General features: G+C 42.1%; 1 long non-coding RNA gene across 1 annotated transcript; it reads left to right on the top strand.

The window, feature by feature from the left end:
* Positions 1–36,132: 36,132 nt before the first annotated feature.
* LOC149142154 (uncharacterized) lies at positions 36,133–38,279 on the top strand. Its single transcript, XR_016264292.1, has 4 exons — positions 36,133–37,220; positions 37,456–37,579; positions 38,052–38,118; positions 38,204–38,279. It is a non-coding gene; the product is annotated as an uncharacterized LOC149142154 (long non-coding RNA).
* The last annotated feature ends 33,810 nt before the right edge of the window (positions 38,280–72,089 follow it).

Raw genomic sequence — 72,089 nt, 5'->3', positions numbered from 1 at the left:
ACACATTATCTTGGAATAAGACCGATATATGACGAAGTCTATATTAACTCTAATATATGATTACATGAAACAATCAGATATGAAACACTTTGAAGTTTCTGCAACATAGTCGTTATACAACAAATGAAGTTACAAGAACGTACAAACTAACTTATCAAAAGTTGGAACATGTCCATTAAGCTTGAAAAATACTAGGACACTTCGAATGCTTCTAAATCCTAGATAGGGTATCCACCATGAACAACAAACAATAACTAGCAAACATGGTATAGGAAGGCATCTCACTAAGCCACTTGTAGCCACTTCAAAGGGTGCCCAACAAACTAGCATGAATACCACCAAGCTGACCATTAATTTCTCACTTATCTCTTTGCCACATATCCTAGTTCCTTGTCAGCCAAATATATCAAACCCTAGTAGATCATGTCTTCTCTAGATTTTGGTTGTCACAAACCCTAGCTCCTTCAACCCTCACATCAATACAATTATAATGACTCTAATATAGTCTCATTAACGAAACACAATTATTTGTTGACTCCTATATTCAATTTACAATGATGGGCACAAGATGCTAAATTAGCATATATGAGCAACACCATAATCTACTCTAATCTCTATGTGAATATATGGTAAAAATTAGATCCTCAACTACAGAAATTGTGGATAGCAATGTACTTCATTTCTACAAACAATAAAGTTAGAAGTACAGGCCAATTAGCCTATGACAAGTTGGTACATGTCGTTCATGCTTGTCATAGGATAGGACACTTCAAATGTTTCCAAACACTAGCTAGGGCATCCACCATCAACAAGAAACCATAACTAGTGAAGATGACCTAGAAAGGCATCACACTAAGATACTTGTAGCCACTTCAAAGAGTTCTTGTAGCCACTCTTCGAGCCGCAGGAGTTTGAGAAGTGGCTACAAGAACTCTTTGGTAAGTGATGACCGACCCTGCTCTGCTGATCCCGTAATCAAATCTGATCTAATAAGTTATGGCAGAATAACTAGGCCCGACTCATTAAGCAATTCATTAAGTGGTTGTTATTTAAGTCCGCCCGTTGTTAAACAAGGCTCTCTGATTGACCAACATCTAAATCTAGCCAGCCATCCGGCAGTTCCACGATCTCTGCTAAAGTGAAACCCTCCCTCTGGGCTACTTGACCATCCAGCAGCCAGTCCGTGCCATCCATAATCGGGCAAGGGTAACTACGAAACTAAGCTACTTGACCATCCAGCCAGCTGTGTCTAGTCAGTGCTTGCTTTCTAGAATAAGAAATCTTATAGTTCCGCCCGCCATGTCATCCAGCAATCGATCATGGATAGCTCAGAAAAATCAAATAGTAAACAGGTAGTAAACAGGCGGAACAACCAGCATATTTAAGGCGCGAAGCGGGCAAATCAAAAGATGAAAGATTTCGTAAAAAAAACTTAGCTGCATGGCGTTTCAAGTTCCAAAAGTCTATATGGCCTCCTCTGGGTCGCTAAATTGCTTGTTTCATTAGGCAAGTCAATGAATGAGAGCATTTCAGGTAGGATCTTCCTTTCAAGATCGTCCTTTCCTTTTTGAACTGATGAGGGCTTAAGCTTGAGTGTGGGTAGTAGTCAGTCCCCATGAAGCGATTCATGAAGTTGGTGATATAAGACCACAGGTCTAGGTCTTTCGGTGGTAAGGTGGGTAACTATGCCTACTTTGAAACTGTCAGTTGGACGGCGGCTACCCTAAAGCTAAAGCCCTCATTTAGAAATACAGCCAGACGATCTTGGAAGGAAGCGCTTGCTTGCTTGGGTGGTGGGTGGCACAGGAAGTGGGATCGTGGGAAGGAACTAACTGCCCTCTTGGATTTACTCCTTACTTAGAATATCTTACACGCTTGGGTCGGCACTTAGAACATTCGTATGAACTTTAGAAGCCTGCACAATGAATAGATGTTTTACAGCTACCAACCAACCAACCAACTGTTGTGGGTGGGATCGTTTTAGGAACTGCCTTACTCTGCCTGAAAATAAGGAGGGGGTAGGCATCTTAGACCTTGAGTATTACCTCTGCCTACTGGATGGATGGATGACTGCCAATTGGACCTACAGCACCAGTTTTGTTGGAATCGTCTGCTTGGATTTAGGAACTCCTTGCCCCCCGGAGGGACAAGCGGCTTCGCACCTTACTACTTACATTATAAATACTTGGGTGGGCACTTTGAACCTTGACTATTAACCCTTGACTCTGCTGCCTACTACTGAACTGTTATAAACCACCCACCTGCTTCACCAACTAGAAGACCTAGACCTCTTAGCCCTAAACACTTGCTTCATGAATCCTTTGTTGCTAGGCACTTAGACCCTTGACTATTGACTTGACTTGATCAGCCTACATGATGAATTGAAGTGGGTGGTAGCACAGGAACAACCTTGCCCCCGGAGGGACAAGTGGCTTCGCACCTTGATTTGACTTATGATGCTTTGGAAACCAACGACCCCCACAGTATCCTGCGGAGCCCGGGCCCGGTTTATAATGTATGCCCCCTCCTACCTCAGCATGCCAAAACACACATGTGTGCATTCTCCGATAAGCGTGTGCATTCGCCGAGAAAAGCCCCCTAGCTCCTTTTCTATCTTTCCAGAATGTGCCTATGACTTTCATTCCTGGTTCCGCCACCCCTGCCCAGACAACTGAGGCTATCCAGGCCGGGTCCCATAATTCGTATACCTACCAGTCGGTCACAGTGTACACCCAAGTTGCTTCCGGCGAGAAACGATACCCAACCGGAAGAGATCCGCATGTTCTATCTCCAGGTTTTCAGACCTTTTGATTCGCGTTCGAGGCATGCTTATTATTCACGTGATTATTGCTCATCGATTTGTTCATGTTTGAAGTCGTCTCAATTTGGGGATCGATCTCTTTCATTCCTATGGTCAATGGGGAGCCATTTCCTTTATAGTGACTGAGGTCTTGTTCCTGGTTCATTCAATAGACGCTGGCTGTGCTGGAGTTGTATCATTCGATAGACGCCAATCGCTGGAGCTGGAGTTGTGTCATGACGCCATTCACTCATCCAGAATGAGGGTGAGGAAGGATAATTAGGGTTAGGTACTAAGGCGGGTTGTGTCTCAAGCAGTCAAGGTTGGGTTCTTCCTCTCAGACCTAATCGGGTTGGTTCGTTCTATCTATCAGACCTCACCTAATCGGGTTCTCTCTCTTTTCTGCCCCGCTAACTCAGGCTTTGGCTCGCATACAATGTGACTCTAACTCAAGCGTAATTACATATATAAAGAATGACCAGCAGCCACTCTTACCTTACTTCGTACCTCTCCCTCACCCATATGAATGAGTGAGTCGATGGCGGCCTTATAGTCGAGAGTTCGTTACCTCTCCCATAGGTCGAGAGTTCAACAGGCTCACCCTCACCCTACCGGGCCTCTCCTTTCACAGTCGAGCCCTGCCGGACCTTATGGTCGAGCGAGAAATCCCTCCTACGTCAGTCGAGTGGCTTGTGACCTCGCCCCTTCCTTTTTTGGGGCCCCGTGATTGGGTGGGAATAGAGGAGAACGTATTACCCTAGAATACTGACCTGGGACTGGTGTATGAGTTCAGCTTTGTTTATAAGTCCTATCCAAATGGGTGGGTGGGCACTTTTACCATTCGTATTCACTTTTGAAGCCGATCAATCGAAGGTCCCGGAGGGGCTTGCGCTTCCTAGTGCAAGGAAGTTTGAAAGCTACCCACAATATTGCATTGCCCTCATTGAGGAAAGGAACTACAGCTAGACCCCTTATCTTGGAAGGGCGGCTTGCTTGGGTGGGCTGAACAGTGAGCGAGTGCTATTGAATTTATGAAGCCTACCTTGCCTTTACTTATGTGCATGCTATCAACCTGGCGTCTTCACAGCATCCACCCCTGCCAGAGAATAAGAAGAGAGAACCACAACCACAAGAGAAGAGCCCTAGGAAGGACAACAATCAAGAAATCCCTAAGTCCTTGAAGTGGGGGGCGATGGGAAATGGCTTCAATTCAAAGGATGCGACAGCAGGCTCGACCAAAAGCCCCCCCACCCAATAAGTAAATTGAGCATTTCAAATTTGTTCTATGGGTCACTTAATCCCCCTCAACACCCTCGGGGAAAGAGGTCCACACCATGAATGCAATATAGAGAATGAAATTCTGAATTAAGATTATTATCCACCACACAATGAATGCTCATATAATGAACCACCAACCATTGATGAATGCCACCAGGTCCTTCATATCAAAATACCGCACTGTAGGAAGGGCGACTTGAGGTTTGAAGCAGTTATAAAAGGCCTATAGTAACGTAGATAGTACGAAGTGGGAGGTGTTTATCAAGGATGGATAGTTCCATGAATTTGAGGTAGTAATAGGGGGAAGTTGGCTCAGCGAAGCTACATCGTAATAACATCATTGAATTCATTGTTTTCCAGTCATTCATTATATATGTAATAACACTATAATAGTGAATAGTGTCCAAAGAGGAGCAGCACTCGAAACAGTAGGAGCCCTCCATCTGGTATAAGTACTCTGCGCATCCCTTATTCAGGACCAAGGTATACCGAGCCTGTTCATTATGCAGGAGCGTGTTGGATCATATTTCTCATCTGACCTCAGGAAATAGAAGCTTATTATATCAATCCCACTTCGGTCAGCTGGCGCAGCATTAAAGAAGGGCCCAGCCGAGGGCCATATAGAGAGAGGGAGGGCATGTAGCGTCCGTCTGTGGGAGGGCAGAGCATGTAGGCAGTAAGTATCTGGAGTAAGGCAGGGCAGATAAGATACTTGGCTTGAGGGCCACTGTTAGTTCTAAAAAGACAAGTAAGGCTTAAGACGGCAGATTGAGTTCCATGCCCAGATATCACTGTGAAGCTCTAGGTAGTAGTGATAACGGATGCCTATCCAGGTGCCAGGACCAGTGGACTAAGTTTAAGAAATGCCACCAGGAGCAGAGACGATAGAAGCATAAAAAATGAGAGTTTCACCACCATGGCAGATCCAAATCCATATTTGAAGCATCCGTCGTAGACCCGGTTGTCTCACCACCATAAGTTTGATCCGGACCCCGTTCCAGGTCCAATTGATCAGGAACCACTTAGTTTGCAATGTAAGTGATCCTTACCCCTTACCTTACCTCCAGCACTCACACTCATAGTTCTCGACCCAGGTGGAGATCCATATCGAAATTGAAAGACCCCACAAGCATTGGATAGTCCGTTACAAAGCAAGTTGACCGGGCGGGGTGGATTCAGTTCTTTCCGAACTCGATATGCTCAGGTAAGGTATAACCCAGAAAAAAGACACTTTTCCCTGCCTTCCGTAACGTTACAGGGCTTTGCTACAGTTAAAGCCCGAACTCACACTTTCTTCTTGCGAATGCTAGCGGGATTTCACTTGCCAACTGATCCTTATGCATTTAGATACCTGGCTAGTGACCGAAATGAAATCTTTTTTTACGTTATACAAAGAAGCAACACTTCGCCTAGTGATCTATGGAGTTATGGCTTGCTTATTTACTTGGCTGACTTTATAGAGGTAGGAATTCCCAACAGTTTCACCTTCAGGGTGGGGCCTATCAAGTTATCCCACATGAACCTGGCCTTACGAAGATGGTAAATGAAGTAATAGAAGGTGGAAGCGACGATAGGAGCTTGCTCTATTGGGGGAGGGGCCCCAATAACAGAGAGGGGGAGAAGGATGATAGAGAGATAGCTTCTCAGTACGGTGCCCGGCCTCCGGAGGACACCTCAAGGTCCGGCCCCTCGGAGAACACCTCTCAATCTTTCCAGAACCTGAAGTTCAAACCAACAGGCAGGGGTAGAGCCAGACGGCCCCCGCAAGGGGGGAGGCTAACCCATCGGAATGCGGTATGAGAACGGAACTTGAAGCGTTTGTTTGGGCAGCTCAACCTCAGGGGTCCTTGCCTTGAGCATGAGGCTCCTATCCTTCCAGATGAAGATTGTCTCTATTCGGACCCTTCCTGAGATAGTCTGATGAGCTATAGAGAGTCCAAAGAGCTCTTTCTTCGAGCTACCTAAAGGAGTGAGGCTTCGCCGACTGAGAAGATCAAACTGATCCTACTTCAAATGGTATGAGAAATGATGAGGTTCCCTAATCAAAAAATTCATATTGGAAATAATCTATAATGGATCTCGACAAACTAGCGATAAACGCACTTTTTCTTGAAAAAGGTGATATTGCGCTAATGGCCAGACAACATCAAATTATTCATCAAACGAGGGTTGTATGACTAGTTTGGGTATATCGACGTTGGGTATATCGACGATAGATTCCTCGTTGTGGATTTCAAGTAGCAATCAAGCGTGTTTTGTCTTAGAGGTTGGATTTTTAGGCCTTGAACTCAAACTCCTAGAGCTCTAACCGTTCCTTAGTTCAAGCTCAGAGTTTGATGGATCGATCAACCTAGTGTTTGTGTTCCTTCTTCAGACCAGAGATTAGGATTGTTCCATTGATAAGATAGAGAGCTCCTTTCCTTCACTTCATGCCTAAGAGAGTGAGCTTCAGAGGGATAGCTGGCTTGGAGAATCTCATGCTCAGAGAGAGATGGTCTTTCCTCAGACTAAGAGAGTTAGTCCCATAGACTGATCTTCCTCAGACTAAGCTAAACGGCACTCTGGCATTGAGGCTTTGCCGCTTGAGAAGATGAAAGAGTTATTTAGCATAATAGAACAAGGCTAGCTTCCTTAAGAACAAATGCCAGTTCCTCTCGGTAAGAGCTGCTAGGAGGGCTTGACTTCAACTCTCGTAGTACCTCACAATTCTCATTTCTCTGAAGGTAGCAGGTTTCCTCTCCTTATCAGTCGAGCCCCTCTCCTCTCCTCTCCTTAACAGTCGAGCCCCCTAAAGGGTCCTTATCAGTCGAGCCCCCTAAAGGGTCCTTATTAGTCGAGCGTGCTACGCACCCTGTCGGTCCTCTCCCTTATGGTCGAGCCTGCTTACGCATCCTCGGTGAGCTTCTTCCTAGCTGGAGCTCTTCTAGTCAGGTCAAGTAGCATACAAAGAGAAAGGCCAGTGTCTAAGGAGAAAAGCTCATGAAAGCCTCAAGCAGTAGGTTTTTAGCGGTCCCTTCAACTCCGGTGCATGTTCCCCTAAGGCAATAGCTCAAGTTGTATGGACAAATGTTCCATTGAGCCATTTACCTCCGCTCAAATGCCAGATTGAAAGTGTCTAATTTCACGGACTTGAGTGTGTGTGTGCGGTGTAAGTACAGGGGGTCAGGGGGGTGCAGTGTGTGTCCCCCTCGGATTGGCCTTCCTGTTCTTTAGGCAAGCAAGCTCTAAGGCTAGGTTGAATATGAGCATGCTTCTTTCAAGGCCAGCATAAAGACATATATAATGATGAAGCACGTCAAAACGAAGGCATGCTGATCCGTCTAGGCCCTAACGAAGGCTAAAATGCTGAGCCGTATAGGCCATAACGAAGGCTGTGTAAAGCTGAGCCGTATAGGGGTGTTTCATCAAGCTAGGCAGGGTGAGTACCAAACCAGCTCAAGGTCAAGGGTCAGGTCCAAAAAAGCTAGGCGAGGTGAAGGGGACAACCCATTGTGAAATAGGATTGTACATATACCATTGTCAAATAGGATTGTACGTGTACCTATATAATCTAGAGAATAGTCAATCCTATAGGGGATTGCCAATAAAGAGGCACCAACAAAAGGGAGGAAGGAGAGGCCTTTTTGATATGAGAAAAGACCCGAGAAGGTCCTGAAAAATACAACTATAATGTCATTTCCCTGGGAAAATGAAAGATAGAAAGTAGTATATCTAATACATTTCCTATGGCTCAGCAGGGAGCCGCAGTAGGAAAGGGCGGCTCTTTCTCAGTGACCCCAGTGTGGAAGCCCCGGACTCAATCATACATTTATAAACAGACTGTAAGGGTTCCTGTTAGCGAGGCAAGTCTAGGGTTCGAGGCACCACCCCGCTATCCAAGCCAAGGAGGTTCGGTTCTAGTCATATATTTCGATTTTTGATATAGAATATTCCAGTCAAAATGGTCCGACGATGGATGATACCTTCGATCTCGATAACTGTTGAAGTCTATAAACAAATGGGTGCTTACTAGCGCTTTGCTAGAATCAATTCAAAGCCTCCTTTCGATGCGTAGAAGAGTTAGTCTGTTGTTGCTAGTTTCTTTCCTTGCACTAGGAAGTGCAAGCCCCTCCGGGACCTTCTTATCTGAGCAAGCATGAGTAGCTCGAGGTGTAGGGGTGTAGGGCGAAACCCCAGCTTGGCAGGTGAGAGGGCTTGTAGGTAGGAGCGTAATGACATATATAATGAATGAACCGATCACATAATGACATATATAATTCATGACTGGAAGAAAAGTGAAAAAGCATAATGACATATATAATGAGATATCTCTTTGTATACGATATTAGGTATGGATCGATTATGAGAGCCTAAAGCGTAAGTAATGACATATGCCCATAGCAGCATTGTCGAAGAAAAGAATGCGCAAAAAGGGCCTGTGGGGTATCGTATGTCAAGGTGGAATCTTCTATAAGAGAGAATCCCCCATATTTTGAGTAAGTAATGCCTAAATACTAAGTGATTGGGCTATTTTGAGTCATACTTTCGGTTAAGGCGCCCCTCAAAAATCGGCAATTGCTCGCTGATCGCTGGCTTCACTCATACCTGAGTTAGCATAGTATAATAGTGATTACTTCGCTGACGAATCTTTTCTCTGGGTTCTCCTTAATGTCATTATATCAGAAATGAGTATTTGGTATACTTCATCTCTGTCTCTGGCATTACTGACTAAAGAAAAGAGTTTGATCCTGGCTCAGAACAGTGAAAGTGATGGTGAGATTGCTTGTTTGTGAACTAGCGTTAATGGGGTGAGGTGGTGAGCGATGGAAGATCTATTTCTATTGCTTTTATGTATTTCATGCTTGGCACGGTGAATCATTTCAGTGGATATCTATATCTTATTGACCTTTCAGTTATTATTCATTTCATGGGGAGGAATAGATTACCTTGAATCAAGTTATTATTCCTTGGATAGCTATTCGCCTCTCCTTATCTTATTCATTGAGGGGGGGAGGAAATCACCTTGAAGGAATTGATTCTTATTCCTGGAAGGGATATCACCTGGAAGTTCTTATTCTATGGATGTGGGTAAAAGCCTTTCACCTTGATCTATGTCTTTTCCTTGAGATAGCTACACCTTGATCTTGCTCCGCTTGTTCGTGTGCCATAGATCGGGTTAGACCCTGTTGATTGGACACTATTGATCGGTGGTATGAGACGATAGAAGCAGTCCCGGTTATTCATTCATTCATTCCCAGAGCTATTGATGGTGGGTTAGACCGCTTCATGGTTCACACAGCTTGGTTCGTTCGATTGCTTGGGGGTTCTGGTTCACACAGCATGGTTCGTTCGATTGCTTGGTTCGGTCAGTTCATTGAATCAGTAAAGAGGTAAGGTTTGGGTGACTTTGACGGGACTATTTGCTTTGGTAACATCAACCAAACTATTGATTGGTAACATCACCGGACTATATTATATACGTCACCGTCCGATCAACGAAGTAATAGCGCAAGGGCATATCACCCTGGCTATCGAACCGTAAAGGACGTTGGGGACTCTGCCTATGGTGTCTTTGCCTCTCCTGCAACCTTTGCTGCTTTTCTCTTTGGTGCTACTGGTCCGGATGCTGGGTAAACTTCACTTGGTGCTTGCTCATAAACTTCACTTGTCAGATGCTAGCGGTGATGTAACAATTTCAGCTTGTAGCTAGAGTATAGAGGTTCAATGGAGATGGAACTTTTTCAAGAATTTCTTTGTGAATTATTTATTTGTACATAGGCCCCTGCCTTCGCTCATGCTGGTGGTTCTAGGTCAAGGGGTTCTTCGACTGGAATTGGAACTGCTTCTTTGACTGGATCAATGGAAACCGCCTTGACTCCTGGCTTTGGGCACTACTTATGCTCGAACTGCTGCATTCACCTCTGCCTCCACTTCTGGCTTTGATGGCTTAGCCCCCGCTACAAGTGTTGGGTGAGCAACTGGATCATTCACTGGTGCTGGATCCATATCTGTACGAGATGCTGGTGAAACTACTCGCTTTGCCTGAGTCGACATGGCCCCCTCGATCGTAGGAAGGGGAAGGTAAACTGGCATGGTCCCATTTATGCCCATATAGGTTATAGGTAATCCCAATAGGAATAGGTATGTCTCCGCGCTTGGATTTTCGACTGATACTGGAGGGGATGCTTTTGGATCCGGGCGAGATGCTGGCTATCATACGAGTTTTGAATCTCTTGCCTCTGCCAGGTCAACTGCCTTTCCTACTGCTGTCGTCCTTACTTATGCCTCTAGTGATGGGGCTACTGTTTGACTTGACTCTCCAATGGATTAATAAAAAACAGGCATGGGGTCAACTGAGTTAACTGGGTATGGATCTGCTTTTGTTTCATTGGTTGATGCCCGTGGTTGCCCGTGACTTATTTCATATGGTTCATTGAGCCTGAGCCCTGCAACTGAATCTACACTTGGCACTGGAACCTGTTAGTGTCAGTCTTTCCAGCCTTCCTCCTGTGATCAAACATGCTCTTACAAAGTGATTTTGAAGTGTCAAGGTCAAATTTTGTCATTTCAGTGAGTCTTCAAGCAAAATTTGGTCACTAGGCATTAGGTCTAGGGTTTGCTTTCACTCTTCTCAAAGTTGTCCAAATGGCGGTCCATGTCATCATTCAGCTGAGTCTATCATCATTCATAGGTTTTTCATTATCATCTCAGTGTCTAATGAGTCTTTTTACACCTTGTTCATGCTTCAGTTGTGCCTTGGCAAGGTCATTTCCCTCTCCTAGGGTTTTGAAAGCCAATTTCTCTTGGACGGTCAAGTCATCGGCAAAACTTGTATCCAGATGTTCATACACCTTCCCCTATCCTTAAAATACCCTATCAAATGCTTCCCATCCCTTAGATCCCCCAAATTCCTCATTTTTGCACAAACCCTAGTTTCTAGCTACAACCTGGCAATTTTCTAGGTTGGGCCTGTGTTTTTCCCTTTTGGACCCCTTCCCCTCACTCAATCTCTGAGATTCCACTTTCCCCTACTTCCTAACATCCCTCCCCACTCCCAAAAATTTCCCCAAGAATTTAGAAGCCCCCTATCCCCTTCATTTCGCTCCATTTCGACAAAATCCCTTGTTCCACACATCGGGATAAGTTTCACTCAAACAATGTTTCAGAGCAATAAGAGATGAATTTTGCAAAACTGAGAGAGGTTTTTTCTCAAAACATGCCAAGGAAGAAAAACCTCCTTCACTTTTTACACAGGTGTCATGGTTTGAGAGAAATGTCAAGAATATCGTTGCCTCAGGAGAATCAAAGACACCTCTGAAGTGACCTTGGGAAAATAAAGTTTTCTCCTAGCTTGGTTGGCCAAATGATTTTCTTGATGGGTAAAATGATAACTAGACACAAATATCTTTCCAATGAGCTATCATGAGCTCAATTTGGGGTTGAGGAAGGCATTCAAAAGTTGACTGCAACAACACTCTTTCTTCAGGCAGCCTCATTTGGCACTTTTTTACCAGTCTTGGGAGATTTGATTTTTGACAGGCCAAATCAACTCCAAATTGAAAAATTCTAGTTGGGTTGGAAAGTAGACTCAAAGACCTTTCCAACGAGCTATCCTTCACCTGATTCTGACACTAGGAAGGCCTCCAAAATCCTCCTGAAAGGAGCGTGACCCGTCAGAGGCGCGCGACCCATCAGGCACCCTCTGCCAGTGCAAAAATTACACTGGCACGACCCGTCAGGGGTGCGCGACCCGTTGGGGATTTCTCCACAGAAATTTGCCAGTGAGCTGCCAAGGAACCACAAGTTGTTAAATTTTTTCAAGGTAGGCTCTCTACACATCATTTTGGTGGTTGGTTATGAATGTAAGCCCTCATGCTTGTGTTTTAACCTCAAATCATGCAAGTGACAAGACACTATATGGCTGCATTGTTAATGTGTAAATGTGCTAGGGTTTGTGTTGTTTCAAGGTATTCCCCTTGGTAAATTGTTTCCCTCCTTCCCTTTTTACTCATATTTGCATTCATATCTATTTTCCCCATGCTATGTTGTAAATAATTGCAAACCCTTTCCCCCTCCCAAAGTATCAAAAACTCAAACCCTACTCTTGCTTCACCATATGCATGCTATAAACATAAAAATTTCTTGGCGAATATGTGAAAAGTTTTGTAAATAAGTTTCCAAATGTCCCCTTGTTACACACATGTATTCCCTTATGTTCACTGTTTATACATGTATTCCTATATGCAGTGATTTTGTAAATGATTCCCTATATCCTTGTTATGTACATGTATACCTGTATATATGCAAATATTTGTTTGCAATGTATTCCCTAAATTCCCTGTTATTCATATATTCCCAATTCCTTGTGCAAGAGGTCCCTCCCCTAACATTTCCCTCATGTCATTGTCCCCTTGAAACAGCATAGAGTTCAGCACTTTTACAAGCAGAAACAACAGTCCATTTTGTCCACTCTGCTCCTCAAACATGTCAGAAACCGAAACATATGAGCAGAGTGATGACCAAGCATCAGTGTCAGAGGTTGAGGTACAGAGGAGACTAGAGGGTGCACAATGGACCATCACTTACATGGAGCAGCGCAACAAACAGTTGGAGGAGGAGAAAGCACTTGATGAGCTATGGAGGATTCGTAGTGACCGAACCTTAAACCGTAGAAGACCCGGTGATCCATTGCCCGCTGACCGAGAGTCCATGCTCATCCAGGAGAACGCACACTTGGAGAGGCTGTTGGCTAAGGCCAACCAAGATAAAAAGTTGCTGAGGAACATGAAAAACCATTACTGGGCAAGAATGCATGTGTGCAAGGCCAAAATGAAGATGTTTCAAAGGCGGTTGTCCGAGGCCCTAAAAGGGAAGAAGAAGACCAATCCACTCTGTATCTTGGCTGAGGCTTCACTTAAAGATCATGGCACTCAATAGCCTAGCCACAGCTCAAATCCCAAAAAAATTTGAGAATTTTGGGTAATTTTGGCATTTTTTGGTAATTTACAGGTTTTGGCTCTTTAACGGGTCTCACCCCCGGTGAGACCCTTTGTCATGGCAACTCCTTTTCACAAAAACTCATCATTTCCTGATTTTTTATGCAAAGTTACATATGCCCATGGATGGACTTGAGTTTTTATGGAGTTTTGGGCCTCCAGAAGGTCAAAATACATGCAAAATTTGACTTTCTGCCACTTTTTTGAACTGCAGAAAGCTGTCTTGGGAGAATTGGTTTTTGACAGGGCAAATGAACTCCAAATTCCAAAATTCCAGTTGGGTTGGAAAGTAGACTCACAGACCTTTCCAACAAGCCCACTTTTGCTCAATTTGGACACCTTCAAGTGCCTCAACATCGCTCCAAAGGGGCGCGACCCGTCAGGCAGGGGGGCGCGACCTGTCAGGCAGTTTTTTGCCAGATTGCACTGTACAGCCCAGAAAACGCAGATTTGACTCAGTTTGACTTTTTGGGGTTGAAGATGATTATCTTTGATGTAATTTTTGTAACTCTAAGACACTTTTACTCTTGTTTAACACTTCTAGAAGATTCATTCATGTAAAGGGTAAATTTTTAATGAATGGATTGGTTTCCTAGCTTATAGAGGCAAGTTGTTTTGATTGCCTAGATTGTAGTGCTTAGTTTAGAAGTGGTTGAAACAGCTCCTAGGATAGTGAGCTCGACCCATGGAGGCAGGGAAAGAGGTTAGATCATCTATATTATGTACTTTCTTGCTCATTTTCATGGTTGGACTCTTGAGGGAGAAGCTATCATTGTATTATTTCACTGTATCTCTGCAATTTTTGGCTAAGGAAGACCAGGGTTTTGCAGTCCTCTTTGGGATTCTTGTGGACTCATGTGTTGATGGTGTGTTTCTCAAATGTTCTTGTAAGCTTGTTATGTGATTCATTTCCTTTCTTTTACTTCTGCACATTAAACAAATGAAGTGTTAAAGTATGAATTCATGCTTGCCATGCTCTGCTTTTAAGTTTGTTTAATTTCAATGTTTTCTTCTGTCTAAAGAGAATTCAAAGTTATTGTTTGCTCTCTTTAGCTTCTTTATCTTTCATTCCTGACCATCCACCTCAGTTAAAGGCATCAACGCTGTCTCCTACCTCGCCCCAAGGAACCCCCTGCAAAAACTGTGTCCCATCCCCGCACCCAAAATTGCCCTCTCCTCAATTTGCCACCAAAAAACCCCAAATCAAACTCTTTGATCAGTTTACTAGCCTAATATCAGTGTAACCTTATTGGTCATCTCATCCATTGAAGATTTTACGAGATAGACCGGAGAGAGCCTTCTCCTGCCCCGTAGGGCTAGCTACGAGGCTAAATGGTTTGATGTTGCCTTGAGGTTTACCTTTCTCAGCCTGAGGTGAAATTTCAAGCGCTAACAGAACCCATGCCTTTGCTTCTCGATTAGAAAAAACTGCTAAATCTACACCCGTAACTGGATCTACAGCATCTGTCTTTGCCAGTGATGCTTACCTTGTTACTGTAGGTGCCGTAGCTTTTGCTGTTGGTATTTATGTTCCCTCCACCACTTTAGCCTCTGCCTATGACTCTGCCTTTGCTGGTCAATCTGATTCCGATGGGTGTACATCTATGGATCCTGCCTGTGCATTGGATCACCGGATAAGGCTAGCGGGTGGTAGGTAAGGTTGGTGGCTTTCTGGCTGCGGTAGTAGTAGTGGCGGGTGGCTGGATATACTTTCGCTGGTACTGCATCGTGATCAAGAATTGGTTCCTCTCGACCCAGAGCGAGCCGCTAGGAGCAACGTTACAATAACCCATAGATGTGTACGTGAAAGAACCAACCTCCTAGCTTCTTGATGCATCGTAATATAAGAGAAATGTACATACCACCTTAGCTGCTAGGAAAATGCGCAAGGTACCAAGTTGGCTGCGTAAGATATCATTAATTGGATACTGGATTGCGCGAATAATGCATCATCTAGAATCTGTTCATAGTCAAGTGCCTGCTTTCGGGTGGTAGGAGCAAAAGCGATTTGATCGGTGGATGCGGGTCGAGTCAATGCTGCTATCTGGTTCAGCCTTAAGGATAGAGAGGTGGGTCGAGTGTCTCGCTGGATCTCGAAGCAGTCGTCGGAGGCCAGAGTCCCTCTTCCACTCAGAAGGGGGCAATTGAGTGTTCGGTGGAGAATCCTGTTGTCGATGTGGGCGGAGTGCTCTGGATGAGGTTCGATCTCTTCATGTATATCGGTTCACCATAGATAGATTCATTGCAAAGTGAGAGGAATGAATTGGTCTGTCGGAACTATATGAACACTCACCCGATTCTATATATAAAGCGGTCTGAACAATGCTTTCGGTTAGCCTGAACACCCATATCCTAGGGATCGAATTGAAGGCATAGGACTAGCGATGTTGTTTTTATAAGCCAACCAATTCTCTATCGCCCGGCATTGCCTTGCTTGCGGTTCATTCAGTCGTTCGGTACTGCACTTTCATTTCGATGGTTGCTCTCGGCAGCGCAGAAAGAGGTTGGAATCGAGTTGTTATTACGTAGATAATTCAAAGCTCGATCGAAGTTACGTATTAACGGAAATGAAAGCGGAGAAAAGGTCTTGGTTTCGAAGTCCAGCTGGTTCAACAAGTTCGTTGGCGATCCAACGGCCCCTGAACACCCATATCCTAGGGCATGTTCCGCGAGATCAGCAAACTTCATGAATCGGGGCCCCGTCTCTTCTCAAATACTGGTTCGTCGTGTTCCAGTGCAAGGATTGATGCCTGAAGTTGCTTCCGCATCGAAGTATATCCAATATTGTGTCCAAGGTATGGAGGGCTCTTTCGAGAAGGGAGGGAACCGCATAAAGAGCCGTCGATTTTGGACTTTCAAGAAAGAACGACCAATCTTCACCTAGAGACTTCTTGCCCGTGTCCATCAATTCTACTTGTAGTATTCGAGCGAGGTCTGGCTGTTGGCCATCTTACGAGAGAAGGCTGCGAATGGGGGAAATTAGGCACCCCTTCCATAGTTGGAGAAGAAATAGGTCGCGTAATAATCATAATAGTAATAACGAGAAGCCGCCCAATTCCCTTTGTGAAATGGCTCCATAGTAGACCCTATTATGATGGTTGCGAAATGCCCCAGCGAGGCGCAACAGAATGAAAAGGAAAGGCTAGTGTTCCGCCTCTCCGGAACAAATGGAACGTAAGAAGGCCCGCCCTACCGAAAGAACTCTCTTTTATGTTGATGAACTATCTCCCAGCTCTCTCCAAGAATATGCTGGAGCTCCCGAAGCCCTCTAAGTCTAGTTTGGTCGGATCACATGCAGATGCTCAGGTCGGGATTGAGAAAGGCGCAGGGAAATGTATAGAGGCGTCGTGAAAAACACATTTTGAAATGCAGAAGTGGATTAGGGAGAAGGAGCTGAACCTCCCCTCGGAGCATGTTCAAAGACTGATTCATAGATCCTGTATAATTGTTAGCACGGGTGAGGATGATGAGAAATTTGTCCACCCACATACCATTGCTATCCCTTCTCCTCCGCAAAAGACCAAAAGATAGAGAACCCCGGACCCATTCTAGAATAGTTATTATCGGGTTGTAGATAGATCTGTGGCAAGAATGTGGGAATATATCAATTGTGTCCCTCATCCACGATGAGCGAACTGGGCAAGACTAGCTTTTACCCCAATCTCAATCCAACTTCATACCTTATTTTCATTGATAACCGACTAGATAGATAGCACGGCAAGCAATCAATTAAGTACATCCATATTGATAGCGCGCCTCCATAACTCATCAAGCCATACCACTAAAACAACCCCTTCACCCATCATAGACAATTACCACTTACCCCTGACCCATAAAAAAATATTGTATTGAATCAAACTGAATCGATCTTATCTTACCTTACTTACTTGACTTACTCATATTTCTTCCCCTCAATTCGCCCTGTGCCGGTGCTTTTGCTTCCTTTCCGTTACCCCTCTTCCGAGATAGGTTCTGATTGGTCGTTTGAAGGCCCGCTATCCTATGAAAGGAATTCCTCATGGGGCTATATCGATCTCTCGATATCCTCGTATCTTTCAGTAAATGCTCTCTCGACTGGGTCCCATCTAACGTATAAGTTATTCGCTCGCCAACCAAAGCTAACTGGTATGCCTCTTCTACCCAATGCATGTTATTAAGACTAATTGAAAGCCATCAACATACCTCGATATCCTCTGGTCTTTTGGTTCCTCTTGCCCTGCCCTAATGGGAAATCTTGTAGAATTCTTCAATGCACTCTTGGACACTCTAGTCCTTCTGCTTCAAAGTATGCATTTGTCTAAACACAGTTTATTGAGAATTCATCTACAAAAGAATTTCACTTACCCACCATCTTCATCAAAGTTCGAATCTTCTTAATTGGCTTAGTATTAGCTTGCGTAAGGAGACTTTACTCTTCCCCTTCCTTTCCCCTTACCGCTCTCCTTCCATCCTTCCTTACCGCTATAGAGCCTTTCCCCTTCCTTGACTTTAGTATTTTTCTTGGTAGTTAGCTTTTCTTTTCATTTTAGATCTCTTTTATTGCAAGTACTTTCCTTGCCCTAGGAAGGACAAGACCTCCGGACCTTTTTCAGCTTTTCATTTTGAAGTTGAACACATCACTTGTGCATACACTTTACACCCTAAATTCTTTGCTTGGTTCATGACCCCAGGCTCAGCCCTAAAATAGACCATATAACTTAACACACATAAGCCTCCCTTGAGGCCAAAAAGAATATTGTAGTGAAGTTAGGATTGTGGGGATAGGTATCCAAAGAACTCGCCACAATCATCTTACATTTGAGACATAGTGGTTGACTTTTAGGAGACTTCAAATCCTTTCTAACGGATACGGTCAGAACTCATTTAGCAACAGGCGCGCTCTTCGGAGTGGATAATGCCAAGGTTGGGACTGGAAGTGTTATTGATACTCCTAGCTCTTTCGCTACTGAAGATCCCCCGACCGTTTGATTTCAGCTTGAAGGCAAGGTAACCTGTTGCACGTATCTGTGAGGAGGTAGCTTAGCGGCCATTCTATTGGGTATCTTTACCCAGGTGGCTCTCACAGGAGGGAGGGCACCTGAGACATATTTCTATGGGCCTTTGGGACTTCATAACCCATTGTCTCCTAGTTATAACTATCTCATTCATACCTTCACTCATCTATGCAGGGGACCTAATCCCCCCTATTGTTAGTTGATTGGAAGGCCCTTTGCCATAGCTTAGGACTTGTTTGAGCGCTATTAGTTGATATCTTAGGCTAGAGTATTTTGGTTTTTATAGGATGGAGCTTGGATTAGGCTACTTTTCTCTTTATTAAAACACACTTGAAACCACTTGTTGCACCACCTGAGCACGTAGTGTTGGTTGTGTGATCACTTTATTTGCTTAATTCATTGCTTTGATACTTTAGCCTTTGATAGACTTATTGCATCTTAGGAGTTATACTTGCATCTAGGAATCATAGCTCCCCCAAGGAGACTCTCTCGTAGACTCGGAGGCCTTCATCCTTTTCTTATTCCTGGACGTATTATATCCCCTGCTCGACGAGTTTGGGTTCCTCCGCCCAGCCCACCTTTGGGCACTTCATCCACGGATTCGGGAAGTGAATCTTCCTCGGATTTAGAGTCATCATCCCCTTCGAGGTCTTCAGGTTCAGCTGTTCCTAGAACTAGTTCCCTTTCAACTAGTTCATCTTCCTCTAACCCGAGTTCCATACCGGTCTCTACCATGGAAGGAACTAATGGTAACCAACCCGTTTTGCCTTACATGGCGGGGTTTCATCTCCCAGATTTGACCAAACTCATCAACGATCCCATCTGGCATGATACCACTTGGCCCAATATGCCAACTAAGCTACCCTCGGATATCCCTAAATTTGAGGGTCGTGCTGGATAAGATCCTTCCACTCATATCATATCTTTCCACCCTTGGTGTTCCTCTAATAGCATCACGGAAGACTCTGTTAGATTAAGGTTGTTTCAATGCACTCTCATGGGTGCGGCCGCCAAATGATCTATTTCCCAACCATCCCGTTCTCATACAACCTTTGAGTCCATATCTAAGGTTTCCTTAATGCCCTACTATTCTTATTCGCCCCTACTAAAGTAAGGCAGATTTCATTACGGATCCCGTTACGGCTCAGTATATCCCGTTACGGCATGGCATTACTGATCGATCCATCCCGTTACGGCGCCATATATATGTCATTACGCTTTCTTATCAATGCATATATGGGCATATGTCATTACGCTTTAAGGCTAGCTTAATAGTACTGACCATACATAAGAGATTGCTGGCTGGCGTCTTTGGTGGGTGAGCTACTGGTCAATTCACTAGTGAAAACCAACCAACCATCCCACTTCTCTTCTTCCTCTCCCTCTCCCTCTCCTTAACAGTCGAGCACCTAAAGGTCCTTATGGTCGAGCACCTAAAGGTGATGGCGGCCTTAACAGTCGAGCCTGCTTACGCATCCTTATGGTCGAGCCGATGGTGGCCTTATTAGTCGAGCGTGCTACGCACCCTGCCGGTCCTCGCCTATTCTTGTCTTGTCTTGTCTTTTCTTTCTTGATTGAAACTTGTCTTTCTTTCTTGAGGTCTTTTCGAATCAGAATTTATGGAAACCTCTGCCTCCCAAAATGGCCAAATTAGTAGGGTGAGCCTGCCGAACTCTCGACTATAAGGCCGCCATCGAAATCTGTTCAAACCTCCGCAGCTATCTGATATGATATGAAATGCATAATGACATATATAATGATATATATCTTTGTATACGATATTCTTCTCCAGTTCCTCTCCTCTCCCTCTCCTCTCCTCTCCCTTATGGTCGAGCACCCTAAAGGGTCCTCTCCTTAACAGTCGAGCCTGCTTACGCATCCTCTCCCTTGGGTTCAAGTACCTAAAGGTCCTCTCCTTAACAGTCGAGCCTGCTTACGCATCCTCTCCCTTGGGGTCGAGTACCTAAAGGTCCTTATTAGTCGAGCGTGCTTACGCACCCTAAAGGTCCTCTCCTCTCCTCTCCTTATCAGTCGAGCCCCATTGCCGGTCCTCTCCTCTCCTCTCCCTTATGGTCGAGCACCCTAAAGGGTCCTTATCAGTCGAGCCCCCTAAAGGGTCCTTAACAGTCGAGCCTGCTGAAGCATCCTTATCAGTCGAGCCCCGTTGCCGGTCCTTAACAGTCGAGCCTGCTTACGCATCCTTATCAGTCGAGCCCCCTGTCGGGTCCTTGCACTAGGAAGCGCAAGCCCCTCCAGGACCTTGCCCTCCTAACGTCAAGCAAGCGGGTTCATTTGACTTATTGGGTGCCCCTCTCAAATAAGTGACTAAAAGGCGTTAGTCGAGAGTTCGCTTACTCACCCTTGCCCTCAGAAGCGCAAGCCCTCCGGACCTTAATTGACTTATTTGGTGGGGGGGGGGCGTTGGTCGAGCCACATCCTCTCCCTCACCATATGAATAGTGAGTCCCTACCGGGCCTTTGGTCGAGCCTGCTTCGCATCCCTGAATGTCAATGAATCTCTTTACTGCTAGTCATATTAGCTCTTTTCCTAGGCCCCTCTAGCCCCTTCTTTCTCCCAGCCCTTTCGCCTGGTATCCCAGCCTCTTCTCCCACCCAGTCGATCCATTCGAATAGCGAAGCAGCCATCCCATTCCCATTCGATTAGCCCAGTTGAATAGCCCAACAGTTGAATATTGCACCATAGTAAGTATCCGAGCCTCTTACTTATCCAAGCCAAGCAGCTGGGTAGCCAAGCCTCTTTCTTATCCAAGCCCACCCAACCGAGCAGCCCAATGATGCAGCCCAGCCCTTGATCCCACCCAGCCCAGCAATGACTGATCTCCTATAAGCTATGATCGACTGGCACTAACTAGAGCTTGTAGCAAAGAGTTTGTTCTGAGTAGAGCTTCTAGCAATGATCTTCTAGCTCTGCCTGTTTATGACCTTACAATGGACCCTCTGGAATGACCGGTTGGCACAATGATTGGCTATCGGCAATGACTATCTGACTATGACTTCCTTGTATGACCGGACAATGACCTTCTGGCGATGACCCGGCTGGCTATGATCGGCTATCGGCTATGACTGGTGCTTTTTATGGGCGGCTATGCGGATCCTCCAAAAGTGAATTAACGTATGTAATGCGCATTGTCATTCCTTCCCATGGTTCTGTAGCGATAGAGGTTGAGGTATCTGATTATTCTGTAGAGGGAGAATCCTCCGACCTTTGAAAAAAGCATTTTGATTACCTGTCGTAGAATTCTCGTGCGTGGGGAACTACCCTTGGATTCCATACTGCCTTACTTATAATATCTTACGCGCTTGGGTACGCACTGAGCTTAGTTAGACCAGTCGTATTGACTTTTAGAAGCCCTATAATTCATGTGCCTACTATCCGGATACCCACCTTACCCACCTGAATACCACCTATACCTGCACTTGCCCTATACACTTGTTGCTGAATGAATTGCTTAATCAAGTGGGGACTACTAGAGACTTACCAGACTGGATCCACCAACCTTACCCTTATTGATTACTCCCCCTAGTTGATGGAGTGCTGCCCAACCCAGTGGCAGTGAATGAAGCCAGGAAGGAATATCAGTAGAATACAGCAACTAGACCTTTAGCCCGATACCATTAATGCACGTAGTAAGTTGGTTGGGAATGCTATGATCCCTTACCTTATAAGCAACAGATGGATGGGATGGATGATCGTCTTACCCTTCTATTACTTGCCTTCACCCTAGGACGATGGAGTGATACACGATGCCTTTCCCATTCATTCCACCAGGAATATCAGTACAGTATGGATGGCATAAAACCAACCTTCTTACCCGCGTAGCTCCTTAACTTATGTGTTTCTTAACTACCTACCCACCTGAATCACTAGACCTTTTCCCTAGACCACTTGCTTCATGAATAGCTTAGTTGCTACTGCACTATCCTCTTCTCGAGACGAGATTCACCCAGCCTACATCCAGTATCACATACAGCGCGCCATCACCTCACGTAGTACCCACCTTACTCACCTAGAGATCTTCTCCTACTTCATCTTTTCACCTAGTGCTTCAGCCAGGAAGGAATGAGGCTTTGTCGTAGCAGCACTATCGTGCCTCTTTTCGGGCCGGGATGAACCAACCCCCAGATATGCTTTGAGAAATATGGAGAGAGAAAATATCTAAAAAGAAATAGGGGTATAGTCCCCACTCCCAATGGTTTATTCGAAACGATCGGACCTCGTCCAAATGGCTTTCCCCTGTTACCCCACTCAATTGAAGTTGATCCTCGTCCGTCCGATCAAGCAAGAAGTGCCCTAACCGTCCAGCTTAATGCGATAATCCGAGCTGCCTGCCTGCCTGGCCATATCCCTACCCCAATAACTAACTGTTCCCCATGTGTCCACTAGCTCTAAAGGATGTGCTTCTGTTCATATGGATCTGGCTGGGCTTGCCTGTGGGAGGAGGGCTTCAACTAATATGGGATATAGTGCAAAAACTGGAGAAACTGGTGCTGGTGTCAAGGAAGGTAAGTTAGGCCTTCTGTTGGTAAACTGGTTCTATTTGTTTCCCTAGGGATTCAAAGTGTCGAATGTCCTCCCTTGGATGGCCTATAATCCTTCTGTAGATGGGCTAGCTTGGGAACAATGGAAAGACGGGGGTGTGTGGTAAGTAGAAGGAGCGAGGAACCGTAAATAGTTGTAGTTGTTTGTGGGCAGGAAAGATGGTAGGGGGAAAAGGCTGGACAAGATATCCGAGAGGCCAGTGGCCATATTTATGTTATAATCGGGATGAAAGAGCATATTTATATCCATGTCCTGATCAACGGGGTCTGTAACTCATTGCTCATAATAGTCCTTACAGACCCAAGAAAGAAGGCCATAAACCTCACTTACCGCTACGGAACACACGCTCCTATCTCGAATGTATGGAAGGAATAATGATGAAGCGTTATATACGATGCACCTATTGAGAATCATACACCCATAGCCAACCAACAGTCAGAGCCAGTCATTGCCAGAAGGTGCTCATTGCCAGTAGGCCTTGCCCATAGTCCTTGCCGATCATAGACAGTAGTCAGAGCCAGTCTCATAGCAGCCTTAAGGTCATATAGCCTCTCATAGCTAGAAGTTCAGTGCTACAAGCTCTACTCAGTGACAGTCTTATAGCAGCCTTAAGGTCCATGCAATAAGTACTAGCCTTAGTTCCATAGCCTTAGTACATGTAAGCTCCATACGGCCATAGAGAGAGCTCAAGCCTTAATAAGTAAGTTACATAGTCTTAGTCCCTAGAGTCAGTTTCATGGACACTAGCCTTAAGGTCAGTGCCACTCATAGCCCCTAGTCAGAGCCTGTTTTCATTGCCGATAGCCAGTTTTCATAGCCAGTCTCATTCACAGGAGGTGGTCACGGAACTGAGAACTCGAACCTCTCTATACCTCGAACCTATACAGAGAAGAGAACTCGTCTCTCGAACCTCGAAGCTCCACCTCGAACTATACCCTCGACGGATACATAGCCCTCGACCTCCAACTCACTTAACCCTAAGGAAGAACCTTAGGACCTACCTAAATCAAATTTAGGATTATTATGTGATATGCTTACATACGATGATTCAACAGGATCATACGCCATGGGAAGGAAAGGGAAGGGAAGGGAAGGGAGGGTACTCAGGAAGGGATATTGAAACTCTCAGGTCAGGGAGCTTGGTTGAGCCATTCACAACGCTGGTCAGGTTTTTTCAACAGAGGGTTCTGTACGCAAAGGTGGACCAATAGATAGAAAGATGGAGGTTTTTGATTTGCTGCTGGCCGGGTTACCCTCTCCAATACGCCCCTGAAGTCTCGCATTTACTTCAATCCACATTACCGCTTGCCCCCTTTAGGTTTGTTGGAAGGATCAACACTGCTTGCTTGAGGTTGGAATAATTGCTACTGCCACTTGTCCCCATGAGGTTTTAAGGATAGCTACCCCTGCTGGTGGATCTGGTAATGGACTTGGAGCTGTAGATGAGCAGAGCTGCCGGATCTTTCTAGGTGTTGACCGCTACCCGCCCACTCACATTTACGGCGGACAAGCGACTACGTTGATGGCGTTGGTCGAGAGTTCGCTTGCTCACCCTTGCTCTCCTTTTGTCGAGCAAGCGACTACGTTCCTTACCTTCACTAGAATTGTGTGAAGGCAAGTAATAGGGAGAGCTAGAATGCCTCATCATTCTCATCAGCTTTCAATGCCAAATACCTGCTACTTTTCTTTTCCCCTTTCCCTTTACTTCAAGTACGACCTACTCCTACCAACCCATCTTTCTATTTACCAACCTATCCGGATACTCCCTCACCCTACTACTCCTCGAACCCACACCTCCACCTCCAACCTAGAGCCTCTCACCCTACAAAACATTCTCTTGATTTAAACCACCTACTCCAACCACTAAGATTTCTGTTTTAAGCAAATGGTTTCAAAGCCTGTGCAATGGTCAAAGAAAGGGTAAGTGAGCCATTCATTCTCTAAAGGTTAGTTAGGTAGCGCCTTACGTAGATAGACCTTTCCTTATCTCCACTAGCACCTTACCGACTTGCTCGTTCACCCAATTTGTCTGTTAGATCCTTCAATATAACCTTATATATAGTGCACCACACCACTTTTATGTATTGGCTTCGAGCCGTGTTTGTACTTGGGGAGTGATCATGCAAGATAACATTATATATGTTGCATCACTTTGATGTCTGGTCCATCCTTTCTTATAGGTTGGGCTGGTCGGTTCATCGAGTTGGATGGATCTTTCACACACACGTGACTGAATGGGCTCTGCCTTACTGATCTTCCAAACACAAGTGACTTACAATGCGGTGGTTTAGGGATCAAGGGCTATGGGAGAAGGAGTTTGTTCCATGATGGAGAGTCGTCGTAGCTAGGGCTAAAGCGAAGACGACCAACTCCATCAACCAACCACCACCTCCACCAACCAACCAATAGATCCTTCTTAGAGAGTGAAAATTTCATGTTGAAGAGGGCTGGATACTTGCCCGTTCCACAGAGTGATAGTAGGGGGGGCCAGTGTAGCGTGCCCCACAAATGCGTTTGACGGTGATTGGTCTCGCTCTTTTGCCTAATAGGAGTTCTTCGGGGTAGAGCTAGCACCTCACCTTTATGACGGTGATACCTTACCATTCCATTACTGGGAGAGAAGGATACTTACTCGTCTTATAGCGAGCTCTTTTCAAATCCTTCCTTCCTTGCCGGTGGGGTCGTTCTTTCCGGATGGATGTGCCGTGTCCTCATCCGCTACGTGTCCTCATCATGCAACCCGCGGTAGCGTTCCTCCTTCCTCATAATGGGGGCAAGCGGTAGCGATCATTCCCAATCCAGGCAAGCGGTAGCGATCATCAAAATGGGGGGGCGTATGGAGACGTATCTATAAAGGAGGGGTATCATTCAGTATAAACCTCGCATGCAGGGTATAAACTACTTGGCCTCAAATACTGGCAATGGAGTAGCATCATAATAGAACAACCACCCAAATCTAACATCAAGCAGGGCGAGTGAAAGGGTAGAAGTTGAAAGGGTAAAGGAATGCGGACATAATGCGAACAGAAAGCTAACTGACTGAATGGGTCATGGTCGGGCAAATGCATATCTAGAGAAAGGCGAACTAAATGCGAACATAATGAACAGAAAGGGACAAACAGAAAGCTAAGCTCACAGAATACGGACTGAATGCGGACATAAAGCATACATAAAGCGTACATCATACGGACATCAGAAAGTGAACATCCTCCAATGGTTAACATAAAGCGGCTATCAAGGGGAAGTCAAGGGGACTGGTAGGATTGATAGGATCATTCAAGAGGTTGAAGAAGGGAAGGTTCAATCGGAAGTCAAGGGTAGTTCAAGGGTAGGAAGTCAAGGGTGAGTTCGGAAGTCAAGGGTGGTTCATGGAATCGGTTACCTAACTCAAACGACTTGGCTTATTTGGTCCCAATTTCATTGTCCGCTCCTGTACGGCCAGCTGGCATAAGTGTAATAATCAAATCAGTATGGGTGACTTCACTCAAACGACTGTGTTTCTTCCCCCATCATACTATAAGTACTGTGCTTGTTCCCAAACCATCCTCGAAAGACCGTGCTTCTTTTTTCCTCACCATACTATAGAGACTACTGTGCTTTTTCTTCCCCCCCAACCCGCGCTCTGTTTCGCTCAGCTTCGATCATCTATATTTCATCGTAGGTAAAGGTTCGATCGGAAGATAAGGTGGGTTCGTTTCATCGGTGACCCCTCACCTAATGTGACTTGGCTTCTTCGGTGCTCTCCCATTGGCCTCAACGGCCGGCATAAGTGTAAGAACCAAAATCAGTATCGTTGGTTGATGGACTTGGTGCGGCTACCCACCTAACTCCTCTCAAACGACTTGGGTTCTTCCGGTCTGGTTCGCTAATGGGAAACAAATCATGCCGTTCATTCTAAGTGTTTAGTTTCATTGGTGACAACCTCCCTCACTAACAAACTTGGGATGGTTTCTGGCATAAAGCAACCATCAAATAACAGAAAGCGGGAGTAGTCTTGATAGGATTATTCGAGAGGTTCATTATTGAAGGTTCAATCACGAGGAAGGGGTAAGGGTCCTAAGGCAAGGTAACACGTCATGCGGGTATTGTTGTTTCATCATTTCATTGGTGCACCTCCTAATCACTCACAAAAGTTCCTCTCCTTATCAGTAGAGCCCCCTGTCGGGTCCTGATTACATTATATACGTGAAAACACACAATCACAATAAGCAAAGGTAGCACCCACCGTAACCTATTCCAATCAATCTCATCAATTACTCCTCCTAATCGGTGACCCAGCTCAAACACTCGGGATGGGAGACGTCTATAAAAAGCATAAGTTGAAACTCCTCAATAAATTGCTGGTGGTATGGGTTGGGATGAGTTCCATCATAGATTCTGTCAGTTGATCGATGCCTGTATTTCCCTTCATTTCTGTCTTACGTACGAGAAAGGTAAAAGGAATATTAGGGAAACGAAGGCGAGTGAACCCCCCGGTAGACTAAGAGCCAGGGGTGAGCGTAGACCTGTAGTATTCCCGGCTCGTGGTAATTTCCCATCTTGTTTGTAGTCCGATAGGTGGAGTTATAGATCGAGGTGTAGGTTCTAGGTTTGGCATGCTGCTATCCTGTTTGTCTACCTGGTACTTCTTGTCAATGCGGGATAATTGTTTGGGGGGAATGCGGTAATGGTAGAATGCAGTAATGAGAGAATGCGTACTGGGCCATCCTGGGTTGTACTGGGCGGACTGACTATGGCGAACGGAAAGCGGGAATGGGTGAACAACAAGAACAACAATAAAAGAAAGAAAAGCATGGGTGAATTGAAAGCGGGAAAGCGGATTGAAGTAAAGCGGACTGGATACTGGTTAATACGGATTGAAGAATGCTGATAGTATTGGGCGAGGTAATGCGTTATTGGGTCCTGAAAGCGTCCTGGGCTCCTTGATTGACTGGAAGCGTAATGGGCTGGGTAATGGGACTGAATACGAACTGAATGGCGGGGGGATGCGTGTATGCGTTAATGGTAATGCGTGGGTAGAATGGCAGGATGTGGGAATATGGGATAATGCGGACTTGAGAATGCTGGGTAATCCGGGACTGGGAGAAAACGAGAAGGGCGTATTGGGAATGGCGGGGGGATTTTTGAATGCGGGCCTGGGTAATGTGATAATGGGAGAATGCGGATTTAACATAAAGCAGACGGAAAGCGGACTGTGGATCTGGGGAACGCCTTTCTTGACAGAAGGTTCAGTTTCCCAGGTTGCATTAGATATGTTATTATACACCAGCTTATAAACTTATAAAAAGCAGGTTTTAAGTAAGCATGGTTCATTGGCTCCAAAACCTAAAAAAGGACATCCTCCAAGAATCAATAATCTATCGGTTCCAAAACATCCAATAAGGCATCTCCACCTGGCTTGACTACCGAAGACACATCTCAGGGCCAAGAAGGAGGTGGTCGTTTTTTTTGTAGCCCATTGCCAATATACAAGTATATAGCCTACTCCCATGTTTCTTTTCCAATAGCCCATAGCCCAGTTGTCGTTGCCAAACAGTCATAGCCAGTCTCATTGAAAAGAGGAGGTGGTCACGGAACCATATACCTCTGCCCTCAACCTTGACCCTCAACCTACACCCTCAACCTACACCCTCGACCTACACCTAAAACTCGACGGAGGAAGGAACCCCATAGCCCTAAACTAGAAACCCTCTATATCCTCGAACCCCTCACCCTTGAACTTCTACACCTCACAAAACTAAGAATTTCCGGGAGGTCATTGCTAGCCGATAAGCTGAGAAACAATCATTGTTGATAGCCATTGATAAGGTTTGTGTACAGGTTTGTGTCCATACATTCTTGGTACTCGCTGCTGGCACTTGATTCGGGCCAGTTGTAAATGCTGCTACCCAATGCTGCTAGTTGAGCCACTCGATGTTGGTACTCGTCAATGCCAGGTTTCAATTCATGCTGCTGGTACTCCATGCCGGTACTCCATGTCAGGATTCGATGTATTCTCTTGTAGGTTTTGGAACCAATGGAGGATGCCTTCTTATTGGATGTATTCTTGTCTTTTTTGGGGATGTCTTATCATAGGTTTTGGAACCAATGCACGATGCTTACGATTCACCTGTCGAAGATAGGATCGTGTGACAGACAAAGGAGAGTCTCCCATAGTGTCAGTATGGGAAGCAATGATAGGAGCCCACTGCTAATGATTGAATGAATGATGGTGCAACATCAGAAGTTGCTGAGCCAATTGTGGTATAATAACTTATATAATGCAACCTGAAAAAATGAAACATCTTACGGGAGATTGATTCAATTTGATTCTATCAACTGAGGATTATTCTAAAGAGGCCAATTGATTGATTGATTGGATTCTCTAAACTGATGATTCTTATTATAAAGGCGTTCCCACTGATGAATCTTACAGGAGAGCGAGTTCCAACCCGCCAATAGCTCGTACCCATCCATTCCCAGCTCACGGCCACATCAATACACATATCACGGACCCATCTAGTCGAGCGAGGGCTAAGTTCCCCATCGAGGCTAAATTACATTCCCCATCATTACCACCCATTAAGTCCGCATTCTCCCCTTCTCTCAGTCTCCCATCCACACCCCGCATCCACGCATACACGCTTTCATAGTACGCCTGCCCAGGCCACCTCACCCAAGGCGCAACACGCACGTATTCAGTTCAATCCGCATCCACAACATAGGCTAGCTAACCCTCTCCTCTCCTCTCCCTAATGGTCGAGCACCTCTCCTTATTAGTCGAGCGTGCTTACGCACCCTAAAGGTCCTCTCCTCTCCTCTCCCTCTCCTCTCCTTATTAGTCGAGCCCCCTAAAGGGTCCTTAACAGTCGAGCCTGCTTACGCATCCTCTCCCTCTCCCTTATGGTCGAGTACCTAAAGGTCCTATGGTCGAGCACCTAAAGGTCCTTATGGCCGAGCACCTAAAGGTCCTCTCCTCTCCCTTATGGTCGAGTACCTAAAGGTCCTTAACAGTCGAGCCTGCTTACGCATCCTCTCCCTTGGGGTCGAGTACCTAAAGGTCCTTATCAGTCGAGCCCCCTAAAGGGTCCTTAACAGTCGAGCTTGCTTACGCATCCTTATCAGTCGAGCGATGGCGGCCTTTTAGTCGAGCGCCTCCGGACCTTATGGTCGAGCGATAAATCCCTCACCATTAGATTGTCTTAGTATAGATAGATGAACTACTCGCACTCTGTAGGATTTTAACCCACGACATCAGGTTTTGGAGACCTACGTTCTACCGAACTGAACTAAAAGCGCGACGCTTCCTCTCCTTATCAATCGAGCCCCCTAAAGGGTCCTCTCCCGGTGGTCGAGCAACTAAAGTTCCTTGCTTTCCTAACGTCAAGCAAGCAAGAAATTCCTCTCCTCTCCCTCTCCCTCTCCTCTCCTTATCAGTCGAGCCCCCTAAAGGGTCCTTAACAGTCGAGCACCTAAAGGTCCTCTCCTCTCCCTATGGTCGAGCCCCCTAAAGGGTCCTTAACAGTCGAGCCTGCTTATGCATCCTTATGGTCGAGTACCTAAAGGTCCTATGGTCGAGCCCCCTAAAGGGTCCTTATCAGTCGAGCCCCCTCTGGGTCCTTGCTCTCCTAACGTCAAGCAAGCCCCTACTGGTCCTTGTCCGGTGCGGGACAAGTAATAAATTCCTCTCCTTATCAGTCGAGCCCCCTGTCGGGTCCTTGCACTAGGAAGCGCAAGCCCCTCCGGGTCCTTGCTTTCCTAACGTCAAGCAAGCAAGAAATTCCTCTCCTCTCCCTCTCCCTCTCCTCTCCTTATCAGTCGAGCCCCCTAAATGGGGCTCTATAGGCCCCATTGCCTTGTTGTTGTGTAGTTTTTCTTTTCGAGTCTTGGAGCTGAGCTTGGGATTTCCTTAAGCGAGTTCAAGGAAGTGACGTGAAGGTAGCCTTAGGTAAGGAGCTGACGAGAGAAACGGGTCTCCACGTCTTTTGGTAGTGGGAGACAGAAGGCGGATTGACGCATCTGAGCAGGCAGGTAATAATTAGTGCTTGGAATATGAATGCTATGAGGCTTGGGCGAGAGAGCAGGTCTAGGAGGCCTAGATATTGCATAATGTGAAAGCAGCGCTAAAAATAAGAGTTGTAAACAAGTGAGATAGGAACGAAAGGGGGGCATTTTGGGGATGTCTTTCATCAGCCAGCACCTTCAACAGCCAGTGGGACAGATGCCGACACAAATTCGATTCCAGATTCAAGATAGGGTACGACCGATGATCAGGCAGGGCGGGATGAAGCAAGCAGCAAGGGATTGGCTGAATAGAACAGATGCGACGGGAATGGGATATTGAATGGAAAGAACGAAAGCGGACCAAGGTTTTTATTCGTTAACCAAGCGCGCCCATTACAGCGCCTCTATTATAGAAGCGAAAGCGATACGCCTTAAGCCGAAGAGCATCCTTATAAAAGAATGAATGGGAAGCAGGCCCGGTCTATATTGCGTCAGTTATATTTACTTCACTCCCCACGTACTCCTCTATTCTTATATTTGAATTCCGTCTCTAAGCTTCCCCTTTAGTGCCTGCTGACACTTATTTCCTCTCGACTATAGTTGAATGGAAGTTTCATTTCCTAAGTCTCAAATAATGTCTTTTATTGAGTCCCCATAGCCCTACATAGTCTGTAGAGTCATTTTTCACTAAGAAGGATTGCAAAAAGAGAATTCCAGATTGAAGATCTCTTGACCCATATACGATCCAGTTCTACATCTTAGCGCTGAACTAATGAATAGAGATTGAGCTTCACTTCGCGAGTCGGGAATGGATGGACTGTTATGGAAAATTGGAAATGGAGTCTCAGTTTGAAATGGAATTGATCCATGGACTGGTAGTGGAAACTCCCATCAGCTACCAATTGGACTGATAACTCACTTAAACAATAGATGCATTAAGTATATTGGGCAGATAGGTGATCAACAGAATACTACTTTTCATACACAAGCATGGCTGACTGAGCAGAACTGGAACATACCATATGAATGGAGCAGAACATGGCAAAACTATATCTAGGCACTCACTGAAACACATGTTAGATTAAAGAATGAAGAGGATGAACTCATATGGGCACACTCAAAATCTGGACAATACTCCTCAAAGCAGGGCTATGATACCATCATTGCAGATAAAAAATCGGAGGCCTTAAGGAGCTGGTGGGTATCAATATGGAAATTAAAAGCTCCATTACGCACCAGACTGTTGATGTGGAATATTTTAGAGAATAAGATCCCCACTGGTACCTATTTAAAAAAGAGGGCATTTTTGGGACCTACCTGGTGTGTTCTATGCCTACAAGAGGAGGAAACGACCCAACATTTTTTTCTCTCATGTCCGACCACCAGGAACATTTGGACTCAAGTCCTACAAACTCTAAATCTGAATATGAGTTGGCAGGGCATAGATATTATAACAGCTTGGGACAGCTGGTGGGGTACTACTACTATGAAAAATACAAGAAACCTTCCCCTCTTGGTCTCATGGCACATATGGCTCAACCGAAACATCAAAATATTTGAAGACAAGCCAGTGAACTGGAACCTGCTCCCTTCGAAAATCTGCGCTGCTTTTGAAGAGCTACCAAATGATGAGTGCCAAAAGAGACCTAGACATATTCGACAGGAACATATAAACACAACAATTCCTTGGGCCTATTTTGATGGTGCTGCCCAGTAGCATGGATGTGGGGGAGGCATATGTTTTTACCTATCAGATTCACACTTTTACCAGATTAGTATGGGATTGGGACCGGGCACAAATAATCATGCTGAACTGATATCTCTTCGCCACCTGATATACTTTGCCATTTTGAAACAATGATGAAACATACAAATATTTGGGGACTCAAAGAATGTGACTGATTGGTTTAACAAAACAGCTGTTTGTAATGCTTACACTTTGAGATCTATTTTGGAAGAAATTGTTTTTTCAAAACATTCTTTGATCAGATTTCTATTTCTCATATCTACAGGGAAAGAAACGAAACTGCAGACAGGCTATCGAAAGAAGCGATGCATCATCCACTAGGAGAGTGGATGATCGTTGAGCATACACCTGCAGGAATCTATCAATTCTTCCACAGGCCATACATCAATGGGAGACTACAGAGGGGCAACAGTCCCTAATTATCAGCATCTTGATATTGAAATTTTTGATACAGTTTTTAAATAGTATTTATGAGTAAATAATTGTAAATATGGTCAGCATAATACACACCCGCGTGGGTGAATATTTTTGAACTTTTTATTGAGGTCTTGAACCAACACATTACACCCATTGGGTTTCATTGTAAATATTAGTTTATAACAGTGGATAGACAACCACGTTACAGTATATGCCTTCAGGCATCTACAACATGTAATTTCATCAATGAAATTATGAATTTTCTTTATCGGAAAAAGAATTGAATTTAAAATCACATAATCTATGTTGTGACAATATAAAAGGACAATGTATTTCAAAATTAATTAATATCGTTAATGGTTAAATAAAATAATATTGGCACTTGTATCTATATATATCTATATATATATATATATATATATATATATATATATACATATATAAAGTGCCTCAAGGGTCAGATGTGAAGTTCTTTAATATTGTTGCTAGTTATTATTGATCATAGGTTTGACGCTCTTCCATTCCCTTGGGGTAAGGCCCCGTAACTAGGGCTGAGGGTTTACCTAATTTACCATCTACAAAATGTGGAAAAGTACTCTGGGTTTCCGTTCTTTCATTCTATATATATATATATATATATATATATATTATATATATATATATATATATATATATATATATATATATATATATATATATATATATATATATATATATATATATATATATATATATATATATATATATATATTATATATATATATATATATATATAATATATGCTAAATTTGTAGATGAATATATAGTTGTATAGGTTGTGTTAATTAATTTAAATTTCAATTTAGAATTATATAATCAATTTTGTGGAAATGTTAAAATAAATTGTATTTAAAGATTAATTAATACTATTGAAAGATCAATGAAACTAATAGTAATAGATGCATATTTGTGTGCATGTAAATAAATCATGAATTATGAGACACAAAGGCATGCTATTAGGATTTATCACCATGTGTTATTTATGTAGTAGCCCTTCTCATTTATATCATCATTTCAACACTAAAGAGTTTACATATAATAATGAACTTGGATGGTTTGTGACAGGGTTTCTAAGCATAAATATAATCCATTTTTATATACTTCATATTGAAATGGTTCTTTTTTTGCATTGCATTTGGCTTGGGACATGGCTTCTAATGTCTTTTAAGCATAACTACAATCCATTTCATATACTTCATATTGAATGGTTATTTTTTTGTTGTATTATATTCATGTGGTTATAGTTGGATGATTAGCAATGACATATTCAAAAGTTTCTTTTCCCAGCATGTTTGGATTACCGGAAGGTCTAGAAGTGATCAAGGTTTGTCAGGTGTTTAGTTGTGTTCTTATTTGATTATTAGGCTTGTATTTTTCTGTCCATGTGTCAACATCTATAAGGCCCACTGGGACTTGATTATCTTTCATTTTTCTTCTAGGTTTGTAGGTGTTTAGTTGTGTTCTTATTTGATTATTAGGCTTGTATTTTTCCGTCCATGTGTCAACATCTATAAGGCCCACTAGTACTTGATTATCTTTCATTTTTCCAGATAGAGTAACTAACGGAATTAGGGTCTATGGTTCACCTGCACATTTCTTACATGTTCACCCCAAGTCTTTAAAAGAGTTGGTTGATTGGTTTCACTAGGTTTCAAAGTGCTAAAATCTCATGCTAAACATGTTCAACAAAATTATGCTATATAATTTTGGCTGTCACCCAATTCGTAACAATATGATGAGCATTACACAATTGAAGGGAAGTGCTGTCACAATTACCTCTTATGATGTCCATCTATTACACAATTGAAGGGAAGTGCTGTCACCTTCTACAGGAACTTGAGAATCTTCCTCACTTCTTTTTTCCCATAACCAGACCAGAGATGCCTATCATTTTTTATGAGGAAAGCGTTAGGGCACAAATCTCAGCCCTTTTAGGGATGTACTCAGACATACCAATCAGGTGCAGCAATTTTCTGGTGGTGCAAGCAATAGGTCCTATGTTGTCCATCGCTTCTAGACTCTTCCAGGTGGATCATTTCAATCTTGTTTTGTAGCCTACTGAGGGCTGGAAATGACAATGAGAGATTCATACTTCTTTAGCTATCAGATTGGTAAGGTCTTGAACTTCTTCTCGACATCCTTCGACATCGTCCTGACAGGTTGTCATTCTTCTGAGAGACTCTTGAAGAGCTCTTGTCCCAGAGCTTAGATTGGACGTCATAGAACTAATAGATAGTGTAGCTCTAGACACAGATAGGTTTCCTCTGTTCTAAGTTCCAGTGTCCATGCATCTTTCGAGTAGCAGGTCATCAATTCAGAGTTTCTTTTCCTTGACCTTGAGTGGTAGGACTCATGAATGGTGGACCCCTTGCATTGGAGCGTGCCATATGATCTTGCCTAGGATTACGTGGAAGGGGCACTACTCCATTGCCTTTGTTGAGATGCATGCTAACCTAACTCTGTTCTTATAGATTTCATTTGAGCCTGCCATCTTTGTGATACCTTAGATTTCAATCTTTCATATTTCATGTTTCGTTTTCTTATCCGTTAATGTGAAGTGAGAAACATTATGGATTCTCATTTTTCTTTCGTCCTGTTGCATCATTTTCCAGTGAACCTTAATATTCTTCTTGCTTTGTTTATGAGTAACCTAGCTGGAAACCAACGAAGGAACCAAAATTGATCCCTCCTTGGTAGTTTTGGACCTTGGTTTTGATATGGCTTGGAATCTGGTAGTCACCAAATGTCTCCAAAATAATCATCTGAGTTGCTCATTCATAATTAATGGCAATTTTGATCTAACTGGCACTGGATCTGGTCACTAGAAATGATTCTGACAGGTTAGATTGGTCTGGAAATGATTCCAATATGACTATCAAACAGGAAGCACTTCCAGCACCTGGAAATTCTGCTATAGAAAATAGAGAAACTTGCTCTAATAAAAATGTTATAACTTATCTGAAGTTTGAACACAGAGGCATCTGCTTTAAATCACCTAAGCTTTTTTATATTGAAACATTTTCAGGGTATTGTTCATCTTTTTCGGGCTGTAATTTTCTTTCTTCTAGAAAATTCTTTGGCTGGTAGCTAACCATCTGCTGGAGTTATTTATTTAGTATTAGTTTAAAAATTTATCATAGAGTGAAGCATTTACTCTTAATAAGAATATGCAGCATCTTGTTCCTGGGGTGTTTTGGCGGGGGCGGTAGTTTTTAGAAACTAGAGCCTAGAAGAATTATTATTATTAAAAAATAAAATATTTTCTTAACAGCAACAAGAAAATAAGCTACATTGAAGTACACAGAAATATAGATAGTCACACCAGCTATACCTGTAAGTAATATGAATTAATGGGTAGCTGGTTGAACCACCTAGAGGATGTAAATTTAGGTGATGTAGGGGGTAGATGATATGATGAAGATGATGATCAGTGATTTAGTGGTATTTCATATTTGAACTATCCAACCATGAATAAGCCAAAGTCTCCATAGCTCCCATGGTGTGGGGTAGCCATGAATAAGCCAAAATCTCCGGCCGGGTGGAAGGCAGCTACGTAATGACATTTGGTAAAAGGAAAAGTTGAAGACCTTTTAAAATAATGTGCGAGCGGATTTTCGAGCTCTCAAAAGAGAAGCGCCGCTGGTATCTTTCAAATGCTGAAGTGCAGATGTATCGTGCAAGGACCCCAATATGGGCAAAATCCGAGATGTATTTCCAAGTTATGATGCCTGATGTTATGAACACGGAACATTCAAATAAAGATACATCATCTGGAGAAATTGATACATCATTTGGGGAAATTGAAATTGAAAGAATTCCTGTGCCTGTATTTGATCATCTTCAGGATTTTAAAGAAGTCCAAGAGGTAGGATGAATACGCACAAGATGGAGTTATTGGTATGAATCTGAATTGCGTACAAATACAACGTTCAAGCAGCAGTAGTAGCTGCAGTTCTCTTGGTCATTTTTCTGGGACACCATCAATGGTTGCAAATGGCTGTCATCAGGGTTTTATTTTGATTCTTCAGCCACCTATGGTAACTCTACCCTGAAGCCAACATTATCTCAGAATGCAGCAGTAGCACCACTAGAGTCATCCTTAAAGAAATTAAAGGTAAATAATCAGGATTTCAATGGGAAGTCTACTTGTCAAGCAGAAAAGCATTTAAGCACAGGACCATCGCCATTGGATATTCCTGGATGGAGCAGAGTTGGTACTGGCAATATCCAGCACTTGGTTGAAGACCATACACGCTGTGCGGATCTTGCAGTGGGTGGCCATCTTGAAGGAATTCTGCCGCAAGATGGGATTGAGGCTGTTGGAGATGCTTGTAGCATTAAACGTCAGAGCAAGGAGGGGGCTCTGGAGAAAGTGGACCATGATGAGAATGCATGGGAAGGAGGCATGTTCCCTTTTTGTGATGAAGGTATGCCACTTTTATTTTGAAATTTAAGGTATGCTTTTATTAAAAAATGTTTTTCGATGTCAGTGTCGTTAAGAAGATTTCAGTAGAACTAATTGTATATCCTGATTTAACAGAGTGAGCACTGGCTCATCCCAATTGTTCTTCTGGTTTGTGTTGGTGTCACCTTGCACTTGACCTACTAAAGTGATCGATGCTTGATGGTTGTTTAAAACTGCAGTGTATTATTTGTTTCCAGGTGGCTCTATTCATTTCCTAATGAAGATTTTATTGATGGCAAAACTGCATTTGAAGCTATTGCTTCGGCAATTGAAGAAGCTAAATCTGAGATATTCATAGCAAGTTGGTGGATATGTCCAGAGGTATATCTGCATCGCCCATATGATGTTAATGATGTTCAGCCAAGCCAACTCACAGCTCGGTTGATTTAAAATTCTTTAAAAAAATACCTATTCTAGAAGGCTGTGGCTACATTTCATTTAAATTTCTCTAGAAAAACACCCAGCTCCGCTTCCTCCAACTGTCCTTCATTCAGCCAGGCCAACTCATAGCTCTGTTGATTTAAAATCTGTATGTTCCTCTTCTCATAATATTCATACCGCTATTGGATTGATCGTTCTACTGTCATTGGAATTTCTTTATATTTCAATTGTCGGTATTGGATTGATCTTTCTCTTCTACTTGGAATTTCTTTATATTTCAAATACGTGCCTGTATGAGATGTTTCTGTTTCACGCGCCTGCATGTATGCCATGTATTTTTTTTTCTGGAATTGATTTGTAACGTCTGGCTCTTAGTTTTGCTTGTTGAACTATAGGTTTTGTGTTTTGGCAGTGTACTGTATTTTTTCCATGATGATCATTACGGCTGGAAATGCGCACTAGATCGATGTAGTGTCAAGGTAATAGAAATCATGCCGCGCTTATTGATAGTATCTCAAAGAAATTTTTACTTAATTCTAAATGTTAAGGGTTCATGATTTTCAGGTCATGAAAATCTGGATCGAAATAGGACAGAGATAAGAGGAATTCCAAAATCTTTCTCACCTCAAGGTATCACAGGTACGAAATTCTCATTTCTATTTTAACAAAAAGAACCACAAAATTTTCAAGAAAGAAATTGAAATTTATTCTTCATGAAATTGATTGAAATTTGTTCTTCATGCAACTGATTTTATGAATAGACAAATCATAGTTATTTATGGAAATTTACATTTCTTCCTCTTCATCTGAAAAGTTTAAAGAAAAAAATTGTTACAATTTAACTTCTGTATTTAAAATTAGAAGTCTATTTACAAAATTCGCTATAATTACAATTGGATTACTAAGTTGATGAATCAGTTTTATTATATATGTTAAATTGAAACATAATATATGCTCAGAAGCATTAAATGATGGTTGCTGTTCGAGAAATATTTGACGGGCCGAGGCATTCGAGAGAACGAGGCACGGGACGTCAAAGAAAAAGGGTTACCCAAAAGGTCGTGTTCGTCCTTACTGGTCTTGGCCTTAGAAGGGGTGGGCGGTTAAGATCCTATCGAGGAGATTCTTAATCCCAATAGAAAATCTCCTTCACTCTGCCTAGGTACTAGGAGTAGGAGGTCAGTGGGTGCTTTATCATATGTCTACGAGCCTCAAAATCTATAGTCTATCATTAAGGAAAATGGTCCTCGGGAAAACTCTGAGGCCAACTTTTTCCCTGCTATAATGAGGCAATATCTATGCTGTTTTAGTCGAGTTTGTTGATTACGATAGCCTTATCCTAGTGTCTTTTTCGGTCTCCTGTTCCCAAACTTTGCTCCTGGTTTAGATATCCTAGTATAGTTGGTTCTAAAAGTGGGACTATCAGTGGCAGGCCAAGTGAGCCTAGCTTGGCTTGGTTCTAAAGGAAAGAAGGCAGAACCAAGGAAAACGTGAAACTATCCGTGATAGGCTAGCAATCTGCCATGCCTGGTTCTAAACAAAAGAAGGCTCAAGCAGAGCCAAGGAAAAAAGTGGGGCTATAAGTGGCACGCTAGGAATCTGCCTTGCATGGTTCTAAAACAAAGAAGGCCCAAGCAGAACCTAAGAAAGAAGTGGGGCTATCAGTGCCATGCTAGCAATTTTCCCTGCCTATTTCATGGTAGTTCTCCTATGTGCATGAGACTTGGTGGGCAATATCTGCCTGCCTTCGTGACATAGGGGCGGGATGCATAGAGAGGGATGAAGCACTGAGCGAGCTAGTCATAGCGAAGGGGTGGCCAGAGTGATGGGTTTTATTTTTTGGGTAGCCTCGGCTACCTACGCTCACATGGGGAACCACCAATAGGAAGCATGTGGAGATTCAAGTACCTAATTGATAGCCTCAATGAATTTGTATGTGCGTTGCAGAGGTCGGCTCCGACAGCGTGGCTGGAATCATGGAGAGGCTCCTCCCATAAAGAACTAAGCTTACTCATATGACTGGCTGGAGGCATTTGGTGAAATGGCTACTGAATGATATGCATTACAGGGCTGCCCGCAGAAGGTCAAAATGTGAGGCGGAAAGGTCAGATGATGAATGGGGCAGATACAAATGAAGGAGTGTGCGGTAAGTGACAACAGAAATAAGTAAATGTATTGTTCTCACCATCGCTATAAGGAAGGCCAGCTCCTTTCCTCATCGATTTCTCGCTCTATTTTCACAAAAGAGATGTGAGTGAGGGAGATGAAAAGCATATATTATATATGTCATTACGCTTTAAGGCTCAACCATCCGTACGGGGAGAAGAAAGACTAGTTCGTGTCTCCTTGCACTAGGAAGCGCAAGCCCCTCCGGGACCTCTCCCGGTGGTCGAGCAACTAAAGTTCCTCTCCTCTCCCTCTCCCTTATGGTCGAGTACCTAAAGGTCCTATGGTCGAGCCCCCTAAAGGGTCCTTATCAGTCGAGCCCCTTGTCGGGTCCTTGGTTCATTTCGACCAGTGATTCCAGTCATTCATTATATACGTAATTACGTCATTCGAGATATGTCATTATGCATTCATTCATTATATATGTCATTACGCTTCAAAACCTCCACCTCCGGGGATTGGGGTGGGTGGGTAAATAGTGGTCGAGCCTGCTTGCGCATCCTCTCCCTCTCCTCTCCCTATGGTCGAGTACCTAAAGGTCCTCTCCTCTCCTCTCCCTTATGGTCGAGCACCCTAAAGGGTCCTCTCCTTAACAGTCGAGCCTGCTTACACATCCTCTCCCTTGGGGTCGAGTACCTAAAGGTCCTTATCAGTCGAGCCCCCTAAAGGGTCCTTAACAGTCGAGCCTACTTACGCATCCTTAACAGTCGAGTACCTAAAGGTCCTATGGTCAAGCACCTAAAGGTCCTCTCCTTAACAGTCGAGCCTGCTTACGCATCCTGAAAATGCTATAATAGTAGGGGAATCTTGAAAAACCTCTGCCATACCCCTAATCGTTTCATCCTACGGCTTAGACCAGAGCAACCATATACTCATTCCCCGGGCAGGGGCCAGAGCGTACCATACAGGCGTAGGCTTGGCTCCTAAGTAGGCGTGGGACAGAGCTCACCGAGGAACCGTAGGCCAAGGATGACACACGACCTGCACATCAGACCTCCTGGCGGACCTAAAGAACGGGAGTGGACTTGCCCATACAATTGACCGATCCGGGGAGTGGACTTGCCCCTTGTGTTCTGTATCGATCGGTAACCGACGCTCAAGCATTTATTTGTCCATCCGTGACTGGAACAGAAAGCTGGCATCGAAAACCAAAAGACTATCAGCAGCGAGTACTGGCATTGAAACCTTAATCGAGTGAGTACCAGCCAGCATCTACACACCTGGATTGGGTGCATCGACAAGCAGCATTGACTCCTGGGATCGGCTCTTGTGATCAACTCCTGGGGATTGAGTACAAGCATTGAGTACAAGCATTGAGTACCAGCATCAAGTGCATCAAAAACTAGATCGACTAGCGGCAGACTGACAATGACCGGGGTGGGGAATGATGGGCTATCGGTTCGCAAACAGAAAAGAAGGCGCATTGCCTCCTGGTATAAACTGCATTTGGCGGCTTAACTCACTTGGGTGGGACTTGGCAGGTTCCTTAAACATACTGGATGTACTTGGTATACGTGGACTTGGTGGGTGGGGGGTCGAATCTAGTGTTATTACATATATAAATAATGACTGGAATAAAGAAAGAAACCAACGGGCTGGTCCAAGAAAGAAACACGGCGGGCGGAATAAAGGACCCGGAGGGCGCTTTCCTGTAATCAAGGAAGGGCTTACTCAAGTGATTGCTGCCTGCCCTCTCTCCATTGATGCTTTTTCGTCTCTATATTGCGTCTTTCTCGATACCCGACCTACGAATAGCGACCTTGGCAGAACGCTTCGCTCGACAAACCCGAGTACCTAACGGGCCATCCGAACCCATGGCCAGAACCCAATACCCTGCCTGGCAATAGGCTATTGCCAACTATGACGAACCCACGAACCTGGCGCTAGGAAATTGCAGAACTATGCATCACTGGCAGGGCAGGGACGCTGGCGAAAGCAACGCTTCCCGCTATCACTGGACCTGCCAACAACCGTATCGCTAACCTCACTGCTGCAGGAAGAAAGTAGAGTATAGACGCAATAAAGGTGGCTAAGCAACAGGAACCCACCCACCTACCCGCTGTAATGGATACAGTTTATCTCGTTCTAGTCCAATTTACCATTCACAAGCATAAAAACTAAGAACCTACCTAACTCGGAATTCCAACAAATTAAGAAGCACGCCCGCCGTTCCAATAAAGAACCTTAAATCTTATGACTGACTATTCTATTGGTAAAGCCTATGCTATCCCACTTCTTCCCTTCGGATGCGTCCCACCCCTTTCTATAGTAGGGAAACCAGGGCCAACTTGATCCTCTTCCGAGGAGAGCCTCTCCATGTACGATCTATAACCATTTAAAGGGACCCACCTTACCGTTCTTGACAGCGCACATCACCACCGGCCAAGAGGATTAAGGCCAACTGACAGAGCCGACTCACATAGACCCAACATAGTAACATATATGCCAAGTCACCTTTCACACACGACACAGCCACCAGGACGGGAAGGGATGGCCATAGCAGCACACATACCCCGCAAGCCAGCCAGACACAGTCCTCATTCCCAGGATAGGAGTTCAACGATAGCCAAGAGTTGAGACACTCGATTCAGGTGTTTTGATGCCTGTACTCAATCCAGTTGATGCCAAGTCTCAATCAGGTAGGTTGTTTTCGATACAAATGTTGATTCGATGCTTAGCTTTATTTCTACTTTCATTTTTATCACTCCCAATATGAAGCTCCCAATACGATGTATAATCTATCCTTCCCAATATAAGGGGCTAATCTTTCGTACCCATCGAGGGCTAAGTTCACGTATCAATATGATGAAATCTCACGTCCTAATGCAAGGTCTAATCTAAAGCCCCCATTTTATCGAACCTCGAACCAAATATATCCTCCCCCCTATAAACTCGAATCTACCACTCACTTACCGATACAGAACACACGGTCCTTACCTCCATCGAAAAAAAGGAGATGAAGTCGAGGCTGCAGGCCCCCCTCATAAGTAAGGGAGAGAGAGCCGCATGCGATGGTCAAGGATATGACGCCCAAAGCGAATGAAGATAGGGCAGATTATGCTCTTGCTTTTTAGCCATCTGAATAATCTGCTCAGTCAACAGCATAATCTACTTCTGCTTCATATACATAACCAACTACTGAATCTACTGGTTCATACACCCTTGCTTTTACTGGATCTACTACCTATGCTGCCTCTGGTGCTTTTAGCTCTGCTATTACTGGCTATAGGTCTGGATCACGAAGATCAGCATTTGGAACGGCATCACGAAGGTATGGATCTCGATCACTAGTCGTAAGGTCTGCTGGTCAAGCTGCTGATGCTGGATCTCGAGATGGAAGGTATGCTACGGCCCATGCTACTGGCTAGGACTATGTACCAAAACCCGGAACAGGGTGAAATTGAGAAACTTCAGATTAGTTAGTGCGGCGCTGGACCTTACCAAAAGACTACCTAATGAGCTTTCCTAATCGATGGCGGCCTTTAGTCGAGAGTTCGACAGGCTCACCCTATGGAATTATTGAGAAAAGAAGCGAAGCGTGCAGATTGTTCTTTCTGTGTGCTGTCAGTGTTGACGATGGGTGAAGGGTAAAGCGTCAAGGCTTTCGGCGTGTCACTGTTGACTCTGGGGGCAATGGGATGTCTCTCTGGGTGGATCGATAGATTGGCTCTTGGGGAAAGACTCATTCATCCAGTCCTCAAAAGAAACTGGACTGTCTCTGCTCCTCGATTCATCAACGTATGTAACGTCCATCGACTCGAGGAACTAGAGTTCCGTCCGTTCCGTCTCATTAAATATAGGGCTAGGTGTTATGTCATCTCGTTCGGTGGATCGATAATATATAACTGTGGATCGATGGGGGTAACTTGGTGGGTAAGACTCATCATCCAGCTCCTCAATCAATCATTCCTTTAACCCTGCCCCGCCTCTCGCTGTCCCTTCCAAATGTCTGTCTGTCCTCACCACCATCCCTCCATCCGTGGGACCGGACCACCGCTGCTCTCAACTGGCCATCAATCAAATCACTCACTCATCGGTGCACTTCCTCGCATTGTTGGCAACGTGTTCCCTGCCTTTTTCCCTAGATGCCTGCAATGTTCTGGCTCGATCGGTTGACTCATAGGGTAATCCTCATCAATCAAATAAAGAAATCCCTTCCCGGAATACCTCTCAACCCTCCCAGAAGACTAGCTATATGGCAATGACTTCTGACAATGACCGGCTGGCAATGACTGGTATGATTGGCTCTGACCTCCTGACAATGACTGGCAATGCTTGTCTCTCGGCTGACCTTCTGACAATGACCTTCTGGCAATGACCACTAGCTCTCGGCTGGCCCTATGGCAATGACCTCCCGGCAATGACCACTGGCTCTCGTCTGACCTTCTGGCTCTTACTGGCTATAACTGATATGATTGGCAATGATCGCTATGTAAGACTGGCGTATGAACCTCTTGTGAATTCACGTATGTAACGCCTCTTCATTCCTTCCATCGTTCCGAACCGTTCAGTCCAGCCCAGGTAGGAACATTCCAATGTTCCGTAGCGGTAAGTGAGGGTATGGGGGAACTCATTCTCGGGTATGGATTTCACGAGGTATGGATTGAACGGGTCCTTCTCTCTCCTCTGGTGGAAACTTGGAATGGATGGAGGAGTAAGGGGAATGGGTGCACCTCACACACACTCTGCTGGAGCTCAGAGGAAAGCACAAGTGGTATGGGACTTTACCTTACCTGGCAAGCTTCTTCGCTTTCGCCCAACTAAGTAACCTCCTATTTCTTTCAAATAATGAACACAACTGCTTCTTCGCTGGAGCTCAGGGGACACAAACAAGTGGAAATAAATGCTATTACTAACTTATATTAACACCACTAATATGCTCCCAGAATATAGGCGAGCTGAAGCTGAAGCGGGTTCGGGCAAGGCACCTCAAACAGCTCCACCAGTTCTCCCCATGTGAAAGAATCCCCGTGTATGTCGTTGTGTAAGAAAACCTAGTTGTTGTAAAAGAGTCCTAGGATCTATGCTATATTAGCATGGCATAGAGTCTCGTTTAACTGGTCCATTTGGGATGGGACAGACTTCCCCAAACCTTCTCATTGGGCATAGTTCCTTTGTCATAATCTCTTTTTGATGGGTTCGATGAAACCAACTCATCTTGGCACCTAAATGGATTTCTTCTGAACAGAACATGGCCATTTCCGTACGTTTATCTCGTGGCAGGATTCCATATCTAGTAGGAGTCAGCGGCTTCAGCTCCCCATGTTCAGGAACTCCCATGTTAAGGAACTAACTCCAGCAGGGTTCATATACGAGCATGCATAGAGACATAGAACCTGTACTCGCATATAGTTTTTCACTTGTTTTATAAACAACAACAAGTGGAATGCAATCATGGCTTCTTCTTCATGCAGTGATTGAAGGTCTGGCAATTAAGGCTTATTGTCATGGACTACAGCTGACTTAATAAATAGAGAACTTACAGTTGTTCATAGGGCCCATTCTGAAGCTAGTCAAGCAGTCCGGCAAAGACCTTTCTCGGCCTTAAACTCAAAGGCTTAAGGCTTATTATAGTGCATAGTGCATAGTGCATGGACTAAGCGCTACTGTCTGTAAGGCTAATTGCTATGGGACTTACACTACGGCTGCCAGTAGTTAAAGAACAAATGGACTTAAGCTAGTCGTTCTTAGTGCATGTGGACTTCATACATTTGATACCGGCATATATAAGACACAATCTATGAATTCATTCTCATGTGTCCCAGTAACGTAAGTAAGGTACTAGCCATAGTCTCCTAAGAACTCTTACAAGAGTTCCATGGACATATCTCTTCCTTGTTTCCTGATTCTACATGTAGTTTGATCTCTGGCAAGTAGTGTCTCCAGTTTGAATGGGAATGGCATAAGAAGAGGAGTATAGGTTGTTCCAAATACATTGAGTGTTGTTGAGAGACTCGCCTATAACTAGGACTTGCATATCTAAGTTGAACTTGTCTTGTCATTAGTTATATGCAATAAAAATAAGATAAATTATCTTTCTCACTATTACCAGCGTAAGCAAATAATAATAATATCTTAGCTGGCCATAGAGTAAGGCACTTGCTGTAGTTTTAGGAGTTAGTTCCATGGAGTAAGGTCCATACGATAAGTCCAATTAATCAACCTGCCATAAGATCTTGCTTTAGTCTTAGCTTAAGTCCTTTGGCATAAGGGTGAGCCTGCCGAACTCTCGACTAAAGGCCCGAAGGGTGAGGTAACGTGTGAGGTCCGTCCTTAACTGCTTGGGTTGGTTTGGGTTGGTTGGGAAGATGATACGAACTCGTTAACCGCTGAATGGGGACGGGATGCTCTCCGAGGAATTCAGAAGTATGGGGGAGGCTCTTCTCAATCAATCTATCCTATCCAGTAAGTGGTTTCACCCGTTCTCTCCTCTCCAACTCTTCTCAATCAATATATCCTATCCAGTAAGTGGTTTCACCCGTTCTCTCCTCTCCAGTAGAGAGTTTCACCCATCCCAGGAAGCCAGCCAGTGAAAGGAAATCTATCCTATCCAGTAGCATAGTTTAAACCACTCCTACAAGCCAGCCCTTCCCAATCCCAATATATAGTCAAGGATCAAGCCCTAAAAGTTAGGATTCATAGTTCGATGAAATGCGATGGCGGCTTTCTTCGCATTGATGGCGGCTTTTGGGGCCCCTCCCCCCAAAAGAGAGTTGTATGTTAGTGACTTTTAGTTACTTATTTGAGAGCCCAATAAGTAAATTGAAAAGAGGAGGTGGGTGATTCTGGTTCCTATCTCGAATGACGTAATTACGTATATAATGAATGTCGACCAAGACAATGAGTAAGTGACTGCTGGTCATTCTTAATTGATAGCCGGTGAAATGGTGGTAGTTATATATGAGCATGTGGTAGTTGCGGCTTCATAAAATAGAGATTCAGATCATAATGGCATATAATTCAATGTAGACTTACTCGATCTATCTCTCTTTAGCTAGCCTATGTTGCGGTAGTTTTCCAGAGCCCCGTGGAATATCGTCTGAAAGGCTATTTGCGTGCGTTTTTACGGCGACTTGACACACCCAAGCTGGGGTACCAGCGTAGACATCAGAAATCATCTGAAAGGATGCGTAAGCAGGCTCGACTGATAAGGACCCTTTAGGGGGCTCGACTGATAAGGAGAGGAGAGGGCATTTGCTTGCGTTTTACGGCGACTTGACACACCCAACCCTGCTATGATGGTCGAGCGGCCTTTCCTCTCCCGCTGGTCGAGTCACTAACGTACCTCTCCTCTCCTTATCAGTCGAGTCACTAACGTACCTGGGCATGGTGGTAGTTAGTTATATATGAGCATGTAGTAGTTTAGGTTCAGTATGGCGTAATGACATATATAATGATAGTGATTTCCTAGCTAGAGAGAGAAGAAAGACCAGTCATTGTTATATATGAGCATGTGGTAGTTGCGGCTTCATAAAATAGAGATTCAGATGCTAGCGTCATGCTTCCAAGAAAAAGATCCATTCTCTCGGCACTGAAAAGAAGGCTAGTCTCTGTATAACCAGGCAGGAAAGCCGTCAAGCCCTCTCCTGTTAGTCGAGCATTCTTACGCATCCTCAAAGCAATCCATGTCCTGCCCCACCCGGCGAGTAGTCAATAGCAAGCCAAGCCATCCAGCCAATAAAGCAATCCATCCAGCCAGCCATCGCAATCTATGCTTCCCACCTTCCGAGGCAATCCTTTCAACCGATGGAATGAATTATACCTACAAGCAAGGGCTAGAATGCAATCAATGGAATGGATTGGAATGCAATGAGAGGACATATACTACCATCAGAGGGAAGGCATGAAGGATGACCACTGATAGATAGGACATATACTAACGAACGAATGGGAGTGATAAACATATACTACCAGGGAAGGATGATACGATTGATACTACCAGTGAGGGATAGAGGAATGGTTACACAGCTACAGTAGTGGGGATTATAACCCCCAACCCGGAAGAATGAGTTGATTGCATTAAAGTTCGATTCCATACAATCCACCAGCCAGGAAATCCATCCACCTTATTACCCAAATTCCATACACTCAGTCTTTATAGGAACACAGCACAAAGGAAACGCCCCAGGTAGATCTTTTTCTATTTATTCCTTTACACTGGCTGCCCCAGCTAACCCCATAAACCCTATTCCTTTTTCACTACGAGGGGAGTGCAGCGGATTCACATTAGATTGCAAGCCATACACCTGCCATCCATCCGGGTCACAAACCCCGCATTACAATTATATGAAATCCACCTAGCCTGAAGTATGGTGAGGGAAACCTTGAAAAACCTCCGCCTCAGGGGATTGGAGTGGGTGGGTAAATAGTGGTCGAGCCTACTTGCGCATCCTCTCCCTCTCCTCTCCCTATGGTCGAGTACCTAAAGGTCCTCTCCTCTCCTCTCCCTTATGGTCGAGCACCCTAAAGGGTCCTCTCCTTAACAATCGAGCCTGCTTACGCATCCTTATCAGTCGAGCCCCCTAAAGGGTCCTTAACAGTCGAGCCTGCTTACGCATCCTTAACAGTCGAGTACCTAAAGGTCCTATGGTCGAGCACCTAAAGGTCCTCTCCTTAACAGTCGAGCCTGCTTACGCATCCTGAAAATGGCAAAATAGGAGCTAAAAGTTCAAAAACCTCCGCCAAGGTGATAAGCCAAAAATAGACTCATGCTCTTCGAGCTTTTCTGAAGATGGGAAGATGGGAAGATGGGGGATGGGATGATAGGTCTGATGGTAGTGATGATGGGTATGTTGGGCTGGATGATGGGAAGATGGGATGGATGGTAGTGATGTTAGTAGCTGTATATAGGTTTAGAGAGCAGTGGTATAGCTATATAGAGAGAGAAGGGGAAGTGGGATAGAGCTGTCTGGATATAGAGCCAGTATAAGCGGTATAAGTGTGACAAGTATAAGAAGGACAGAACGAATCGAGTTGCAGACTACCTCAGCCAGCCTCCAGTTGTGGCATTGACTACAAAGTTTTCACTCTTGTGGCCACAACACCTCAGGGTGGCCCCAATTGTATGACAATGACCTTGACTTCACTGCTACATATTAGGCCCTGGGTGCAGGTATAATTTCACCTCCAGGATGCATGCACTTTTGTGCCATCTGGGCCATCTCTGTGTCCCTTCAAGCGAGCGTGTGAAGCTGATTTGGGAGGCGCATTACAGTCAGGTGGTAGGGCACTTTGGTGTGTGGAGAAGACAGTAGCAGTGCTGCAAAAAAAGTCTTTCTATTAGCCAAAACTTCGATAGGATGTTAGCAGGTACATCAAGTCATGCACCGCCTGTGCAGTTGCTAAACCTGCCATCAAGAAGAAGGGATTGTACACTCCTCTACCTACCCTAGACAAGCCTTGGGAGTCCATCTCCATGGATTATATGTCAGGTCTTCCCTCAACCAAGCATGGTAATGATTCTTTGTGGTTGTTCACCAATTCTGTAAGATGGCCATTCTAGTACCTTGCAAGAAGAGAGTATCATAGCAGAAGCCATTGCTAAGCTCTTCTTCAAGCGTGTTTGGGTTCTTTTTGCCACGGACCATTATTTCAGATAGGGAGAGCCAGCCTGTGGTCTTTGATGGACACCAAGCTGACCAAATTGACCGCCTTCCACCCCTAAACCGACGGGCAAACAGAGGTAGTCAACAGGATGATCGGGCATATCTTGCACATGTACAACTCCAAGCATCCATGCACATGGGATGAGAGCCTTCTGTATGTTCAACATAGCTACAACTAAGCCCTCCACAGATCCATTGGACACAACCCGTTTCAGGTGTGCTTGGGGTTCCAGCCATTTTCCCTATTGATGTAGCTTTGCCCATTGCATCTACACAGGAAGAGTCCTCCCATGCTCAAACAGAGGCTTCCCTCGCACATTTTTCTTCGTTCCGTTATGTATCCGTCCATTCATTTGTTGGCCCACTCATAAGGGCATGAGGTCAAGCTATGAATGAGGGAGGCATGGAGGTGCCGGTTATGAGAGGAAGAAAGCCAGCCATCAGATAAGCAAGCGTTCAAGAACAAAGGAGTCATAAAAAGAAAGCCAGGCCAGCCCTCTATAGCGATGATGGGTACGTAAGTTCTTTTATTTCTGTTTCTTTCTATAAAGAAAGTAAATTGAGAATGCTCAGGAAGCTCACCCCGCTTCTTTCTTTCCGCCCTATAAAGAAAGTAAAGAGAAGGCAGCATTATATAGGCCCCGGCCCGGAAAAGAATAGAACGAGTAGTTTCCCTATACCGATTCTCACTTAAAGAGATCCCTCACCATATGAATAGTGAGTGACTCCGTCCCTATTGGTCTTAGATGATACCTAGTGAATTGGCTTAGTTGGTGCTGAGATAGAGACCGGGCAGACTTTGGATGGATTAGAGGATTGGCTTAGTCGAGGTTAGTCCTTTTCCTGCGCCTCGTTTCTCGCTTGTCTCGCACTTCCAAGCGAGTGATAACCTCGAGTGATTTCTCATGTATTTTGGGGTGGGTGTAGATAATATTTTCTTTTCTTTTGACACGACACAAGAGCGTCGTGGAATGGGCCATCCATGTCTCCCGAATGATCTCAATACTTCTTTATGGCCGGTCACTAATATCGTATTTTATAGCTAGAGATCACTTCCCTTCCCCACCCCTTCCCATAGCCGGAAGGTCCTATCTTTCCTCTACAGAAAGTAAGTCAATGCTAGGCTCAGTCGTTGCCCTAATATAAGTATTATCTTGCCCCACAAAAACTAGCCCGCCAGACCCTGGAAAGAAGTAAGCAGTGGTGCCCTAATATAAGTATTCTTTTTCTAGCCCCACCAAGCCAAGTTAGGTCGGAACCAAAGTGAGCCAGATATATATGCTCAGAAAGGCAAACCGGAGATCGTAGCCCCCCATCCCTCCGGAAAGAGATTCCCCTATCCATCCCTATAAGTAAGTCAATATAGATAGCCTTTCTATCTAAGTCAATTGCCAACCGTTCTTTTCTTTCCTTGGCCGTTCTTTCCTCTCCTTATCAGTCGAGCCCCCTGTCGGGTCCTTGCACTAGGAAGCACAAGCCCCTCCGGGACCTTTCCCATCCACCCCTTCCTATAAGTAAATCGAGAGATTCCCCTTTCTATATAAGAGAATTCAATTGGGCAGGCTCAGGAGCTAGGCCATCCCCACAAAACGTCCTACCAATCCCCACTACCGTCCGTATCCATCCCCACAAATAGTCCGGAGGTGGGTCAGGCTTTGGGGGAATAAATCTAGTTGAGTTCTGGTTCCACTTTGGGGGAATAAATCTAGGCCTTCTTCTTTGTATATGAGCATTTGGTTTCGCCCTTACCTTAGAGTGGGATGGACAAGATCTCTTCGATATTCGCTATTGATGGATTAATTAGAGAGGTTGAAAAAGAGGTATACATTAATGGGTCTTGTCTTCCCCGATCTGGTAGTTCGAGAGGGAGTAGTTCGGGTAATGGGTAATGGGAGGGAAATGGGTATCAGTAATTAAGATAGCGAGGAAGCAGCTCCGCAGGATCAGGAGAAAGAATCTCTCCTTCGGCTGATGGGATATCTTAATAAGAAGGCAAGTCAGAAGGCAAAGAGTTCTTCCCAAATAGAAAGTGATGTCTGCTAGATATTCTTCGTGATAAGACAACTTTGGGTCAGGTAAGTTGGTCAGGGTGAAGACCCTCACTACGGACCTTTTTGATTGGTTGGCGGCTCCTAAGAAACATGTTCCTTCATTATTGGTTAGACCCTAAGAAACATATTTCGAGGTAGGCGTGAAACGCGAGGAAGCTGAAAGCCAAGAAGATCGAGGTCAGGTCGGGTGAGACTAAGTCGGGCGAGACCAAGGAGGGCGAGACCAGGTAGGGCGAGGCTGGAAGTGGGACGAGACCAGGAAAAAGGGCGTGAGACTAGAAGAGGGGCGAGACCAGATAGCCAATACCGGAGGACAAAGGTTAGAAGCTCTGTCGTAGTCTCCATTCTCTTTTTCAGTTGAACTTTTCGCATATATATGTCCTTGCCATTAGTCCGAGGAAAAGGTCTCCATCTATACTATGCCGAACGAGATTGTTGCTTATGTTTATACTATCGTCCTATGTGTCTCCTAGCCCTATTGCTCGGGGCAGGCACAACAAATAAGTTTGTTGGACACTTCCAATGAATGGGGTTTACTACTACTCTTACAGTGTGTGATCCAACCAATGGGAATCAACAAGGGGGAAAGAATCTAAATAGATATAGCGCATCTCGACATTTACCTTGTCAGAGGGTCCTTGCCATACAGCTGTCAGTCATAGCGGGGTTGGGTTCCATATAACAAAAAGACATCCATAATAATGGGCTAATAAGGCTTCAGGCAGCAAGTGACCTTCTGGCTTTCACTCTTAAGACCTTAGGGGGACTAAGACTATGGGTGATCCGCGGTCCAATGGATTTAGCACCCATTCCAATAAGAAAAAACTTGTATTGAATCCATAGGGCTGGTAATACGGACTAAATGACTATGTGCTAGTGCTACAAGGTCATTGCTAGAAAGAAGCTCTAGCCAGTGCTCTAGCCTTAAGGTCATCACCACCAGTATCATAAGAAAGATAACTTTATTGAAGTCTCCATTCTTTGAAAAAGAAATAAGCAGGCATAGAGTTGAGCGTAAACGAATAAGCTGGAAGGGATTACTACTATTCTGTCTCCATTCCTTATGGGAGGGGGAATGAATAAGCTAATGGGGACTAATACCCATGGGAACAAGGGGAATAATCCAAATACGATACCACATATCTACGTTTCACTTTGCCATTGGACTAAGAGACTTTTGAAATATAGTCACACCCATGAGACATAGACAGGAGGTGTGCCTATTTTATGGGCCCACCCGTTGGAGAGAATCCTACGTTACCAGTTGGCATAGTCCCCAAGCCAGTTGACATTGCTGCATTGCTGATAGATAGTCCCTCCTTGGCATAGTCCCTAGTCTATGATATTGCATATATACGTTTCACTTTGCCTAAGTAATCTGAAGCTCATTCTAGGAAGTCATAAGGCACCATACACCATAGGGCATAAACTCAAGACGTCTCTATTAAGAGCAGATCAATAGAGAAGAGTGGTAATTCCACATCAAAAACATAGGGCATATACTATGGAAGCTCTGGTGTATGAATAAGCTCTTCTTTCAGCGCAGCTTGTTAGTGATGAAGCTAGTGCCACCAACAAGTAGTGTCAGTGCTTGTTAGAATCTAGAATCAGGCATAATAGTTCTATACTAATGATCCAACTGCCGAAGGTGTTTTATCTGGCTATTGTTTGCTTGCTTTCTCATTTCCCCCTCCCCATTTGAAGCATCTATAACCCTAACACCAAATATATTGTGACTATTGTCATTACAGTTTTTGATCCTAGACATATTGATGTTGTTGCTACTAAAGTTGTTGTTGTTGATGATCCAATTCCCAAACATTTTGATTCAACTAATCCTTGTCCTCTGCCAGTAAATTCTATTAGCCCTAATGTTGAAAATCCTACTTCTAATCTTGAACACTTAAACATAGGCGATGTTTTCAGAGCTTCACCTCATGAAGAAGGAGGAAAATAAAAGGAGGTTGTGTCTAATAAACCTTGTTGAGTCATCTACAGGGAAACCAATGGCTGCAACTTATAATATTTTTTTCTGAAACAACATATAACTCGACTATTTTCTCATACATATTTTAATTTATAGGATTGTAGATTAGGTTTTGGACTTCTATTAAGTATTAATTACAATTGTTTGGTTAGTTTTGATGATGGTTTTGTTTTGACAATCAAAATCATATGGAAAGTTCCTATTCACTAATTTTGATATATATATATATATATTTGGAATCTTTGAGGGAAAGTTGATCTTGTGATGAGTGACCATAATGTGACGCATGACTTTGTACAGGATACAAGGTGTTATCATGAATAATGTGGATTTTCGTTTCTTTAAAAGATTTTTTTTTATGTAAATATGATGGCATGCTAATGTTACGGAAGTGGGTCCTCCCTCCCTCTTGAGTCATATGTGTCCCCTATTTATTAAGAGTCCACCATTTTAAAATGATTTTCCTTCTCACCTATTTGTGAGTCATTTTTATTGATGAATCTCAGTGAAAATAAAACATGAAACAATTGCATAACCCTATGAAGTAAAACTTGATTACAAATACCTAAATGGAGAAGGAAAACTATATAAATATTCACACAGAGTATGGTATGAATGAGCCTAATTTCTTTAGTTTTGGGACAATTTGTTAAGTTGTTTTAGATATTTTGAGACACGTGAAAATTTTGTTATAAGACTTCTTTTAAATAGTAGCAATGAATGGAGGTTTAAAAGTTTTGTGTTTTTTGTTAAGGTATACTTTAACTTTTGACTTTAATGGTATTTATCTCTATTGTTTATTTGTCATCGCTACTAATTAACATTTTTTGCAATAGTCATACCAACATCCAAAAGATCTTATTGAGTTAGCTGCAACAAGGCTGAGGCTATATTTTGTTCTTTGCTACTTACATTTGACTCATAAGGTTATAAGCGTTGTCATTTCCAAAGAAGATTCTTGTCATATATTACTTATAATTTGTTAAGTTGGGATCATTATATCCAAACAATTTTTCAAATATACTCAATGAAGGATTTATTTCTTATCTTGCCATCCTATTTCTTATTGTTATTATTTATTTTCTTCACATTTTTAATTGTAGTTTCATTTGTTTTGTACACAACGCCTCTCTTGTTGATGAGTTTCTATATGAAATAGAAGCAGTAAATATTGTTGAATTTTGTTTGACATGGTTGCAACTACTTGCTATAACAATCTACCATGTATGTCTTATCTTTTATAGTTGTAAATACATCGTTAATAGATGTTTTAATTCTTTTCTTATGTGACTTATGGCACTACTTATGGTTGGTCCATGCATGTAAATATAACAATCATATTAATGTTATTGGTATTTATTTATTGAGTAGTTACTTTGAAATTGTAATATAGATAAAGAAGGTTATGAATTCAAGGCTACATTCCCATATTTTTTGTTCTAGCCTACCAAGGATTCAAAAAAAAATGGGCAAATAGTACTTTTATTTTGGACATCAATAGTATTGATCTCGTAACCTCCCAATAGATACCCTCGTATGTATGTAGACCACGCCAACAAGACCAAATGAAGTGGGGCGGTCACTCCACCATCCCCAGTGTGACCTAATGCTTGACCCTTGTGTCAGAAGGGATTCCTAGACAATGTCTAATTGTATCTAGATTTACACTAACTGATTGAAGACTCTAGTTTTTGTTTTTATGGCCTTGGAGAGCATCCCCACCAACCTATTCGAAGGCCCTATAATCCTAAGATAATGTTGGTGCGCTGCCAAAGAAATGAAAAATGTTTGATAAATTTAATTAAATTTCTTCTTAGTGGCTATTTTTTTTTTTTTTTTTATGTCAGGAGTATATGGCATGAAACTCAATGGTTTTTTGAATTGCTTCAAGGAAAGAGATGCAAAATATGCAAATGTAATATTTTATTTCAATGAAAACTATCTATAGGAGAGTTATATATTTTCAATGCAATATGAATACAATCCTCAAAACTCTCTCATTTATCACTCTAATGTACATTAATATATTAGAATCGTAATATGCAGGAAATCAAAGAGAAATCCAAAGGAATAAAAAAGGAACGTACCCAAAACCTAAGACCCTAACAACAAGAAAGAATGCATCAAATAAAAGGATTAAAATGTTAGAACATACTCACAACATAAGGCAAAAATGAAACATGGCTACATGAAAATGGTGACTGAGAGAAACACCCAACCTCCAATGTCACTGTTGGGAATAAAACCCAGGAGGATTCAAAGCTTTTATACAAGATTGCAAACTCACTTATTTGAAGTGGATTTAAGAAATTTTTGAATGAGACAAGGACTAAAGAATTATATCTAAAGTTGGCCTAACCTTGGGCTAATACTGGTGCAAGAAAAATTGAGAAATTTTAGAGAAAACCCATGCAAAACCCCTTTTTGAGTGTTTTAATGCTTTATAACAGAGGAAATAGAGAGTTGCAATCCTTTGTCACGGCTCATACATAGTGTTGAACAAGCGAACAACACTCTTTCAAGACTGCAGAGGAGAGTTGAAGGGTTTTAGACCTAGTTTTGAAGTTTTTTTCAAGCACAACTTTTCATAATGAATTATTCTAAGACCCCTAATGATGACTCAAAATCAAGAAAAGTAAACAAAAGAAATTAAATGAGAAAAAAATACCACAAAAAGGATCCACTAGGACTCTCTATTGTAAGCGCTAGTCCTATTTATATGGAATTTCCTCTATAGTAATAGAGTAATTTTGACCCACGGACCTACCCAAGGCCTATGAAATACAATATTTTTGATATCTAATTAACCCATAAAACATATGGCATAGGAATGAATAATGAAATTAAATGGAGAAGAAGAAATATGTACACCTTATCATGGAAGGTGGATGGTTGGTGCTTGCAATGATGAAGCTCCTAAAGGTCTTGGTATTTTCACTACTTGCACCTGTAACATGCACACAAACAACAAACAACCACTATATATATATCCTTACAAATGAAGTTGGCATTGTCATCATAATAACATAGATACATACATTATCAATAAAATAGAAAAAATATGTTGCATTAGGGAAATGTATGATCTTTTTATTATACCAATCAATACTTACAATGTTGGTCCCTCTATGGTCCTTTCCCTTGGCTCCTCCTCTCACCACAACTCATAAATAGGCTCAATGTGTTTTGTAGCTTATTACAAAGAGAAGTGGGTTTCAAATTTGATATAATATCATTATCCCTAGCTTTTCTCTTACATTCTAGCTCTCATTTTGAGGTGCTTCTGTAGTAGACCCAAAGGGGTGTCATTTTGAACTATGTTGTACCTTAAGGATGAAATTTTTAGCTATAACAAATTTTCCCACAAAATTCATCACTCCAACTATTCCATATGACTCCTTGATGATAAGTTCCCTTCACAATGAACCATCATGGAGGTCATCTATTCAATTAATAATCCAAGGGAGGATATGTGTCATAATGCCTCTATTTTTCTTGACTTAGAAATGGTGGAGCTTGGTAAACAAAATTTTGAATCAGGCCAGGGGCCATTTCCTCAGTCATCCAATGAAGTTCCACCCTTGGATCGAGTCAAGTCTTGGATTTTATAAAACTTTACAATGAATTTTCCAATCCAAACCCCACCCCCCATTGGCGAGTGTCTTGTAACTACTTTGTGTATTAATAGCCATCATCAAGGAGCTATAATAGTTCATCATATTACTCACTCTCTATGTCCTTGGGCAGTTCCTAATAATGATACATTTCTAGGCTTTCCTCTGGAATCATCAACCTTTAGGAATGTGACAATTCAACTTTGTTTAGTGTGGCCTTGAAATGGTGTGCCATATGATGCTTACAACAACCCATGAGTTCATAAACATCCATAGGGATCCTTGGCTTATACCTGGGGTTGGGTACTAAATAACATAACCTATTAGATTATGTTTTTTTCCGGGGAAAATAGAGTTCGTAATTTCTATTAATGGGTAAATAATAGAGATTACATGTTGTAGATGCCCAAGGCATATGCAGTAGTGTGGCATTTGACCACAGTTCTGAGATGTTACAAAAATAAGTTAACCAGTAATTGTCTCTTTGGATACGATGGGGCTGTATCCATACAGTATAATCAGAAAAATAACTTAGAAGTTCAGTGAAAAAGTGAGGTGTATAAACCTCCGGTCATGTACAAAATCCAAGATAAAAGTAACGGACAGGCTATGCCGATTATATACAAATATTTCTGTATGTCAAAAATCTTCAGATGGGGTGGCGGCCCCCCTGTTGGAGACCATCAATGTATGGACGATGATAGAACTTGTGCATCCCATCTGGACTGTATTCTTCGATCATCCAATCACCTAGAGGCCGATCCGCCGCTTCTTTCGAGAGCCGGTCAGCAGTTGAATTTCTTTCCCTGTAAATATGAGAAACAGTGATCCGGTCAAAATGTGTTTTGAAAAAAACAATTTCTTCCAAGATATGTTTCAAAGAATATGTATGACAGACTGATTTATTATTTGCCCAGTCAATCACTATCTTTGAGTCCCCAAATATTTGAATTTGTCGATAATTTTTAGATAGTGCAAAAAAAAGCAGATGTCTCAGTGTAATAAGCTCAGCATGATTATTGGTGCCCCGCCCGAGTCCCAGTCTCAGGTGGAAAAAATGTGTATCAGTAACATGAAGTAGTATTCGCCCTCCACACCCAAGAGCCGATGCGGCCCCATCAAAGTAGGCCCAAGGCATGTCCCTATTGATGATTTCGGGCAAGATATGTCTAGGAGGTTTAGGTTTTATTTCAAAAGGGATTTCTGTATAGGCTGCGCAGATGGAAGGCGGAAGTATCTGCCAGTTGACTCTGCCCTGCTCGAAGATGATATTGTTGCGGTTAATCCAAATATACCAGGACACAACTAAAGGTAGATTTCTAGCCTTTTCCGAGGACACGGCAGTCCACCAATGCGTCCAGGCAGCTGAAATATCATTATCATGCCAGACGGTGGGAATATTGAGGGTCTGTGTGACCTGCTGCCAGATCACCATAGTGACTTCGCAAGTGAGAAAGAGATGAGTTGTAGATTCCTCCGCCTTTCTGCAAAGAACACACCAGTTCGGACCAGCAAAAGCTCTTTTTTTAAGGTTGTCTCCAGTAGGAATTTTATTTGCCAAGATATTCCACATTAATAGTCTTGTCCTAGGCTGAGCTTGTAGCTGCCAGATATCCGACCACCATTTTTTGAGAGAATCAGGCTTTCTGTCTTCAATGAGCTTAATGTAGCCCAACTTTGGTGCATAAGAACCAGATTTGGCCGGTGCCCATATGAGTTCGTCCTCCATCTCATGAAGTTTAATATGAGATTCCGAGAGTGCCTGTATGTATTTTAGCCAAATATCATTCCATTCTTCAGTCAGGTGCCACTGATGATCTGTAACCCATGCCTGAGTGAAAATGGTGGATCTGTGCGGATCACCAACCTGTGCCAGATGTTTAATGCCCCTATAGTTGAGGTGTCTGATAAGGTCGTCCGGCAAGAGGTGAGCATTCCCAGACCCCGGCCAAGGGTCAAGCCCAATGCGAACTTGTGTACCATTACCTATCTTCCATAAAAGATTATCCTTGATGAGAGGCAGTGCTTTTAGGGTAGCTCTCCAAATAGCAGAAACATTCTGATGGTTCCATGATGGTCTGCGGAGCCAATCAATGATGTTGGATGGCCAGATGTATTTATAATGTATAACTTCAGCCCATAAACTATCCATCTTAAGGAGAGACCAGCCCTGTTTTGCAGTTAGGGCTTGAGCAAATTCAGAGAGGGATTTAAGTCCCCATCCACCCCATTTCTTAGGCATGGATACAAGAGACCATCTTGTCCAAGCAAAAACCTTACCCTTTTTATTTCCATTCCACAGGAATCTGTAGCAGAGCTGTTGAATTTTAAGTAGGATGCCCTTTGGAATCCATGTGAGGGACATCCAATAAACCGGTGTAGCCTCCAGGACTGATTTGATCAACTGTAATCTGCCTGCTTTTGACAGAAAACGATGGTGCCAGCTTGTAATCCTTTTATCAATTTTGTTAACCAGCCAAGCCCAGTGTTCGGATTTATATCCATCCGGCCTTAATCTGAAACCAAGATATTTAATACCTTCCAATAGGTTATTTTCCAGAAAAGGAAAGAATTGTTCAGCCAGTTGAGTTTCCTGTTGTGTACATCTCGTCAAAGATCTAGTGGACTTGTCCCTGTTAATCTCCATGCCCGTGGCTTTACAGAAGAGTAGGAGAATATGACATAGAGCAGTGCTATCTCTGATGCTGCCATAGAGAAAGATAAGAATGTCATCAACGAATAGTAAATGTGTAATGGAAAATTGATTAGTAATCTTTAGGCCGGACAGCTCCCCATTCCGTTTTGCATCCACAATCAACCTACTCAGGCCCTCCATAACTATAAGAAAGAGTAGTGGGGTTAGATTATGTTGTACCTTATACATATGTATTTTAGTTTTGGTTTGGTATGTGACGTGAGTGCTTTTTATCTTGAATGCGGGTTGTTTTAGTTCAATGCTTATCATGCTTATTGATTTATTTGCATTTGTTAGTCACATGTTCTAGGCTTATCATAGGCACACCCATGGTGAGAGCGTGATGTTACTTACGTAATTCATCTATCTATGTTGACATTTTTCACAATCATTGAGGATTTATACAAGGACACACATATACAAAACATGGATTTAACCATGGGTCTAGTCTTTCTAGATGGATTTCATAGGAAAGGTAGGCATTTTTATTGCTATATCCACTAGATATTAGGCGAATTTTATTGACCCTGGCATATAGAGGTAGGTCTTTCCATGCCATTTCTAATGCATTATTGACCACCGTTTCCCTCTTCATTGTGCCTTAGGTCTGATCCCATTAGGTTGTGACAATAACCATTCTTTATTTTCATTTCATGACTTACAGGGTAGAGCATTCCTTTACATGGATGCCCTAATTTAGCACCTATTTTCCTTTTTGGTGTTCATATTGGATATTTTTATAATCTTGGAATCCCTCCTTTATACCTACCATGAATCTAAATATAAGCCTCATTTTCTCTCCTCTGTTGTATTCTAGCCATACCTTGGGAGGATTCCCAAAAAAAATCTACCTTGTGATTTTTTCTATACATTGCATTATTTACTTATGTATGTTGATCTTCCTTAGGCTTATTTCTGGTCATTTTAATCACATTTCCTTGAATCCCTTACTAGATTTCACTTGGTTTTCTTACCCTTACTAGAGAGACCATTATGATGTGTGGGTTTTCTTTTTCGTCCTCTCTACTTCACTTTGCTTAGGGAAGTTCCATCATCTTGGAACAAGTTTCTACCCCTTATACCACTTGTTTCTCTAGGATGAGCTTCTTTAGTATTCTTCTCATGCTTGTTAAATATGAGTGATACTCTTTTTTGTGTTAGTAGAGTTAAAGATAATCTCAAAGATGTTATTGTGTGACAAATTTCTAACATTTCTTAAAATATTTATTGCACGACTTGTGAGGTGCTCTAAACGAAGTAAAAAATTAATGAAAAATACTTATATTAAAGTTAAAAATAAACAAAAGGGCTTTAGGGGAAATTTAAATTTGTGTTTCTGAATAGAAATAAAAAAAAATATTGATAATTTATTAGATGACAATGATAATAATAAGAAGCATATACTTTTGGCCCACGGGGCGTATAATAAACAGTGATGGGGTGTATGGTTAAGTCACTTCATGATGTGAAGGTCACTGATTCAAAACTCCATGGAAAAAATCCATTCATGTTAAGGGTTGGTGTGGCCCAAGCCAGGCGCGATCCTCGGGTTATTTTGACAGCTTAGATGCCCCTAGGTCGCGGTTTATCAAGCCAAATATTAAACCTATAGCCATCTCTAGAGGAAACAAACTACTTGAACTAAAAAGAAACATATAGTTTGGATTATGAAGTGATCATGGAGATAAAAAGGTAAACATGTACTTAGTTTGTAATAAGAAAAATAAATAACTATATATGTACATATATACATGGTAACATCTAAAACAAATAGTCTAAATCCATCTTAAATTTAATGTTCCATGAGGATGCATCCCCGAGCACTACTCTATAGTGCACTAAAATCTTATGGCCTAATGTCATATGTTTGATAGAATTCTATAATCACTTCGACAGGCCTCTTTTTCCAAGGACGTCAGTGCAACCCGACCAAATAATTGACCGGACAAATGGCCATCAGATATCCGAAAACCGCCTTTATTTGGATAAACGATGAACAAGATATAAATATTATGTCGAGTATTCAACACATAGTCCATTGGATAGCCCACGACATCTCGTCGGATAGTCCACAAATTTGATGATAAGAATCCAACAAATTGGCATTGGATAGTCAATTGGAAATCCACAAACCTCTAGTTAGATAAATGACAACCATGTGATGAATATTCCGTCGAGTATCGAACTTCTTCCTTGTCGGATGTAAGATGAATTTCTGCTATAAAGTACACAAATTCAACGATAAGAATCTTACAATGGGTGTCAGATAGCCGACAGGAAATCTGAGAATGAAACAAAGGCCAAGATATGCATTCAACTAAGGGTTTCTAACATGTCTACGTCATAAATTCGATGTAGTAATTTGACACTGCTATTATACATCTGACGACTGCATTGTACATCCAACAACCCCTTCTGACCTTAATGTGTTGTAAATCTGACGGTTTATCCAACAGGCCAACATTATATCTAACAGAATACACAGGTGAATCCAAAGACCCCTCTGTGTATCCGATGGGTTTTGCATTGGAATTTTGACAGTTAATGGAGTATTATAAAACAAATTGATATTCACAGAACCATGATCCCTTGTTTTGATAAGAAGTATCAGACCGATTGAGGGGTGGATTTTTAGGAATTATTTTACACCTGATACCCAATAGCATGACACCATGTCGACCCAGTAGTGGGGCTAGCCCCTCCTATCATATCGTTTAATCGTCATTTACCCACTTTCATATTTGAATCTGATATCATCAAGTGGTTGTAAATCCATCGATCCTATGGCTGATAAGGTGCATCCCCCTTGAACCTGCGTGCATTTTAATGCGATTTTAATCCCTGATGCGATCTGAAGACCCACACTCATTACATCCAATGTTCAATTTGTAATGTCGGGTGAGAAGATGGGACTTTTATAATGCATGCCTTGCTGTTGAGCGATATGATCCAATGGCAGTGAGAAATGCAAATCAATGGTTGTCGTGATATATCAAAATGTCAGGTGCATGGTAGTTAATGACCCTCGCCTGAACCAATATTGATTGTTGCGGTAGCTAATCCATAGCTTGATAAGGCTTCAAAGAAGCCTCTTTATTAAAATGTATCTTGGGTAACTGCACATGAAAGCTAATCAAGCATGTCAGGGATTAACTATGTGAAATTCTCATACTTTTGCCAAAATTATTTGGAAAACTGAAGTGTTATACATTGGATTGAAGTTTTGGGGACCTATGTTTCTTTTGGAAATGTTACATTTCACTTTAGAATTTGCTCAGAAGCAGGGCATTGTATTGATGAAGTGAACCTCGAAAGATGCCTTGCATATGAAACTAGTTGAGATATGTTGCCTCACAAAAGTTATAATGGACTATAAACCCTAATATGCCTTGATTAATTTTATCACATATGGATTTTATGGTTTTTGGCATTTCAATTTTAGAAAGAAAACTTGCATATGACAAAGGTTCGATAAAAATTGGAAGTCTAGGGTTTATAAACCCTAGCAACCTAGAAGGATTGATAATAAATCCCAAAACCCTAGAGTTAGACCTAAATCTGTTTTTCTTCTAAAAGAAGAAAAATATAGCTTATACGAAGAAGGAATAACATCATGTTGATTCAAGAACATGTAACTATAGTAGTTATGGTTGAACCTAGAACACATGTTCAATAAGAAGTCCTAGATATAAAAAGTCAATTTGTCATGCCAAGAATAAAAACACCAAGATTAAAGAAAAGAAGGACTTCTCTCAATGTGAGTTTGTCTCCTAAACGTAATTTTACAAGGAGCATGACTAGAAATATCAATGTAGAAAAAAGTACTAGGTCTATCAAACAAGAGAAGGTAATTGAGGTAGAAGACTCATATGAACAAGTTAGATGAAAAAATAATAAAATTTTGACTTGATTTGTATAACATACATGAAATTTACTAGTAAAGATCCATTTCAACTAATTTGATGTCGAATTTGGGATGAAAACAAATAAATTGAGAATAAACTACCCAAAACTCACATAAATTGAGTTGAAGGTAGAAAAATAATCATCAAAATAATATAATCAATCAACAAACATTTTTATGAATTAATCTTAATTAAAAAGAATCGAGTGCATGAATACCCGAGTGAGATCCTCTCTTCTTTTTAGAATAATTTATCAGAGTAGTCAAATCCTGGAGCAAATGTCCCTCGATTTGACGAAGCCACACATGAACTCAACATTAACTTTGTTGTTGCTCTGTTGTATTGAGGGAAGTTTTCTGCAATATTATCCAAATCCTAATTTGTTCTCTAATGAATAGGGCTAACCACATGAAGGTGGAAGCTCTTATAGCGCCTCCCCCCCAACCCCCCTTCTCCTCCCCCCCCCCTTCTCACATCACTCTCAATTCCCTAGTACCCAATCTATCTACTAGGAAATAGTTGAAATCAACAAATTAGGATTCATGCATAAACACTAGCAAAACAAAAAATTCATAAAGAAACATACATGCTTTTTACATAAAGAAACATATAGCAATCATTCATTAAACTATAACATCCATTCATTCATTAATCATAAACATAAAACACTTATCTCAATAAATTTTATCATCAAAAATATGTTTTCATAACATGGTACATATGTTTCTAATTATATAACTAGTAAATCATTTATTTTTCTTTTTCTTCACTTTTGAATAGAATTCAGAAATGAATTCATCAAATGTTTCTTCTTCCCCTTCGTTCTTGTGGCCTTTGTAGCTCTCATTGATGACCCGATCATGTACTCACGACATCATTGAGGTTGTTGCAAGAGGGGAAAATCATCAATTGCAACAAGAAAGAAATGTTGAATTGATATTTTGCTTATTATTATTACAAGTATTTCATTAATAGAAAGAGAATTAAAGTGTTCTTTACCTGCTTCAATAGCAGGGACAAGCGGAGTTGTTTTTAATTTATTGTTTTTTAGTTTTAAATGTATGTTGTATATTGTCTATTATAATGTTGCATGTGTTTGGTTATTTGATAATGATTCTAATATCATGCTTTAATAAACTATGTTATAGAAGAGAGTTTTTGAAAGATGCCACTGGAATCCTAGATATTGGGTTCGTGATTGGATTCACAACTCGAATCTTAGGTTTTATAAGAAGACTATGTGGGGTATAGTCTTCATAGAACATCTAACAATGTGATGTAAGATATTCCCCAGTGTATTCATTTTCCTCACAATTATAGTATGGGGGTTAGCTTAGTCCCTTGATCATCATGGGGAGGGTTATATACACGTTATACACTCCCTAGATCTTACCCTGTATCAACTAGGTGAGCTATTGGAAATATTCCAAATAAGTGAATTCCTAAGATTTGAAAGTCCATATGCAGAAAATGGGTGGTTGATTTCTAACTAACTTAGTCACTAAATCAAGATAATATAAGGATACTACAATGCTAACATGTAATAGGAATCTCAACAATATACAAAGGAGAAAATGTTTGTTTTTGTTTTCCTTTTTTTTTTTTTTACTGCAAATATTTATTCCTAATGCTTGCTGCAAATTGTGTTGAATTGCTTGCATTTTGGGTAAACACTCTCATATTCTAGGGAATAAATAGTTTGGTGGTTTGATGAGTGGACTTACACTTAGTTTAGGTGAGCCTAAAGACATGAATTGTCATAGGTTGAGGGTGTGTGAGGGAACTTTCCTTGCTCTAATGTGCTTCATGAAGATTGAATGTTTGGTTGGTTGGCCCAGTGGGTTATCATTGATGAAATTGTTTGTGTACTCTATTGATAATTGGATGAGGTGAATTAGTCAATAGTTTCATTTGGTGATAATTTCATCATATGAATATGAGTTCCACATGATGGATCTCAAATATATTCAAAGGCTTGTGCCTAAATTCAGGTTGGGTAAGAAATATGACATTTTAAATTTGTATTTGAGTTGTGATTTTCAAGAGTAAAACCCCTAAGACTCTTGAAAAATGTAACTAGGTCCGGTCTTCATAAAATGTATTTGTCAAAATAATTTTTATTATTGTTACAATCACTTATTAAAGCATGGGTTTCATGCTTGGGTCAACATTTTATTAGTCAAAGTCCCCATTGTGTACTCCTAGGATTAATAAAGAGTTATTAGAGTCGTTGTGTATTTTATGAGACCCTTCTTGGGCTTTCAAATGATGTAAAAATAATTATTTTTGAATCAAATATGAATTATCTAACCTCCACACCAAGTCATCCTCAAGAAAGGTAATTCGACCTCATTGGAAGGATATATATACAAGGCAGTTCGAATTCATTTGGAGCATCTCACACATAGTTCATATATGAAGTTGGAAGCTGAGAAAAGTGCGAAGGTGAAGAAGGAGGCTAAAAGGAGTGCAAGTTTGGTAAAAAAGGAAGGGAAAGACAAAATCGAAGCTTTGGGATCTCTCTCTCTCTCTCTTGTGTGGTTTAATTTAGGAGATTGAAGTATCCTTGTCAAAGTCGAAGTTGATGTTGTTGTTTGTTGATGCCGGAAGATACCAAGTCAAAGTTGCTAGAGTCGAAATGTTTTTGCTACTAGGTTGAAGGTTGGATTGAAGAAGGAAAGGATGGCCTGGTATGGAGGAGGTATGTGTCTAGGTTGAAGAGTCTCAAGAAAAACTATTGAAGGAAAATATTTTGACTGGGTTTTCCCTTAGATAGGGGTTTCCCTAGCAGAGTGCCTACTTCTTGTGTTTGATGTTTTTGTGATCTTCAAGCACACATAATTTGGTAATTGCTTCATGAAAGATAATATAACAAATAAGTAAAAGAAGCCAACATAATTTACAAGTAATTATCAAGAAAGAGAAATATAAGCCTAGGTCTACTAGCATTGATTTCTCAACATGGTATTAGAGCTAAGGTCAAAGAAGATTGAATATCACTTCGTTGGCTTGAAGGAAATGATTACTCCCTCTATGATAACAATGGGATTCAATTCTATAGGAATATGGATCAAGAATATTGTCTACTACTTATTCAACAAGGTCAAAAGTCAAGGGTTCTTAGCTACACTTACAGGATCGCTTAATGATGATAATGAATGGATCAGTGACAGGGGAAAGTAAACAACTACAAACTTTATCAAAGGAACCATAACAAAAGCTACGTTGTTAGAGGCATGGGATCAACATATTTGAAGATGGAAAATGGAGAAAAATTTCATCTCAATAACATACTATATGTTCCAGGTTTGAAAAAGAATTTGCTTTCAATTTCTTGCTTAGAAGATAAAGGGGATATAGTTTCTTTTTTTGATGGAAAGGTCTTGGTTTGGGGAAAATATTCAAGTATTGATAAAGCTAGGGTTATTGGAGTTCATGAGGAAGCTTGTATAGAGTCATTACACCACCTCCTCAATCTCTGGTTCATATGGAAATCAATCCCATTGAGCTATGGAATAGAAGATATGGTCATCTTCACTACAAGTTATTTCCCACTCTTAAACATCCAATTCATGTCATCCTTGATATCAAATAATATCATGAGGAGTTTGCAAGGGATGCTATTTGGGAAAACATCCAAGAAAACCATTTTCAAATAGTGAAACAAGGTATAAATAAATATTAGACCTCATACATTATGATGTGTGTGGGCCCATGTCTGACAAATAACTTGGAGTCATCTTTACTATGTAACATTTATTGATGATCACTCTAGAAATACATGGCTCTACCTTCTCAAGAAAAATGACGAAGTATTTGAAAAATTCAAGGAGTTTAGATGTGAAGTGGAAACCCTAACCGAAAGGAAAATAAAGACTTTGAGATCTGACAATGGTGTGGAATACACTTCTAAAGAATTGATTGAATTTTGTAAAGAAGCAGGAATTAAGAGGGATATTATTGTTCACTACTATCCTGAACAAAATGGAGTGGTTGAAAGAAAGAATAGTACTATTGAAGAAGGTGTATGAACAATGATCCTTGATCAAGGCTTACCAAAATTTCTATGGGGAAAAGCAACAATGACAACCGTATATATTCAAAATAGAAGTCCTCATAGAATTCTTGAAAATATGACACCCGAGGAAGAATTCACAAGGAAGAAGCCAAGTGTGGACTATCTCCAAATCTTTTGGAGTCTAACCTACATCCACATTCCAAAGGAAAAACAAAAGAAGTTGGATTCTACAAGCATCAAAGGATCTTCATTGGCTATAGTCTCTACTCAAAATCATATAGAATCTACATCAAGGAAGGGAGACACATTGAAGTAAGCAGGGACATTATATTTGATGAAAATCAAGCCTACAAAAGATCAAAGTATATTCCTATTGATTCTGATGATGAAGATCTACCTATATTTGAAGAAGAAGTACAACCTGACAAGCCCTCTACAATTCAAGAAGAAGAAGAAGGACTATATGAGCCTATTCAACCTGTGGTCATACTGAATGCTAGAAAGAGGCCAAATTTGTTAAAATCTACTCTTGAAGATGATGAAGGACATGGAGCTGCGAAAGGAACCTTTAGAGAAAGAAAAAGGCCGAAGAGATATTCTGCGTATGTTTCATATATGAGAAGACTAATTGAAGAAGGACCATCTACATTTGAAGAATTTTATCATCAAGAAGTATGGAAGAAATTTGTGCAGGAAGAATATCAGTCCATCATGAAGAATGAGGTTTGGGAAATCATTCCTAGACCTAGAGAAAAATTGGTTGTCACCTCAAAATGGATCTACAAGATCAAACACGTTGTTGATGGAAGTATAGATAAATACAAGTCCAAATTTGTTGCAAGTGGTTTCTTTCAAAAGGAAGACATATATTATCAATAAACCTTTGTACCCACTACAAGGTATACTACCATTAGAAATTGGGTGTCATTGGATGCTAAAATGGGATGGAATATCCATCAAATGGATGTGATGCCAACATTTCTAAATGGGACCATCGATGAGGAAGTATACATTGAGAAACTCGAAGGCTTTGAGGTAAATTGAAAATATAATCATGTGTGTAGACTCAAGAAGGCCCTATAGTTTTGAACCAAGATCCTAGGGCATGTCATGAAATAATGGATGCATACCTTCTAAGAATTGGGTTCATGAAGAGTTTCGTTGATCCAAATCTCTACATCAAGGTTGTGAATAATAAGCTAGTCATTATTCTATTGTATGTGGGTGTGCTATTCATTACTAGTGTGGAAAGAAGAATACAAGAATGTAAGAAGATGTTGGTAGATGAATTTGAGAAGAAGGATCTAGGGTTGATGCACTATTACCTAGGTCTGGAAGTCTGGAAAAATCTTGGGGATATATATTTGGGGAAAGGAAATTATATCATCAAGTTGTTACAAAAATTTAGGATGATCGATTCTAATCCCATGACTACTCCTATGATCACTAATCTCAAGAAGTTGAGGGGATCTTGCCCAAGTCTCGTGGATCCTACCTCATATTGTCATTTAGTGGGTTCTCTGATGTATTTAGTAAATACTAGTGTGGATATATGATTTATTGTGAACATACTCAATCAATTTTAGTTGGAGACTCATCATGATCATGGGATAGCTGCCAAGCATATATTGAGATATCTTCGTGGCACAATACATCACTGCCTAAAGTAAAATAGCAAGGAAGTCAAGCCGGTTGGCTTCACAAATTCTGATTGGGGCGGCAACGAGACCGACGGAAGAAGCACTACCAGTGGATGCTTTAATTTGGGATCTACCATGATCTCATGGATGAGTACAAAACAAGATCGCGTTGCTTTGAGTAGTGTTGAAGCAGAGTATGTGGTTTCATGTGAAGTAGGAAAGGAGGTTGTATGGTTAAAGAAGATTTTGATAGATTTGTTTGAGAAGCCTCTGGACCCTACTGTGATTAATTGTGATAATAAAAGTTGTATCAAGATGTCTAGAGATCCCGTGTTTCATGCTAGGATGAAGCATATCAACAATAAGTTCCATTATATTAGGAACTTGGTGAAGGATGGGATCATGAAGCTACAGTATGTCTCGACAGAAAATGAGGTAGTTGATATACTAACAAATTCGCTTCCTAATAAGAGGTTTGAATATCTTATAAGCGTGCTTGGTTTAGTTGATATTAGTGATCTTGTTGATGATGATAAAAGTTTGGAAGAAATTTGTTGAGGCCTTGTGTGTGAAACACATTGCCTGGGAGGACATCTGGTCGACACTATGTGTTGATGTTTAGTTTCCGAAGTAGGGAGGGTGGCATTGGTCATGGAGCTCTAACCTCAGATACACACCCAGATTCCTAGGTTGATGGTTAGTAAGTAAGCCTGATGGTACCTAGAGAGGCTGAATGATTTAGTCCATCTTAATCCCACTCGGATAGATTTCCTGGTTAGGATAGTTTGGGGCATTGCAGTGCCTAAAATATTGAGAGACCTTGGATAAATTTCCCTGGTCAGGAATCTATTCCATGGCATTGTGGCGTGTTATGCTCTTGACCTGCGAGAAGATACCAGAATACCAAATATGCGAAGAAATATACCCAGAACATAGAACAATGAGAAATAACAACAAGTATTTTATTATTCAAAAAAGGAAAGCAATGTTCACTTGCCTCTTCGAGGGGGCAACCTCCAATAGAGTTGAGCTCAATTACAAAATAAGACACGATGCTCCTCGAGGGGAGTCTCTATCCTTTATATGGGATTCATACATTCAATACCATGGGTCAATACCATGGTTCTTATTAATACCATCTATCTAATACCATGGCCCATTTGCAACTAACTGTGGTCCCTTGCTTAAATGCGGGTCAACCACTTACAATTATTAATATGGGCTTTATTGACTCTTTATTTAACTATAACTATGACTCGACCCTATTACATAAATAAGGGGGTTAGGGTTGGACCCTAACATGGTGCCTAAACTCTTTATAGTTCATATAGTTTGAGATCTTCCTTATGAATACCTCCCTAGTTAAGAGGGAGCGTTGAAAAATGTAACTAGGTTCGGTCTTCATAAAATGTATTTGTCAAAATAATTTTTATTATTGTTGCAATGATTTATTAAAGCGTGGGTTTCATGTTCGGGTCATCATTTTATTAGTCAAAGTCCCCATTCTGGACTCCTAGGATTAATAAAGAGTTATTAGAGTCATTGTATATTTTAACCCTTCTTGGGCTTTCGAATGATGTAAAAATAATTATTTTGAGTCAAAGATGAATTATGTAACCTCCACACCAAGTCAGCGTCAAGAAGATCAAGTCGGTCTCAAGAAAGGTAATTCGACCTCATTGGAAGGCTATATATACAAGGCAGTTCGACTTCATTTGGAGCATCTCACTCTCTCACACATAGTTCGATATCTAACGCTGGAATTTGGAAAATTGTTAAGGTGAAGAAGGAGGCTAAAAGGAGTGTGATTTGGAAGGGCAGAACAAAATTGAAGCTTTGCTCTCTCTCTCTCTCTCTCTCTCTCTCTATCTCTCTCTCAAGGGAAGAACAAAATTGAAGCTTTGGTCTCTCTCTCATGTGATTTGGAAGGGAAGAAAAAAATTGAAGCTTTGCTCTCTCTCTCTCTCATGTGGGATGATTTAGGATATCGAAGTCTCCTTTCCAAGTCAAATTTATTGGAGTTGAAGTGTGGCTACTACTAGGTCGAAGATTAGATCGAAGAAGGAAAGGTTGGGTTGGTGTTAAAGAGGTTTGTATCTAGGTTGAAGAGTCTCAAAAAAAATTATTGAAGGAAGAGATTTTAACTGGGTTTTCCCCTCGATAGGTCTTTTTCCCTGGTTGTGTCTTGTGTTTTTGTGATCTTCATGCACAAATAATTTGGTAATTTCTTGATAAAAGATAATATAACAAATAAGTAAAATAAGCCAACATAATTCACAAGTAATTATCAAGAAAGTTAAATCTAACCCTAAGTCTACTAGCATTGGTTTCTCAACAAAGACCTCATCAAAGTTCATCCTTGTTACTACGATATGACCCCTATGTAACTGATCCATATTCCTTCAGGGTCAACTTCTTTTCCACCATATGAAATATCAGCAATGTTACCACTCACTAAGGGGATAATTGATCACAAATTGTTGTATAATGTCTCTTATTCTCGTTAATAAATTGATAACGGACATGAAGGAGGGGATTTGAGATATGTCTACATAGGTATTACCCCCATATCTGGGTTATGGACATTAAATTGAGTGCATTAACTAACTTCATGAATCCCCCCCCAGCTCTCATGTAGTAGGCCTTTGGTGGCGCCATGGGCTTGTCTTCCTGTGTACATTGGGATTTGGAAATGAAGTCGGTGACAAATCCACCATCTAATGGAATTTATGATAGCTTATAAGCTAGTACACTCATTTTTCCACCTAG

This window comes from Pinus tabuliformis, chromosome X (assembly GCF_031772625.1).
Source record: "Pinus tabuliformis cultivar Carrire ecotype Pingquan chromosome X, CPIR1, whole genome shotgun sequence".
NCBI lineage: Eukaryota > Viridiplantae > Streptophyta > Pinopsida > Pinales > Pinaceae > Pinus > Pinus tabuliformis.
Note: the sequence above shows the minus strand (reverse complement) of the source record. Positions and strands in the feature narration are given on the sequence as shown.